This window comes from Piliocolobus tephrosceles, chromosome 8 (genome assembly GCF_002776525.5).
Source record: "Piliocolobus tephrosceles isolate RC106 chromosome 8, ASM277652v3, whole genome shotgun sequence".
NCBI lineage: Eukaryota > Metazoa > Chordata > Mammalia > Primates > Cercopithecidae > Piliocolobus > Piliocolobus tephrosceles.
Window position 1 is genome coordinate 138,735,849 of NC_045441.1, and position 62,557 is coordinate 138,798,405.

At 50.6% G+C, this 62,557-nt stretch overlaps 5 protein-coding genes, 1 long non-coding RNA gene and 1 pseudogene across 16 annotated transcripts in view; 5 read left to right on the plus strand and 2 right to left on the minus strand.

Moving 5' to 3' along the window:
• Positions 1 to 2,439, plus strand: part of ZNF862 (zinc finger protein 862) — a 28,907-nt gene extending 26,468 nt beyond the window's left edge. For 2 of the 6 annotated variants that reach the window (XR_002734375.1, XR_002734377.1), the window contains exon 9: positions 195 to 2,439. The gene's annotated coding sequence lies outside the window, so the exon portion shown is untranslated. The other 4 variants (XM_023225428.1, XM_023225430.1, XR_002734376.1 and 1 more) reach the window with 3 other exon arrangements.
• A 4,993-nt stretch (positions 2,440 to 7,432) lies between these two features.
• On the plus strand, positions 7,433 to 15,029 carry LOC111551480 (V-type proton ATPase subunit e 2). 2 transcript variants are annotated; one of them, XM_031936086.1, is made up of 4 exons: positions 7,433 to 8,637; positions 10,063 to 10,110; positions 13,078 to 13,189; positions 14,260 to 15,029. In XM_031936086.1, the coding sequence occupies exons 1-3, from the start codon at positions 8,444 to 8,446 to the stop codon at positions 13,169 to 13,171; spliced, it is 336 nt and encodes a 111-aa protein (XP_031791946.1). In that variant the 5' UTR covers positions 7,433 to 8,443; the 3' UTR covers positions 13,172 to 13,189; positions 14,260 to 15,029. The 2 variants fall into 2 exon arrangements, with proteins under 2 accessions (XP_031791946.1, XP_023081199.1); XM_023225431.2 differs by having other exon boundaries at positions 7,437 to 8,637; positions 13,636 to 15,029.
• Positions 13,642 to 15,029, plus strand: LOC111551479 (annotated as a pseudogene). The gene has a single exon (XR_002734379.3). The product of XR_002734379.3 is annotated as an uncharacterized LOC111551479 (transcript).
• A 671-nt stretch (positions 15,030 to 15,700) lies between these two features.
• LOC111551481 lies at positions 15,701 to 22,929 on the minus strand. The gene is made up of 3 exons (XR_002734380.1): positions 22,743 to 22,929; positions 21,712 to 21,951; positions 15,701 to 18,597 (listed from the first exon to the last, which is right to left on the minus strand). It is a non-coding gene; the product is annotated as an uncharacterized LOC111551481 (long non-coding RNA).
• Positions 22,930 to 30,281: 7,352 nt separating this feature from the next.
• Positions 30,282 to 45,749, plus strand: LRRC61 (leucine rich repeat containing 61). Of its 4 annotated transcripts, XM_023225415.1 has the most exons (5): positions 30,282 to 31,105; positions 32,166 to 32,250; positions 33,674 to 33,843; positions 38,798 to 38,892; positions 44,252 to 45,749. In XM_023225415.1, exon 5 carries the CDS (start codon positions 44,411 to 44,413, stop codon positions 45,188 to 45,190), a length of 780 nt encoding a protein of 259 aa, XP_023081183.1. In that variant the 5' UTR covers positions 30,282 to 31,105; positions 32,166 to 32,250; positions 33,674 to 33,843; positions 38,798 to 38,892; positions 44,252 to 44,410; the 3' UTR covers positions 45,191 to 45,749. The 4 variants fall into 4 exon arrangements, with proteins under 4 accessions (XP_023081183.1, XP_023081181.1, XP_023081182.1 ...); XM_023225413.1 differs by lacking the exon at positions 38,798 to 38,892; XM_023225414.1 differs by lacking the exon at positions 38,798 to 38,892 and having other exon boundaries at positions 32,190 to 32,250.
• Positions 35,835 to 39,938, plus strand: ZBED6CL (ZBED6 C-terminal like). Its single transcript, XM_023225416.1, is given in 3 exon segments — positions 35,835 to 38,065; positions 38,068 to 38,224; positions 38,226 to 39,938. Coding segments are annotated over 3 exon segments (702 nt in total). The 5' UTR covers positions 35,835 to 37,632; the 3' UTR covers positions 38,338 to 39,938.
• Positions 45,750 to 45,895: 146 nt separating the features above from the next.
• RARRES2 (retinoic acid receptor responder 2) lies at positions 45,896 to 49,235 on the minus strand. The gene is made up of 6 exons (XM_023225417.2): positions 49,130 to 49,235; positions 48,017 to 48,210; positions 47,682 to 47,786; positions 46,565 to 46,660; positions 46,170 to 46,296; positions 45,896 to 46,017 (listed from the first exon to the last, which is right to left on the minus strand). The coding sequence occupies exons 2-5, from the start codon at positions 48,188 to 48,190 to the stop codon at positions 46,180 to 46,182; spliced, it is 492 nt and encodes a 163-aa protein (XP_023081185.1). The 5' UTR covers positions 48,191 to 48,210; positions 49,130 to 49,235; the 3' UTR covers positions 45,896 to 46,017; positions 46,170 to 46,179.
• Positions 49,236 to 62,557: the final 13,322 nt, after the last annotated feature.

The window sequence follows — 62,557 nt, forward strand, 5'->3', positions numbered from 1 at the left end:
GGTAGAGCTGGGGCTCTTCTGGCAGGGGGTCTGGTGCTTCCCGCAGAGCCGAGCCGCGTTTGACCTGTGGCACGCCCTGCCCAGTTTCCTCAGGAGAGGATGGGACCAAGTTGGAGTTGGGAGGCTTGGGATGCAGCCCCAGCTCTGCTGCAGGCAGTGGTCTGATTAATCCCTTCCTCTTTTCTGTGCCTCAGTTTCCCTCTCCATGAAGTGGCAGCAGAGAATCCAAGTGCCTGCTGACTCCCCACCTGCCCTAGGATTAGTGAATGAGAGCCTCGGGCTCCCTGAAAGACCTCTGACTGCAGTGTGGACTCACCTGCCTTCCACCCCAGCCTCGTCCTTAGTGGGACAGGTAGGAATTTGTCTCCAAAGTCCTTGTGGTAGGAGTTGGTCTCTGAACGCACCATCTGCATGACAGGCTAGTCCTCTCTTCTCCGAGTTGCCCTGGGGACTCTGCACCAGGATCGCCAGGGCCCACTGAGACATCCCGGAATGGGGACTCAGTGACGAGGGCTTTGAACAAGCTCTTCCAGGGTCTGTGGGCCTGCTCCAGCTTCAGAACCACAGAAGCACCGCCCTAGAGGCACAAAGGGACTTCCGGCACTGCTAGGTTCACACCCTCCTTGCCCATCTTCCACCTAAAGCGAAGCACTTTTCCTTCCGGGGCAGCTCCATCTCGGCAGGCTCAGGAGGCCGCTTATCAGGAGGCGGATGATTTTGTCTCGGTTCCGCCTTCCTTAACCATGGGCAGGAAATAAGGAAAGTCAGCAGGCAAGGTTTCTCTCCCTGCCTGACACTTGTTTTAAACAGGCAGGAAGTGGGTGCCATCCATCCCAGCTTGCTTGCTGCCTGGCTCAGGCAGGTCCTGTGCTGTGCCACAGGCCCCTGTGGGTGGACCCTTTCTCCATAGTCTGCTGCTTCCCATTCCCAGGGTAGGTGCTGGCCTCTGAGCACCTGAGCACCCTTCCTATTCCCAGGGCAGAAGCTGCTGTCTGAGTACCCTTCCCATTCCCAGGGTAGATGCTGGCGTCCAAGCCCCTCCCCAGTACTGCAGGTGCCCTAGTACCCCATATGCCCTTTCATCCCCCACCCCAGCACTTAGCCTTAGCACTGTTGCTTTCCTGCCGTTTTCAGTTCTAGTCAGGAATTCCTTTCTTGCTTTCTGCCTCTGACCTGTGGAAATGTCTCCCAGCCCTGTGGGTCTGGTGGTCAGAGGGACCCCTCAGGCCTGCGGTGCGGGAGCTCTGGGAGGTGCTACTATCCACGTGGCTGAGACATGCACAGGCCTCCCTCTCTCCATCGCTGTCTCCACGGGCGTTCAGGAACTTGCAGGTCAGGCACTGTGGATGTGAACTGGTGGAAGGGGAGGGAGAAAGGCTTTTTTAGGTGGGGCTGTAGCCTCTGCCCTACCCACAGGGATTCCACATCAAGGTGCTGTTCCAGCACACACGCTTCCCGCGGCCTCTTCATCCTTGAAGAATCCGTCAGAGCAGGGGACCATCCCGTGAGCAGCCGTGAGTGGGTCTCTGTGGGAGCAGTTCTGGAGCTGAGGTGGAAGCCAGGGGAAGTACCTCACCCTCTCCACGTCAGCATCAGCATGCTCCGAGGACACCGTCCAGTGCCTTCCTTAGGTGGTGGGAAAAGGGGTCCCCTTGCAGCGGGGCCACTGAGCATGCTGTTTGTCAGAATTTGCACTACCCGATTTCTCGAGGGGCGCAGGCCTGCTCCGTTCCCCTTTGTCAGCCAATGACCAAGAAGGAAGAAGACGACTGCCGTCTCATTCCTGAACTTCCTCATTCAGGACTCCCGTGGAAACACAGCGAGCGTCCTTATCCGAGGCCCCGGCCCAGGCCGGCCCCTTTGCTTAGTTTGGAGAGGCTGGCTGAGTGCGGCCCCTAGTGCCTGGAGACCCCCTTGCTGGAGAGGCTTCCTGTTTATGCCTCACAAGAAAAACCACAGGGCTCTGGGAGTGTAAGGAGCATGCACTCCCGCTTTGGCTGGAGTCCCAGCGCTTGTTGCCACCTTCCTCCTTGCCTGTAGTCTTGACAGCATCCGTATGTATGTGTCCTGGCATTTCCCCTCCCTCTCCCTGATGACGGATGCCCACCGGGTCTGACATTCCAAGTAACCGGTATGTAACTGGTAGTTTGATCCCAGTAGCCATAGCGACTCCAGGTGGGAGAGAGGGAGCCAGCCCCCTGTCCTGGAAGATACCTTAGAGTATGTGACCACGCTCCAGAACCTTGCTTCTCTCTCCTGCAGAGGGTGGGTTTCTAGGGTGCTAAGTACCTATCAGAACAGCGTGGAGGGGCAGGTACACTAACTGACTGGCCCAGGGACGTTCTCTCCTCTATTTTCAAAGATGAAAGGAGGTTTTAAAAACCATGTTTGATTCCTAACCTTTTGCTACCTGAATAAAGCAGAGTCTATTTCAACACATCTCTGTCTTGTGTGTCCCTAAGCAAGGACCAGGAGCTCGGAGAAGCTGACGGAACGAGCTCTGCCTCGCTCAAGAGGGGACAGGGCCAGGAACACAGGTGGGCAGGGGAAGTGCCTGTGTGTTCACTTGATTTTTGTCTTTCAGTTTCTTTCCTCTCTAGTCCTTCATAGTGAGCTCAATCATTTTTGCCAGATAGAAGGTAGAGATGAGAGTTGGCTGTTTGGTAAGTTATAATTAAGGGCCTGGCTGCCTTTTCTGGAGTACTGTATAGTTTACAAAGTGCTTTCACATACATGATCTAATTTGGTTTACTGAAATTAAAAAGTTAGACTTTCAGGGAAAAAACATCGATCTTCCACCAGTAGTAAAAGCTGCTGCATCAGACCTGTCACTCAACAGCGTTCCTTGAGGCCTAACTCCTGAGATCCCTCTAGTGAGCCCTTGCGGCTCCACATCCTCTGTGCTGCATGCTCCCACGGGACTGCAGCAAAGGTTTCAGAGACTCGGGATACAGCCAGATCTCTTCGGTGAGGAGACTCAATTCTTACTCGAGTGTATGTGATTTTTTTTAAAAAGACATTGAAACAACTATCGAAGCAGAGGCACAGGCAGCAAGGCTTTGGGTTTGTGACTGGGAATCTGTGCGGCCTCCATGCGGTGAAGACCTGACCCCATGGTGGGGGTGAACAGGGTCTCCTTGACCCCTTCCCAGGGTTCCTTTGGGAAGATGGATTTCACTAGAGGAAGTACAATGCCGGTAGCCTCCACGCTTAGGCTGGGCAGGGTAGGCTCCCAGGGAGGTAGCTCCCAGCGCAGCCTCTTCCATCACTCCAGCCGGAGCTAAAAGGAGAGAAGCGAGCGGAGGCTCTAGAAGGTGCTGCACTCTTGCCTTTCTTTTTCCCAAGGGTCCTCTTGACATCCGGAGTGCAGTCAACAGGCCTTTCCAAGTGGGCTGGCTGCCTCAGATGCCTCAGCCCCTGTTGCTGGGGACGCTTCGGTGGGGCCTCCTCACTGTGGGCCTTCTCTTGGGTCAGTGTGATCCTCATGTCCCTTTCCCGTGCCAGCGACACTCGTGGGCTTCATGTGGCTGGGCCCTGCTCCCAGGGCTCTTGAGATGCTGCCTCTGACTGCAGCTCCTGCCACACTGGGACCCGCGTGGCCACTGCTCCCCTCTGCGCCTGGGAATGGCTGCCCAGAGACTTCCTGTTTTGAACCTTTTGCCTTGCTCAGGCAGCCAGCAAGTGCCCTGGCACTCACAGCAACAGCAGGGCCCCGCAGTGCTGCGGCTGTGCTGCTGAGCCCAGATAAGCTGAGAGGCGCAGACACACTGGGCACACCCCAGACAGGCGCAGGCCTCTGGGTAGTGACAGTTTGCAAGTGTTCCGTGGTCCTGGGCCCTGCACAGGCTTCTTGGCAGCCAGGAGAGGCTGTGTCTGCGTTTAATGTGTACACCTGAGAAAGTGGCCCCACCGCCCAGGCGTGTCCTCCACATCCCCAGGAGGGCCTTCCTGTGCCATCTGAGGTCCACTTAGTGGGAAGCCTTTGCCACACTAGGACACTTGCAGGGCCACTCCCCCACATGGATGTGCTCATGGATGGCCAGGGGTCTATGGCTCTTGAAGCTCCCCACACACCTGGCACAGATGGATGGCTTTTCCAGTGGAATCTGACGGACTTGGGCATTCTCAGAGGCCAGGCTGGCCTTGGGGTTTTTCAGCCTCCCAGAAGCCTGCAGAATCATTCTGGGAGGTTCCCAGTTGCCTCCGGAATCATCTTCAGTCTCGTTTCTGACTTTGTTACCAAATTCTGTGGAAGAGAACTCAGATGTTAGCTTAGTGATGGGGACACACTCCTTTTGTTCAGTGTGACCTGCTCAGCCCCCAGCCCCCAGCCCCAACGAGATGACGGCTAAGGGCAGCGTCCTGTGGATGCCGCAGCCAGGGCCAAGTGTGGGTCAGCATCCCAACTCAGAGGAGCGGCCCAGTTGGTCTGAGAACACTGAAGTCCCAGAGCCCTGGATAGGGACTTCTGACCAGCGTTCTTCCTGCTCTCATTCCAACACATGTGAAGGGAATGTCCTGGTGCAGGGAGCCAGGGTTCTCTTGCTGCCATCTGAGTAATTCCCTGCAGCAGCCACTGCTAGACAGCAAGCTTGGGAAGCCTTCTTATGCAGAAATCAAAGTCATGTTTATAAAACGTATCACAGAGTCCCTTATGAAGACAGCTGGACAGAGCAGGAGCCGACCCTTCCCTGACTGCCCAGTTCAGTGAGCCAGGTTAAATACCTGCCGTCAGCAGCCTGCCATGAGGTACACTGAGGACCTTCTACTTCATCCCCGTAAGCTGGGTTGTGTCATAAAATGCATACTTTATTTTCCTTCTTCCTGTAGAGAATCAGAAAGCACATGATGGAGGTTTCAGAAAAGGGCTTGTGAGATTGAGCATGTCAGAGCTGAAGATCTGTGGCTGTGAGACATGTCCTCCTGAAAGAGCACACGTGAGCTCACACAGCCACGGCACCGGATTACCCTCACCCTGATTGTCCCTCCGTGTAGCTTGTCTCAAGGGGTTTACACTGTGGCTGTGTTTCTCACAGGTTACCCAAGCTCCTGTGTAACGGCGGGAAACAGAGAAGTACAAAACCTGAATCCAAACCACAGAAGTGCTAGAACCCAGGAGGCACTAAAGGCTCAATGAATATGGTTACCTTTGTGCAAGAAATGTTCCATCAAGACTTACCTGGCTGAGTGGTAGCTTTTTGGCCTCTGTTGGGGGCTGGGAATTCTTCACCCAAAGCTCATGTTCCCTTTCAAGTCTACAAGTGATCTCTGGTTTGGCAGCAGCATGCCCCGTAGGGAGAAAGACAGCTGAGCGCCCCTTAACCCACACTGAGCACACATAGACCCGTGTCAGTCCTGAAGCCTGACTTGTACCACCCGTTTAGTGCCCTGGGCTCACCCCATCAATTTGGGACAGTGGGGGGTAGGTTGTAAACCTAAGAAAGCTCCAGAAACAGGCAGGGCCTAGCATACAGGTAGGAATGTTTATTTCAGGGCAATAACAGGAGTGCCAAGGGCTGATAAAACAGGGCAACTGTCATAATATGTTTTCCCACTGCCAGGGGCCCTTGAAGGAAAAACAGGCTCAACCAGTCACAGAGACAACCATGCTCTAGGTCTAGTTCTCCCTGACCCCACAGGCCAGGAGCACCCCTATGAGATGGCAAGCAAGGGGCCAAGGTCCTCACCCAGCAAGCCTCCCAGCTCCTAATTCCTTCTTATCACATCCTGGTACCATTCCTTCTACTCCTCATGGCCACGAGAACAATGGGTGGGAGATAGGTGGTCACATCCTTAAATGTCACAGGCCTTACTTGCAAAGACCTGAGCACAAGCCCTAGGGGTGAGCTGAGAGTGTGGAGGAGACACTGGAGTAGGAAGGAGAAGCCTTGGCCATGTGTTCTGGCTCTTTTACTGATGAGCTGTGTGGGCCTAGGCAAGTTACTTCACTTCTCTGGGTCTCAGTTTTATCACCTGTAAAGCGATGGGATTGCCTCAGAGAGCCTCTAAGATCCCTTTCAGCTAAAAACGAAGTTCTAGAAAATAAATACGTGGTACTGTGGAACTCCGGGGAGCTGTCTGATCGGGTGAACTCTTTACCCATGGAAATGGGGCTCCGGCACAAAGCTGCTCACATCTTCTAGTCACGTTCCAGGGAACAGCAAGAGCTTGTGGGCCCAGATGAGGCTTTAGTGGTTGGAAAAGGAGCCAGTTCCTGGTTTTAATCCCTTCATGGACCTCAGACTATCACAAAGCTGCCAAACAAATGACACATGCAATCACATGCAAATTAGGATAGAAATGAAACGTCAAAAACATTAAAGGAAAAGAGAGCTAGCTACAGGCTGCTAACACGAGTAGCTGCTCACACTCAGCACTGTTTTTGGTTCTGGCCAGAGCCAAGACAAAGGAGCAGAGGCAAAGAAGGAAATACATTGCACTCTACAGCTGTCATTTTATACAGAGGATTTTTTTTTTCCCCAGAACAAAATTCAAAGAAGTCCACCTTTTTTGAGCTACGGAACTTTCGTGGTGCTTTTTTTTTTTTTTTCTTTTTTTTTTTTTTTTTGAGATGGAGTCTCCCTCTGTCTCCCAGGCTGGAGTGCAGTGGTGCGATCTGGGCTCACTGCAAGCTCCGCCTCCTGGGTTCATGCCATTCTCCTGCCTCAGCTTCCAGAGTAGCTGGGACTACAGGCGCCCGCCACCACACCTGGCTAATTTTTTTGTATTTTTAGTAGAGACGGGGTTTCACTATGTTAGCCAGGATGGTCTTGATCTCCTGACCTCGTGATCCGCCCGCCTGGGCCTCCCAAAGTTCTGGGATTACAGGTGTCAGCCACCGCACCCGGCCCTCATAGTGATTTTTTGAAGGCCTCAATTGACATCCTGTTAACTCTATCTCCTGGATGCCAAGTGCACCCTTATCCTAGGCCAGTGTTCTCAACATAATGCACACACTCTGGATGAGAAAAATAACCATTGTTTACAATCTAGCTAAAATCTCACCTCCTCTAGGGAGTCTTCCTGGATTTCTCCACCCTCTGAATTCTCATAATGGGCATTTGGCTACCTTGATCACAGGGCTCTTAGAACTATGCTGGCCAGCATTATGATTTTACCAGAATATATCATTCCTCAACTACTTTAGAAACCCCTCGAAGGCTAAGATGGTATTTTATACCTAACAGTTTGGTGTCACCCCACGCCCACCTCCAACTTGCATGAATGTTGAAAGGATGGATAGTGAGGTTTCAACTAGGGAACAGAAAAGGGCGGATGTGACTGGTTCTTGCTTTTGGAAAACCGCCAGGAGCACACATCGCTGACGGGGTCAGTGCGAGGACAGGCACATTTCCCTTCCGCATCACGTGGGGACTGCGCCTCCCCATGTCATGAAGCCAGGGAATATGTGTGGCCGGCTGCTTAGGGTAGCACTTGTTGCTAGAGATACCTCCTGGAGGCCACTGATCTGTAAAAGGGATCTCTACAGAAGATGGGGATTTTTGATTGCCACAGAAGGGATATGTGAGATCCAAACGCCCGAGGAGGAAAGCAGGCTCTGAAGTCTCTTCCAGCCCTGATGGAACAAACTACCGAGCCTTATTATGCTAGGTGTTTTCCACATGCCTATTCATTTAATCCTCCAGGAACCTTGTAAGAACGGCCATCCCATTTTATATTTAAACAAACTGTAGCTACTGACGCAAGGAGTCAGGGATCTAATCCCAAAGCCTCTGCCGGGTTCGCTACAGATGGATGTCCGCGAGGATGCCAGCCCTCCGCCTCCCGCCGGGTCTCTGAACGCCGGCCCGGCCGGTGCAACCTCAGTCCGCTTCCCGCCACCGAGACGCGAAGCCCCCGCCTTCCCCCAAACGTCTCTGCGCCGCTGGCGCCTTTCTGGCTCCGCCGCCTCCGACCCCAGGCCTCGGCCCCCGCCCGCCGCTCCGCTTGTCGTGGGAGTGAGGAGAACGCGTGCCGAGGACCCGGCCAGAGGGACAGCGGGGACCGCCTTCCCGCTGCGTCTCTGAGGGCGAGGCCATTCCTCCCGCGTCTGACCCCCGTGGGGCCGTCAGGTCCGGGGCGGCCCAGGCTGCGGGTCCGCAGGGCGCTTCGGGCCGAGTCGGCGGGGCGCGTACGGGCAGAGAACGCCCCGAAAGACCGCTGGGGTGGGATCCCAAGCTCCAGGGGCCTTTGGAAATAAGAATGCGGCATGACGTTGCCTGTGCTAGCTCGGGGCGGACGCGGACCCTATAACCCCATCGCGGAACCCGGGCGGCCGCATCCCCTCAATCTCGGCGTTTCTCTCGGTCCGCGGCTCCGCTCAGCCAATCAGCGAGTGGGCTCCTAGGCAGGTCCTGAGTGACAGCGCAGCGGGCTGGGTCAGGAGGTGCGCGTGCGCCGACCGGCCCGGCTGATCGCTTCGGGCGCTCTACTTCTGTTGCGCATGCTCAGCGCGCTGCCCGGCCGGGGACCCGCGCATCTGCAGCGCCCGCTGCTCGGCCCTGCATCCCGCCTGGGCATCCTGCGCCCAGCCATGACGGCGCACTCATTCGCCCTCCCGGTCATCATCTTCACCACGTTCTGGGGCCTCATCGGCATCGCCGGGCCCTGGTTCGTGCCGAAGGGACCCAACCGCGGGTAAGGAAGGCGCGCAGGCCCTGCAGACCTCTCCACCCCCGCCCCCTGGCCGGGCTCTCCCCTCCGCCCCGGGGCGGCGGCTTCCTGCCTGGCAGCGAGCGTCCGCAGGAGGGACGCCAGGCACCCGGACGCCACCTCTGAGGTCTCTCTGCACCTGGGTCTCTGACAGGCGGGAACAGGCAGGAGGTGGGGCGAGAGGGCAGATACAGAAGGTAAAGAGAAGAGTGACATTGGAGATGGCTGTCACCCCTCCTGCAGCCAGTAAAGGGCACAGGTGGGCACTGACGCGCTTTCTACACTGCTTGCTAGCTGTGTGACCTGGAGCCAATATCAAGTCTCAGTTTCTTCATGGGTAAAATGGAGATGATGTCGACTCCTGCCTTAAAAGGCTGCTGTGAGGATGACCTGCGGTAACGCATTTAAAACCCCATCCAGTGCATGGCACTTTGTAGGTATGGGATAAGCTTCGCTGGCGTTATTTTTCGAAGGTCCTGTAGCAGATTGCTGCGCCATTCACCAGTTTCTGCTTCATATTATCCTCAGTTACAAAGCACCCTTCCCTTGACTGCATGTTCCCAGAGGCTGGAGTTTGTCCAGTTCACCATTGTCTACCCAGTGCCCAGCCAGGACTGGCACAGCCTGCTTAGTAATGTTGAAAAAGGGATCCAGTGCTCCTGTCTCCAGCACCAGCTTGCAGTGCTTTACATCAAAGATCAAGGGCCTGGTTTGGATTAGAGTTAGCTTTGCCCAAAGGCCCTTTGGACTTGTGAGTGCTGCCTTTGTTCTTAAAGACAAGCAAGGCTTCGGATCCCACAGCTTCACTTTGTAAACCATTTTCATGTCTTGCATCTCCTGCTAATGGTGAGTTCTTGCTTCAGTTTGACTGAAATTCCTCTTGCTGCACTTGAAGCTTCTGTCTCTGGTCTTCTTTGAGTACACACAAAGTGGCTAGTCCCTGTTCTCTTTGTAACAACTCACCGGGCCTCAGAAGTGGCTCACAGTCTGCCTGCTTCTTGTCCTGTCTTCTAGCCTATTGTTTTCCTTCCCCTTGCTCCATGAATTTTGAATTCCACAGACCACTCCCTGGTGAGTTTCCACAAATGCAGCTCTGTGCACTGCCTTTCCGCAACACATCTGCATTAAGATGGAGAAATACTGGGTGGTAGAGAAGGGAGATGAAGGGAAGGATTCTTAAGGCAACTTGGATGTGGTCAAGGTTGGCCTCTCTGTGAGGTGACACTTTCAGTTTTTATTTTCTGGCTTGCTATTCTTACCCTGAGTAGAACTCAGCCTCCTGTGTCCAGGAGGCATCAGGAAGGCTAATGGAAAAGAGCTGACACCAGGAGCTCTTCTTGCTCTGGTCCTGGCCAGGCGTTGTGAGGTGCTGGCTGCATCTGTCCTGACCCGTGTCCTCTTCTGCTGCAGAGTGATCATCACCATGCTGGTCGCCACCGCCGTCTGCTGTTACCTCTTGTAAGTACTACTCTCCCCAGCTCAAAATCAGCCAGTTCCTTTGTCCTCCCTCCTTTCTTCTTCACCCTAGCCTGCTCTTCCTTCTGTCCTGGTGGTAAATGCCTTTTGAAAGGCTGAACCTGTAAAACAACAGGAGTGGAGATGGTGTGGAATGGGAAAGAGAGCAGTGGGCCAGAAGTCATGAACCCTGGGCTCTGGATCTGGCTCTGCCCCAGTGTTCTGGCCCCGTGGGCTGTAGTTTTCTCACCTGGGCAAGGAAGGAGTCGGGCCACGTCAGTGCTGTCTGTGCCTGACTGGGTCACCTGGAGTGATTGTTCAAACACAGTTTTCAGGCTGCACCCAAGACCCATGAAATTACAACTCTCGAGATCTGCACTTGGGAATTCCTGTTGTTCATGAATGCCCGCAGGTGACTGGAATGCAGCCATCTTAGAACCACTAGGTGAGAGGCCAGGCACGATGGCTCACGCCTGTAATCCCAGCACTTTGGGAGGCTGAGGAGGGTGGATCACAAGGTCAGGAGTTCGAGACCAGCCTGGCCAACATAGCGCAACCCCATCTCTACTGAAAATACAAAAATTAACCAGGCCTGGTGGCACGTGCCTGTAGTCCCTGCTATTCAGGAGGCTTAGGCAGGAGAATCACCTGAACCCGGGAAATGGAGGTTGTGGTGAGCCAAGATCATACCACTGCACTCCAGCCTGGGCAACAGAGTGAGAATCCAACTCTAAAAAAAGAACCACTAGGTGAGAGTAAGTCTTCAAACTTGGAATAGGTACCCTGGGGATATAGAAGAACATTCCAAAGGACTCGAGTACCTGGACAGCGTGAGGGAATCAGTTTCCAGATCCGCAGTGTCCATGGTTTGGTCTCTTGCCAAAACTGCCATTCACAATAGCCAATCCCTCTTTATTAAATTTTGATAAAAAGGAAAAAGAAAAAGGCCCTGCCCCTGCACCCATCCTAATCCTGCTGTTACATCGCTCCGTATTTAGATGATCCTGGCTGCCAGCCAAGAGATAAGTTCAAGTTCTAGTTTGCGGGGAGGCCTGTCTCATGGTTAATCGAGCTGCATTAAGGCTGTTGGGCTTCCCATCGTCCTATGTCTTGTACATTATTTTTATGGGTTAAGCTTGGCATAGTTGGGTGTTCTTAACTCAGAACAATCGAAACAGGACAGGTAAAGTGATGAGATGTTGATTCTTTAAGAGGTAACAGATGCTTTTGAAAGCAACTGGAATATTTTCCAGGGTTGCCAAATTTTGCAAATACATAAGACAAAACCCACTTTCAAAAAATTTACTTGATTGATTTCTGATTTGATGTATGTTATCATAGTTAAAGCTGTTTTATCTGATTACATCATGGATTCTTTATTCCTATTAATCAATCCTCTTATTTTACCTTATGCTTGATTGATTGATTGAAATGGGGTCTTGTCAAGACCCCTGGTCTTGAGACCAGGCCAGTATGGTCTCCAACTCCTGTGCTCAAATGATCCTTCTGCCTCAGCCTCCCCAAGGAGCTGGGATGACAGGTGCACACCACTGCACCTGGCTGTTAACTAATTAGTTAATTGACATGATCTTACTCTGTTGCCTAGGCTAGAGTGCAGTGGTGGGATCATAGCTCACTGCAGCCTCAACCCATCCTCCCACCTCAGCCTAGCTTTGACCACAGGCGTGTGCCACCACGCCTCGCTGATTTTCAAATTTTCTGTAGGGACAGGGTCTTGCCATATGGCTAAGGCTGTGCTTGAACTCCTTGGCTTAAGCGATCCTTCCACCTCAGCCTCCTGAGTAGCTAGGATTACAGGCACACGCCACTGCACCCAGAAATATATAAGCCCTCCTACTGACAAAAACTAAACTTGTTAGAATAATGATGACTCTTAACACATGGTTTAACTTAAACACACTTTTTTTTTTCTCAAAATTCTTCCTAGACAGAGCATCTCTAAGGCCCTTTCTCTAATGCTATTTCTAGGTCCTTCAGGGCTTGACAAAAGATCCTCACCTGCCCATGGCAGGGCCTCAGAGGAGCTTGGGTTTGGTAGCTGGGCGGGTGGGGGAGACGGGGTCTATACAAGATGTGGGGTAATCCCAAATACTGACCGAATCAACATACGGGAAACAGAAAACACATTCTAAGAAAATGTTACACCTAGAAATTATATTTACAAAACATAAACTCCGAGAGAATGCTGATGTAAAGGAGGTAACAATTTCTGATGGCTTCCTGGGCGTTAGGTCCGCCTACCTACTGTGAGGGACTCAGAGAGGAACAATATCGATCCTTCCTGCAGAAACAGACAAAGCAGTGTGGATGCGGTCATGGGGGGCAGAGCATGGGGACCTACTAACTACTGTGGCAATGAAGGTGGGAGCTTTGTCACGAATGACGGGCCAGACAGCCACCCAGACGTCCAACAGTGGTGACAAGTGGGACCAGGTCCCTGAGGGTTTTCTGGCCTGAACAGAGGTGGCCTGGCAGCAGCCTAGGCAGGAGGCCCCGGACCCGTCAGCTCCTCACGTCTTGGGGTAGTTCCTCGTCTCTCCTAAGAGGAGATGATTCTGATGTGCTGCCCGCCAGGCCCACCCTGTTTGCTCCCTGGTGCATGGAGCCTGGGGAGCCTGGACAGAAATGTCTGAGGGCACAGCTGGGAGTCGCTCCCAAAGCACCCCTGAGGCTGCCTCCCCTCTTCCCTAACCCCAGATTCAGCCCCAACTCGGGGATCCTTCAGATCTAGCGAACATGAAATGAAACCGAAACCAAACCCACAAGTGCCATACCAACCCCATGCACCTGCGGGAGTGTGGGTGGCCCTGGGCCCTTCTTCACCCTGGGAACACAGGCCCTGCCATCTGCTGGGTTGGCCGCATCCAAAAGAATGTGACCGAGGCCTCCCCTGTGGGTGTGGGAGGACCCTCCTGTGCCAGGCTCACCACGCTTTGCTGTCCCTGGCAGCTGGCTCATCGCCATCCTGGCACAGCTAAACCCCCTGTTCGGGCCCCAGCTGAAGAATGAGACCATCTGGTACGTGCGCTTCCTGTGGGAGTGACCTGCCTGCCTGCCCCAGGTACTGTGTGGACGGGGGGGGGGGGGGGGAGTGACCTGCCTGCCTGCCCCAGGTACTGTGTGGGCGGGGGGGGGGGGGGGGGAAGAGGGGAAAGAGAAGGCTGTGGTTAGACTTCTTGTTGGGATTCAGGCATCTGTTTATTTCGTGAAAAACAAAAAAGGCGGGGAAGGGACTGAGCATCGACTCCCTTCCTGCCTGGCACTGTGTTGGCCGCCAGGGATGAAATGGGAACCATGCTGCCAGCACCACTCCCCACCCCAGCACCACTCCCCACCCCCCCCCCCCCCAGCCCCCCCCCCCAAGGCAAGACCCTAACCTGGACGGAGGGAGGGAGAGGGTAAGCTGAGGACCATCTGGGCAAGGGTGAGGGGGCTTTCCAGGGACGGTCGGGGGGAGCGGAGTCTCCACTGCAAGGCCGGGACCCTTCCATGGGATGTGCTTTTCAGGTGCCCAGCTCTCAGAATGACTGTGGCTCCACTGTCCCTGACAACCCCTTCGTCCGGACCGTCCCCCACACAGCTGTGTCTGGTCTCCAGCTCCCTCCTGCTGGCACCCAGAGACCCGGACCTGCAGGGCCTGCCTGGTTCCCGGAAGTCTTCCCAGTCTTCCCAGCCAGCCTGGGCCCTGGGGAGCCCTGGGCACAGCAGTGGCTGAGGGGATGTCCTGCTCCAATACCCGCACTGCTCTGGAGTTCGCCCTCTTTCCCAAGGAGATGCTGCTGGGGAGCTGGTATGGGTGGGGTCCTTCCCTTTACGGATGGGGCAGATGCCAGGACTCAGCCCATCCTGAGGAGGACACGTGTCCGCATGGAGGGTGCTCCGGCCCAGGCCTGGGAGTCGGTGCCCAGTCAGCAGCTCTGCCACCGTCCTGCTGGGAACTGGTGGGCCTCTATTGGGTTATAGGCAAGGCCTTTTCTCTGGCATGGAATTGTTAATTTTCTGACACATCTAGATGTGAAACTTCTGAAAATGTTGAAGTAGAGAAACATTCACACACAAAATGCAACATAGTCATATGGGTCCAGATGGCCTCGGTCCTAGATATTGGCACCCTTTGCTGTGTCTCCTCAGAATACCCTGTTCCCCCTCCTCCCACCTGGACCTCCCCTCGGCAGATGTCTTCCCTCCCGTACCCCAGCCTGTCAGTGCAGGTTTGACACGCTGCGCTGCACTGAGCACAGTGCAGGTTTGGGCCCTGGCTTGGGCCTCGGGCTGCAGTGGGGCTGGATTTCAGAGCCTCTCATGGCAGCATCTAAGTGACCAGAGCTGGGATGAGAGAGGGGAAGGGGCAGTGTGAGTGGCACTATGGGGTGGGCGAGCCCTGTTCCTGAGCCAGCCCTGCCCTCTGCCCCCGGGCCCTGGGCTGTGTGCTAGGGATGGGGAAGAACGGGGGCGTGCCAGCCTGGCAGGAGTGGGAAGCAACACGCAGGGGTCCCGGGCCTCTCCAGCCTTGCCCTCATGCTTAACCAAGCTCCCGGTGTGGTTAGTGGTTAGCACAGAGCTCACCCGCCTTGCCTGGCTCCCAGCGGAGGGCCTGTCCTCACTGGTGCTCCAGGGGAAGAAACGCCCGCCTTGCTTCTCTGTGGACTGCTGATCTGGCCTGCTGTCCTGTTCAGTGAGCACTGTCTTTGGAGCAGCAGGAGAATAGGATGCCTCTCACTCACATGCCAGTTCCCGGCTGGCCCCCTGCTCAGGGCTCAGGCTGGGGCCTCCCATTGACATCCTCCCCCAACACTCCCCCTCCGGGCCTCCATTGCCCCTCCTGTTGGGTGAGGGTGTTGAGTGTGACTTGTGCTGAAAACCTGGTTCATATCTAATAAATAATGGTGATGAAAAGATTACTGTTTGGTAATCTTTGACAAAGCCCTGGCCTCTGCCTGTGCTCAGGTCCCCTGCCCCGCCCACCTGATTCTTGTTTCTCCGATGGGTAGGTCTGGGGAGGGAAGGAGGGAAGGATTCCGGGAGCTGCAGTTATGAACACAGACACCCAGGACTACTTTCCTGAGATCTGGAGGAAAATCCGGCCCGCTGCTGACTGCCCAGATTCCGCGGAGAACCAGGCCTGGCAGGAAGACCAAGGACTTGTTCAAGTGCAGCTTTGAGCACCACTCGTCTGGGCCGCAGAGGACAGAGTGCAGGACTCCTGGGGCTGTGCAGTGAAGCAGGTCCCCAGCGGCTCCAAGGCCTGCCTCATGAAATAGCCTAGGGCTGGGATCTGCCAGTGCGGCTTCCTGCAGGGCCAGCGGGGAAGCGGGCAGCAGGAGCCCAGCCCTCCAGCCCAGCCTGTAGCTCAGGACGGAGCCGAAAGAACTTCCCTGGAGGGACAGGAGGGTGGGGCGGGACTGGAAGGCACACAATGGAGGCACCAGAGCACTGAGGGTGGAAAGCCAGCTGAGGCGCTTGGATGGATCCCAAGGGCCATGGGAGCCGTGAAAGGGATTTAAAGCAGGGCCGTGACATGGCCATCTGGATTTCTAGCGTTCTCTCTACGAGCTGCACAGTGGATGGCAGGCTGGTCTGACATCTTTATTAGGGCCCCTGGTGGAAGTGGTGAGGACAGAGAAGCGAGGGGGGAGCTGCATGGCTGTGACCCATAGAGACTGAGGCTGCCCGTGGTGAGGAGTGCAGCAGGGGCAGGTCTGAGAGTGGCTGTGGGAGCTGGGGTGTTTTGTTTTTTGTTCTCTGCTGAGTCATGTGTGTCCAGGGCACCCCGTGGAAGTGTTGGTAGTGGTTGGATGGGTGGGGTGGATGGTCAGGAGGAAGATGAGGCTGCAGGATGCAGAGTTGGAGCCATCGGCATAAATAACCGGTGATCCCTGAGGGGTGCAGGTTGCTCAGGGGGTTCAGAGTGAGAAAAACCCAGAAGAGAACCCCAGGGAGTGTGAGGTCACGGGGCGGGTGGGTGGAGGTGGGCCCGTGGAGGATGCTGGGAGGTTGCAGGCAGCCAGAAGACAACCAGGTGAGTGTCACTCAGGAGGATGAGAGGTTCAACAGGAGAGAGTGGTTGAGGTAACACAGACCCCCATTGTCCTCTACCTCCAAGAAGTCAAGGTCAGCTGGCATCTTTGGTGATGGGCAGTAAAGTCAGACTGCAGTGGGCTGGGAGTGAGTGGGCAGGTGGGGGGTGAAAAACACAGTGACCTCAGGATGGGGACCCTGTGGACCCAGTGAAGCTGGACCTGGAAAGATGAAACTAAACAGGGAGGGACCTTCTGGGCCCATTTTCCCAGGTCACTGTGGGTCAGCCCTGGGCCTGGAGGAACCACTCAGCCAGTTCCTGCAACGGAATCTCTGAAGCCACACCCAGCCCGCCACAGGCCCACCATGGGGACTTCAGGTTCAGGATGCTGAAGATCCGTGTTGGCCCAGGATTGGGGTGGGGGGCATGTATCCCAAATGACTGCTTCCCCAGCTCGGTTTCTGCTCTCTGGGTTCTTGCCTTCCATGATGTTGGATTGGTGGCATCTTTAGACACTCTCCCGCGATGTGTGTGGCTGTAGGTGAATTCTCACTGAGCACCCTGGGCGGCATCACCTGGGCCTGGGAGGTGGAGTCCTGGAGAGCTGCTCCCTGCTCTCTGGGCAGCCTCTGGACTGCTGAGGGCCGGCAGCTCCTTCCCAGGCAGGGTGGCCTTTCCCACGTCTTCGATCCTTCCTTCCTGTGCAGCCATTCCAGGAGAGAGGAGAGGGACCCAGAGCTCATGTCCACTCCACTCCCTGGCGCCATCTAGGTGAGGACCGTGTTCCTCCCAGAGGCTTTCCCTCCACGCCCAAGGCGGGAACCTGCAGGGTAAGTGGGTCTGTCAAAGATAAACTAAGCTGGACCTTAGTTAAAGCTGTGAAAACAGATCTTATTCATTAACCACTGACGGGAGAAGCTGAGCTCCATTCGGATCTGTGCAGGGGGACTGGACAGTTTAATGGGAGAACGTAGGAGTCGGGAAAGGGCACTCCGGGGCTCAGGAACCATGGGAGTGAAGAATTACAAAGGGCTGTTTGTGTTACTGTGGCCGGGCCAGCTGGCAGTGGTGGAAGTTAGCTTCTGTCCTCCCCCAGAGCCTGGGAGACAGGCCCCATCCCTCCTGATGATGCCATTTCAAAGGACTGGCTCTCAGGCTTTTGAGAAAGACGCTCCTGGACAGACATGCGTGTACATCTCAAAGGGACAAGGGGAGGAGGTACGACTCTAAGCGTTTTTAATGTAAATGCTCTAAGAAAGTTGGGTGTGGGGGGTGGTCAGAGGCCTGTTGTCAGGTGTTGGTAGGAACAAGCACTAAACGATTTTGACGGCCTTGAGCTTTTCAGACAGGAACTCAAAGGGTGGCCAGGTGGTCCCAGGGATGCCGCTTTGGGCTGCCAGAAGCCATGCTAGGGTTGGTCCAGTCTCTTGGTGCAGGGGTTTGGACGCAGTCACTATGTACCCAACTTCTGTTAGAGTTCTCAGTTTCAAACCCCACCCACCTGCCACCACACCATCCCCAATGTGGGAGGCACATCAGTAAATATCAGCCTCTGACACAGATGCTCATGAACCTACACGATGCAAAAGAGCTCTAAAAATGGGCCGTGGCTGACAGCAGGGCAGCCCTGAACCTTACCAAGTGGCAGAGCAGGAAGTGGCCTTGGAGGCCACGCTGAGAGGGAGAACAAAGCCACTGAGAAAAAAAAGTAAAGGTAACCAAGAAAAGTTAAGCTGCACACAAAGAGTATGGCCAACAGAGGGCAGCACCTGCGTGTAGGATGTAGTCTCCAGGGAGACCCTGTCCAATCCGTGCATCGCTGGGGGTGGATGGTGCCAAGGTCAGAGATGGTGGCCCTAGAGCCATAGGCTTGAGCAGGGAGCCACAGTAATTCTCCAGACAGTACCAGAGCCTGGAGGAAACGCCCTTCAGGAATGTTTCATAGTGGCAATGGCTGACGAGCATTGAGCCATTACAAGGCGCCAGGCACTGCTTCGGAAACCAAAGGACCATGCTGAAGAGCCCTGCCGTTCTCCACTCTGATCCCAGGCTTCCAGAATCGTCTTCTGGTTCCATCTTCCTGAACTGTTTCCTACCTCAACATCCTGAGAGCTCTAGCACATTCCATTCTGTAACAGGGATGCCACAGATTCTTGGTGGAGGGAGGGAGGTGCTGCTCCTGCTGGCCATAGGGTGCACGCTCCCTGCAGAAGCCTCCAAAGAGCAGCCCGCGGTTAATTTTGGCTACTTTGAACAGAAATAGGATAGTTGATAATTCTGGAAAAGTGAGGAGCTGGAGGTGAAGTGAGAGGCGTGGCTAATCTTATCTGTGGGCTGGAAGTGACCTTCCGCTGATAAAGCTCTGGGCTTCTGGGAATGAAATCAGCTGGCAGCCACCACAGTTTTGCTTGACTTGTAACACCGGAAGATGAGGGCAGATGATCAGAGTCCTGTGTGGATTTAGGCCACATACTGGGTTAGCAAATCTAAATACGAATCTCTCATTGGGGAAATACTGGTCAAAAGGTAGAGAATTTCAGTTAGACAAGAGGAATAAGTCCAAGAGACCTAGTGTGCAGCCCATGGTGACAAAGTGCTCAACAGTGTGTTGTATGCTTGGAAATCGGTAAGAGTAGATTTCACAAAATGAAAAGTGAGGTATGCATTTGTTATTAGCTCAATTTAGCCATTTCACAATGTATACACATTTCCAAACATGGTATACACTTACATGTGTGCAATTTTTGTCAACTTAAAAATAATTGAAAAAAAAAAAAAAAAAAGAATCACTCAAGCCAAACAAAACAGCCCATGGAATTCTGGGATAGAAGCCATGTCTATTACAACAGAACCTCCAGGGATGAAGGAGGCTGGAGCTTTAGCCAGCTCTCCAGGTGCCTCTGCCACATGCAGACCCGCACGGGGCCAGAGTTCGGGAATCATGTGCCAGGTGCAGCCTGCAGTGCTACTTGTCAATGTGGAGTGTGGTCTACCTGTAATAGAATAACCTGGAATGTTTGAAAGTACGGGTTCCTGGGTCCCACACTGCACCCTACAGGTTTAGAGTCTCACATAGGGGGATTCTAGACTTCACATTTTAAACCAGCTCCCAAGGGTTTCGGTGCTAACCGAAGCCCTGGAAGACAGGATGTCCAAGCCCTGGCACTGTTGACAATTTGGGCTAGATAATTCTTTGGGTGTTTTTGTGGGGGACGGGGAGCAAGAGATGGGACTGTTCTGTGCATCCTACGATGCTTAGCAGCACCCCTTCCCTTTACCCACCAGATGCTAGCAGGGCCCCTCTCCCTGCTCCTGGCCATGACAACTATAAATGTCTCCAGCCATTTTGAAATGTTCCCTAGGGAAGCACCCCTACCATTGAAACCACTGCTCTAGAACCTCAACCCTCAAGGGATTTCCAAACTTAGTTATCACCCCAGACCCTCAGGGAAGGAGGCTGGGGGCCCTGAGGGGAGCCGGATGCCTTCAGCTGGCTTCCCCAGCAGGACTGGAGCTTCTGACCAGAAGACCACACCCCAGCAACAAGGAAGCCCCCAAGCTGCCAGGGACTACCAGGTATCAGAGCAGGCACTGACCCCAACACGAGCTGGTCCCTCTGTGAGCTGGTGCTTCCCAGGAGGCCGGGGGCAGGGAGCTCCGGCACTGCCCCGAGCCCAGTGGAACTTGGTGTTCTCCCTGCGGGCGGCTCCCTGAGCAGGGTGGGTGGACATGGTTGGGACGGATATTCTCAGACCCCTACAGGACCCCCGCCTTGGCTCTCTAACCTCAGGATTAAGGGTCATGATAGCAGCAAGGGTTTTCCTCCCTCCTGAAATGTCAGCATTTCGTCCTCTGACAAAGACCTGGGACACACTGGAGTGGTGACTTCATCTTCCCATTCTGTGTCCCATACAGCAGGAGCCCCAGGCTCTGAATTCCTGCAGATTCTGCAGCTTCAATCAGCTGCGATGCCAGGTGCAAAGGCCTTGCCCTTGGCCGGCAGCAATTGATTCAGCAAACATATTTCTCTTTTTTTTCTCTACCCAGCCTCCCAGAAGCAGTTTAACTTCACTTAGCAGCTCAGCTCAGCTTGGAGGTTGAGAGTGCGGAGCCTGCACCTGGATCAAATTCCAGCTCTACTGATGATTAGTTGACTGAAAGTGACTTAATCTTTCTGAGCTTCGTTTTTATTGATGAATCAGGATAATATTAGTAGCACCTGCCTCATAGGAGTTGTGAATATGAACTGAGATCATGGACTAAAGTGCTTATCTGGTCAATAAATGCTATTAATTTCATTATATTTACATATTAACTATTTAATTCCATGCCACATTTTATTCTGCCAGGATCTCAGCTTCCTTCCCCTTTTCTGTTCCCGTCATGGTCACCACACCGATGCACTTTGGGGAAGAGAAGGTGGCAAGTGCCCTGTGTGCTTTTGTATGTGAGGCAGGACCTGACAAATAAGTACCCTGAAAAATACCTGGGGCCTGCTTAGGTATCTGTATTTTTGTGTTTCCTGTCAAATGTCTTTAATGTATAAATGTGGCATCTTCTCAGTAAAAACACAAATGCTTTTGGAGGACAGGGGGAGGAGGCGGATACGGGAATTGGCATGCTGTTTCTAAAGCCCTCTGGGAAAAACAAACATGTAAGAAACAACCAAGATATTCCTGGAAAAGCAGAGCATTGAGAGGGACACTGGCACTCCCAGCTACTAAAAAGTCTAAGATAAAGATACCATCTGCAAGGCTAGAGAAATGCAAGCAGTGGGGCTGGCACGTGAACATACAGATGACTCAAGGGGAGAAAATAAGAGTCCAGAAGTAAATTTACAATCAGGAATTAAGAATATGATAAACAGCCAGACACAGTATCTCACACCTGTAATCCCAGCACTTTGGGAGGCCAAGGCCGGTGGATCCCTTGAGCCCAGGAGTTCAAGACCAGGCTGGGCGTCATAGTGAAACCCTGTCTCCACTCAAAATACAAAAATTAGCTGGGTGTGTGTAGAGGTGTGAGCCTGTAGTCCCAGCTACTCAGGAAGGCGAAGTAGGGGAAATAATTGAGCCCAGGAGGTTGAGGCTACAGTGAGCAGAGATTGTGCTCCTGCACTCTGGCCTAGGCGACAGAGCGAGACTGACTGGAAAAAAAAATGAATATGATAAACATAGCAAACCAAATACATAAGGAAGAGATGAGTAGGGCAATTAACAGTGTCCAGAGTCCCAGCAGCAAAACAAATACAAAATGGAAGGAAACTATAAATGTACTAGAAAAAAACATTGGAGAATTTTTAAAATTATCATGTAATAGGAAAGGTCTATCTCAGGGGAAGAAAGAAAGAAATCCAGAGGCTATGAAGATAAAACTTTATACATTTAACTAAGTTAAAATTTAAATTTTCTTCAAGGCAAAAACCACACAAGTAGATAAATGAGCAAATGACACAAAAGAATTCACAGAAGAAGACATATAAAAAACTTTTGAGCATGAAGAGATGTTAAACATAATTTAGTCAAGGAAAGCAAATTAAAACAGCAACGTAACCTCCGTATTACCTGATTAATCTTCTTATTACAGAGAGTGAGACTGTGATAATAGACTGTAGGTCTGTGCTGGCCACTGCAGTGCATCTCCCCATGCTCTTGATGCTCCCATACACGCCAGGCACCTTCCAGCTGCCAGCACTGGCTTCCTTCCTGGGCAGCAGGCTGGACGTACCATCAGGAGTTGGTATATAAACTGGCTCCCAGAGCTGCCTGTAGTGTCGCTGGCTTGCACATGTTCTGGATGGCCTACTGGGCCCAGAGAAGGTGAAATGTGAGGAGCACAGTAATCACAAAATGACCTGAGCCAAGTCGAGCCAATCCTAGGCTAGACTGGCCAAACCCCATGATATGGTTTGGCTGCAGCCCCACCGAAATCTCAACTTGAATTGTATCTCCCAGAATTCCCCTGTGTTGTGGGAGGGACCAAGGGGAGGTAATTGAATCATGGGGACCAGTCTTTTCCATGCCATTCGCGTGATAGTAAATGAGTTTCAAGAGATCTGATGGGTTTATCAGGGGTTTCTGCTTTTGCTTCTTCATTTTTCTCTTGCCGCTGCCATGTAAGAAGTGCCTTTTGCCTCCTGCCGTGATTCTGAGGCCTCCTTAACCTTGTGGAACTGTAAGTCCAGTTAAATTTCTTTTTTCCCTCAGTTTTAGGTGTGTCTTTATCACCACTGTGAAAACAGACTACTACAGCCCAGCTGAAGCAGAGACACACGAGCCAAAATTAAATACCTGTTGTTATAAGTCAGTTTTGGGGTGTTTTGTTATGCAGCATTATTGCAACACACCTGACTGATACAGTGCTGTTACATATAGATCTAGTTCATTAGTGATATATACTTTCTTTTTCTACCCCCCTATTAATGACCCCTGTGTTACTTCCAGATTAACAAATAGTAAGCATCTTTTATATGTCTTTGTGCACATTTGCTGGAATTTCTCTAGGATGTATATTTCGGAGTCAAAGAGCTTTTAACATTACAAGAGATTGCCAAATTTCTCTCCAAAATGATTGTTTCAGTTTACACTCAACCAACCTTGTGTGAGTTTCTGGACTTCATTTGCTATTCATCTTCTTCAATGTTTTCAGTCAGATGATGTGTGTGAAATGGTAGTTTATGGCCGGGTGCGGTGGCTTAAGCCTGTAATGCCAGCACTTTGGGAGGCTGAGACGGGCGGATCATGAAGTCAGGAGATCGAGACCATCCTGGTTAACACGGTGAAACCCCGTCTCTACTAAAAGATACAAAAAACTAGCCGGGCGAGGTGGCGGGCGCCTGTAGTCCCAGCTACTCAGGAGACTGAGGCAGGAGAATGGCGTGAACCCGGGAGGCAGAGCTTGCAGTGAGCCGAGATCCGGCCACTGTACTCCAGCCTGGGCGACAGAGCCAGACTCCGTCTCAAAAAAAAAAAAAAAATTATAAGGAAAATATGTTGTACGTTTTACATACTAATTCGTTATTAGCATTCAACATATTTTGCTGCAGTTTTTGATTAGGAAGGACATTCCTATGAAATAAAATTCAAAAGGTACAAATTAGCTCACAGTGAAAATGCCCTCTTTGCCCCTTAACAACACAGTTCCCCTCCCTGGGTCATTGTTACAGGTTCTTGTATGTCTTTTCCAGAGAAACTCTAGCATGTAGAAGTAAACATATACATGCTTATGCATATTCATACATGCATGTATTCTCCCCTTTTTAAAACACAAACACTCCCAAGACTATACTCTTTTTTTTTTAACTGACTTAACGATGTATCCTGAAAAGTCAGTCCATATCAGTACACAGTTTCCTTATTTTTAAAAATGAATGCATAGGCCAGGTATGGTGGCTCATGCCTGTAATTCCAGCACTTTGGGAGGCCAAGGCAGGTGGATCAGGAGTTCAAGACCAGCCTGACCAACATGGAGAAACCCCGTCTCTACCAAAAATACAAAATTAGCTGGGCATGATGGCACATACCTGTAATCTCAGCTACTCAGGAGGCTGAGGCAGGAGAATCCCTTGAACCCAGAAGGTGGAGGTTGCAGTGAGCCGGATCACACCATTGCACTTCAGCCTGGGCAACAAAAGTGAAACTCTGTCTCAAAAAACAAACAACAAAAATGAATGCCTAATATTCCATCATGTGGATGTACCATGCTTGCTTTATGCAATACACTGGGCCTGTTTTTAGACTTTTTATTCCATTCCATTAATCTGGCTGTCAATACATTGCACAAATACATAGTGTTTCGACTGTAGTAGCTTTAAATATATGTTGATATGTGTCAGGGCTTGTTCCTACCAACCCCCAGCCATCGCTATTCTTTATCTGAATTTTTCTAGCTATTCTTGTTTATTTTTCCACCTGAGCTCTAGAATCTGGTTCTTTTTTTTTTTTCTTGAGGCGGAGTCTCACTCTGTTGCCAGGCTGGAGTGCAGTGGCTCGATCTCAGCTCACTGCAACCTCCGTCTCCCGGGTTCAAGTGATTCTTCTGCCTCAGCCTCCCAAGTAGCTAGGACTACAGGTGTGTGCCATCATGCCCAGCTAATTTTTGTATTTTTAGTAGAGAAGGGGTTTCACCATGTTGGCCAGGATGGTCTCTATCTCTTGACCTCGTGATCCACCCACTTCAGCCTCCCAAAGTGCTGGGATTACAGGCATAAGCCACCATGCCTGGCTGAGAATCTGGTTCTTAAAAGTTCCTGTTGGAATTTTTCCTGGGATTACGTTAAATTGGTAGCCTATTTTAGGGAGAACAGATATCTTTTAGATATTTAGTCCTCCTGCCCCTGAACGTGATATGCTTTTCCATTTATTCAGGTTTTCTTTTTGTTGTCTTTAGTGATGCTTAAAGGTTTGGGTTTTTTTCACATAGATTTTGTGCATTTTCTGCTAAGCTTTTTCCTTGATGCTTAATCTTTTTTATTGTTAGTAAACAGCTGGAGTCTTTCCTTCCTTCCTTCATTTATTTATTTAATGAATTTCCTTCTGTTGTGCAATGGCACGATCTCAGCTCACTGCAACCTCTGCCTTCTGGCAGTGATTCTCGTGTCTCAGCCTCCCAAGTAACTAGGATTACAGGCGTGCACCATCATGCCTGGCTAAGTTTTCGTATTTTTAGCAGAGACAGGGTTTCTCCATGTTGGCCAGGCTGGTCTCGAACTTATAGGCTCAAGTGATCTGCCTGCCTTGGCGGCCTCCCAAAGTGCCAGGATTACAGGTGTAGGCCACTGCATCTGGCCTTCCTTTACATTTGCTAACTGGTTATTGTTTGCATAGATGGTGGCTTTCGATTTCCATTTATCAATATTAAAGCCAGACACCTTACTGAATTATTTTATTAGCTCTAGTAATTTTTGTCAGTTAATTATCTTGTGTTTCTCATTTATGCAATCAAGTCACTTGAAATGATGATAATTTTACCTCTTATCTTCCAGTTAATAAGCCTCTAATTTCTCTCTCTTAATTACTGGTGTTGACTAAAACCACCAGAACAATGTTAAATGATAATGGTAATAGTATATGTGATTATCTTATTCTTGAATTTAACAGGAATACATTTCATGTTTTCCATGTAAGCATTATACTACCTTTAAGGTTGAGGTGGATATATTTGATCATGCTAAGAAAACAGGCATCTATTTCTATTTCTCTACAATCTAGTTATTATCCAGATGGATATTGAATTTTGTTGAATCCATTTCAGTAGCTGAGGAAATGGATTATGACTTTTCTCTATAAATCTATGACCACCAAGAATACATCTGCAGTTGAATGGGGTTGGGTTTATTGGCTCCTTGCAAGGAGGACGAAAGTAAACCAAGAGAACTATGGGGTGTCTCACAAGAAGGTGTTAAAAAGGACTTTCTATAGGACAGAGCTTGTTTTAGTAGATTTGGGGGAGGGTGCAAGAAAATGGGGATTTCCTCTCAATGGGATGATGTCGGGAAGTAGGGGCAATTCTATAATTGTGTATTTTTTAGATAATTCTTATGGAGAAGACGAGAAGAATAGAGTGAGGCTAAAGCTATGATGGTGAAAAGCAGTAGTCATTTGTATCAGCCAGGAGAGGGAGGTTTCCTGTGGTTTGGATAATGTTCTTGTTTTGTCTGTGCTCAGAGATCATTATGGAGTGGTCTTATCTCTGCCAAGACACGAGGGATTTCTGGGAGCACCACAAGCTAAGACAAAGACACGGAACAGATTCTTTCCTGGAGCTTTCAGAGAGAGTACAAAACCTTGATTTCAGACTTCTACCCTCCAGAACCAAGAGACAATACCTTTCTGTTTTTTAGGCTATCCTGTTTGTGGTATTTTCCTACTGTAGTCCTGGAAAACTAATAAAGATGCCAACTTTAAAATGTACAGAGTTGCCAGGTGTGGTGGCTCATACCTGTAATCCCAGCACTTTGGGAGGCCGAGGCAGGTAGAACCCGAGATCAGGAGTTCAAGACCAGCCTGGCCAATATGGTGAAACCCCGTCTGTGAGAAAAATACGAAAATTAGCCAGGCATGGTGGCGCCAAGCTGCAGTCCCAGCTACTCAGGAGGCTAAGGCAGAAGAATCGCTTGAACCCGGGGAGCCAAGATCACACCACTGCACTCCAGCCTGGGTGACAGAGTGAGACTCCATCTCAACAACAACAACAACAAAACAAACAAACAAAAAATGTACAGAGTTTTTCAAGATTCTTCTAGGGGACCTGTGAGCCCAAAAGTTTGCTTTAGATCAGTGTTTTTCAAAAGCTTACATATACCGTGTGATTCTGATGCATTTCACTCCCTTCGGGGTTTACTTTAAAAGTCATTTTCTGGGCTTGTTCCAGACCCACAGAATGGGTGTGGGCCCTGTATTCTGCATTTTCAAACAAGTTTCCCAGGTCCTTCTACATCCCAAACCACTGCTGAAGTAGGTAGATACCTGGGCTGTAGACAAAAAGTTGGATTTAATCTTCACCTGGTCTATTACTGAGCAAGTAAGAGTTAAAGTATACACTCTACTGGGAAAATCCCCAGTTCCAAGTCGAGTGACTCTGACACGTATTCACTGCACAGCATTTGTAAAATTGGGGGTGTGGAACAGATTTTTTTTTTTTGAGAGAGAGTCTAGCTCTGTTGCCCAGGTAGGATGGAATCCAGTGATGTGATCTCGGCTCACCACAAGCTCCGCCTCCTGGGTTCAAGTGATTCTCCTGCCTTGGCCTCCCAAATAGCTGGGATTACAGGCATGCGCCACCATGCTTAGCTAATTTTGTATTTTTAGTAGAAATGGGGTTTCTCCCTGTTGCTCAGTCTGGTCTCGAACTCCTGACCTCATGTGATTCACCTGCCTCGGCCTCCCAAAGTGCTGGGATTACAGGCACGAGCCACCACGCCTGGCCCAGAACAGACTTCTTAAGAATCTGTCTAGCTCTGACATTCCACAAGGCTATGAAATGGTCCAGGAAGAGTTAGGGCAGGCTAGCAAATTCAGGTGCCTTTGCCTTTGGGAAGATGGAGGCAAAGCACTTTGTCCATCCAATTAATTTGTATTTATTTATTGTTAGTTTGTTCGCCCTGACTCCATTCTTGACAATTACTCTACATTTTAAAACACTGTTGGGACTAACCTCACCAGCCTCTCCCCTGACCTGAGACAGAGTTAGCAGCTAATGTAGCTACTTCCCACTTTCTGTCACCCCTGCAAACGGGGCAAACAGGGATGCTGTATCTGGAAGCTCTAGAGGCAGGAGTCAGTCCTATTTATCCTTTTGTAAAACACCTACCAAAACGAGATGATTTTAGGTCCTCCCTCCTGAAAGTCGGCTTGGCTGCAGTGAAAAGTTTTGCACCTACAGGAAGATCAGCATTTCCTTCCATTCGTCCTCTCCCAGTCCATCCCTGACTGGTCTTTTGCCCTCTTTTGAGTAAGAAACTCCTTGTTTTAGAGTGTTTCTGGATTAACGCTAGAAAGGGACCAGCTCTGAACCCATAGTATGGATCCCATGTAACAGTACTCTTACCAGAAAAGGGGTTTCATCCCAGACCCCAAGGACAGGTTCTTAGATCTTGCACAGGAAAGAATTCAGGGTGAGTCGCAGAGTACAGTAAAGTTAAAATGGTTTATTAGAAACTAATCTCTTAAAGTAGGGTGTCCTCAGGAAGCAAGAGGAGGAATGCCCTACCTCAAATGTAATGCTTCCTTGTGTAGGATATTAGAGGTAAGAATAGTGTATTTTATTATAAAGGCTTGTGATCGGCTTGTGACAGACTATTTGTATTGTTATTCTCTTGTGCAATTAATTTTGGCAAATATTTATGAGTGGACTATTATCTTTGGAGCAAAACATAGTTTAAATTAAGAATGCCTTTTTCCAGGCTGGGTGCCATGGCTCACACCTGTAATCCCAGCACTTTGGGAGGCTGAGGCGGGTGGATCACTTGAGGTCAGGAGTTCGAGACCAGCCTGGCCAATATGGCAAAACCCCGTCTCTACTAAAAATATAAAAATTAGCTAAGTAAAGTGGTGCATACCTGTAATTCCAGCTACTTCGGAGGCTAAAGCAGGAGAATCACTTGAACCCGGGAGGCAGAGATTGCAGTGAGCCAAGATGGTGGCACTGCACTCCAGCCTGGGCAACAGAGTGAGACTCCAAAACAAAACAAGAATGCCTTTTTCCATTAACTTGTTTCCTCAACAATAAACATCTTGTGATCAAGAGTGCTAACTTCCTGGGAATGCAACCCAGCAGGTCTTGCCTTCCCCAACCTTTATTTAGGATGGAGTCACTCTGGTTAGGATGCCTCTGACAATACAACCCAAATCATTGGTGGCTCATGAAAAGAACTCACTCCTTGGCTAAACTTGAGTCAGTCTCCTCTCAGTCCTCTTTTTGAATAGGCCCTGACCCTGGGCTGGTCCTTAGCTCACTTAGTTCAGTTTTAGCAAGAATCCTGCTGAGTCAGTTCAACAAAAATCCCCTACCCTTGGTATCTGATCACCTTGGCTTGCATTCAGCAAAAAATCTCCCTAGCCTTTATGTGTCCTCTCAGTAATTTTCCATCTGCTGACCTCCACCCTGTTGCTTAACTATAAATCTCCACCTGTCCTTGTATTTGATGTTAAGCCTGATCTTTTTGCCCCTACTGCATAGCCCCAATTGCAGCTGTTCTTGAATAAAGTCTCTCATCTTAACAATTGTTTGAATAATTTTTCTTTTAGTCCCATTTCCTACTGTAACACGCTGTGTGAGTCTCAATTTTCTCATCTGTATAACGCAGAAACTAATACTCCCATCTCTGAGGCACAGAGATCAAGTGAGATTAAAAATAACTTGGGTATGGCTGGGCAGGGTGGCGCACACCTGTAATCCCAGCACTTTGGGAGGCCAAGGCGGGCAGATCACTTGAGGTCAGGAGTTCAAGACCACCCTGGCCAATATGGTGAAACCCCGTCTCTACTAAAAATACAAAAATTAGCCAGGTGTGGTGGTTCATGCCTGTAGTCTTAGCTACTTGGGAGGCTGAGGCAGGAGAATCGCTTGGACCCAGGAGGTGGAGGTTGCAGTGAGCTGAGATCACACCACTGCACTCCAGCCTGGGCAAGAGAGTGAGACTCCATCTCAAAAAAATAAAAATAAAAATAAATAACTTGAACAAAGTGTAAAGATAAAAATCACTATTCTTGGGCAGGGGTCCCAGCTGTAACCCAAGCTGGAGAACTAAACTAGCTTGGCGTTAATTTGCTTGGGACAGGAGGAGGGTCATCTGAAAGAGATGGGAAAAGCTAAGGTTGCCCCTGGGAAGACTAGGGAAGCCTGCCCCCAGGACAGCCCCTTGAATATGTCCAACTCAGGAGGCGGAAAGAAATTCAAGGTAGCCAGGGAGACAAAAGTGGTTCATTTGGTGCACATGTGGAACCAACATGGGACAAAGAGGCATTTTGCGCTCACCCAGGGAAGGTGACTTCTTTGGTTCCCGCACAATTTGTAGCCTGCAGGAGTGGCAGAGCACCCGAGTGGATGCAGGCCCAGACGTTCTCTGGGTTGGGTGTTTAGGACTTCCGGGAGTCATCAGGCAGCAGGTATTTGCCCCAGGGTCAGAGGTGTTTAAACCAGAATTACTCCATCTTGAATAAGGGCTGAGTAAAATGAGGCTGAGCCCAACTGGGCTGCATTCATAGGAGGCTAGGCATTCTAAGTCACAGGATGAGATAGAAGGTTGGCACAAGATACAGGTCATAAAGACCTTGCTGATAACACAGGTTGCAGTAAAGAAGCCCGCTAAACCCCACCAAAACCAAGGTGGCAATGGGAGGGACCTCTGGTGGTCCTCACTGCTCATTATGCGCTAATGATAACGCATTAGCTGCTAAAAGACACTCCTACCAGCACCATGATAGTTTACAGATGCCATGACACCATCGCGAAATGCCCTGTATGCTCTAAAAAGGGGAGGAACCCTCAGTTCCGGGAACTGCCCACCCCTTTCTCTGAAACTAATGAATAATCCAACCTTTGTTTAGCATATAATCAAGAAATAATCACAAAAATGGGTAACGAGTAGCCCTGGGGCTGCTCTGCCTATGGAGTAGCCATTCTTTTATTTCTTTGCTTTCTTAATAAACTTGCTTTCACTTTATGGGCTTGCCCTGAATTCTTTCTTGCATGAGATCCAAGAACCCTCTCTTAGGGCCTGGATCGGGACACCAGGAGACACCCTGGATGGGTTTCCTGAATCGACAGATGAGCCTTCCACGCGGGGAGACCTGGATTCTTATTGTTTTTGTGGCTCCTTCCGTCTGCACGTGCGGACGGGGCCCCGGTCGCACTCGGGTGGTCAGCCTGGCACCCACAGCGCCGGCGTGTAGGGGGCCTTGGGTGCCACCGAGTCCGGGAGGAAATCTAGGCCACCATCTGTCCGGAGACTGGCACATGTGACCACCCACCCAACATGTATTGAATAACGGCTTGGAGGTCCTTTCTCTAAGACTGCACCGATAAACGATTACCAACTGTCAACCTCACGGCCCCTTCGCTTCCGGCCGCATTGCCGCGCTGCCTACGCCTGCGCACTCAGGGGCTGCAGGCAGGAGGAACGTACCAACTGCGGGGCGGGGGGTGCGCGCGGAGACCCCCGCGAGCTGCGTTCCCGGAAGTAACCCCTGGTGCATCCTGGAATCCAGAGCGCCCACTACGGCCTTTGGCCAGGCCCCTGGATGCGTTCCAGGAGCTCAGGCCTGCGGCGTTTGGAGAAGCACGTTGGCCAACCCGTCGGGTGGTGGGCAATGGGCCCAGGGGTCAGGGGCCGGTAAACGGCTGGCGGCGGGTCTGCGGCTCTTACCTGCCGAGGAGGCGCCGGCTCTGCGGTGCGGAGTTGCGCCGCACTTCCCAGCTTGGCCAGTGGCTCCGCGGGCTGCCGGCTCCACCCCTCAGGTAAGCGGGGACTGGGCCACAGAGGTTCAGGGAAGGGGGCGGCTGTAGGGACTGTGCCGGCACCGGGGGGCCACCTCCTTGGCCAGCCTTGCCCCCGCGCCCAAACACACTGGGCGAGGCCAGAATCTTCCGAAACAGTCAGCCCTTACCCATCGCTCCCTCTGTGCTGAGAACTGCCCTGAAATACTATGATATTAACTCGTTTAACCCTAACAATCTCGTGAGGCGGGTGCTTAGTATTCCCATAGTGTAGACGAGGCTCTGACATGCTCTGATTCCATTGTTAAGCCCTAAGCTTCCAGAAAAGAGCAGAGTGCTGCCATGTCGTTTGAATCACATCTCACTTTGTGTCATTTTTTTGCACAGTATGAAACCCAATGATGCATGATTATTATTCAAAACATCTTGCTTAGGATTTTTTATTTTTTATTTTTTATTTTGAGACGGAGTCTCGCTCTGTCGCCCAGGCTGGAGTGCAGTGGCGCGATCTCCGCTCACTGCAAGCTCCACCTTCCGGGTTCACACGGTTCTCCTGCCTCAGCCTCCCGAGTAGCTGGGACTACAGGCGCCCGCCACCACGCCTGGATAATTTTTTTTTTTTTTTTTTTTGTATTTTCAGTAGAGACGGGATTTCACTGTGTTAGCCAGGATGGTCTGGATCTCCTGACCTCGTGATCCACCCGCCTCAGCCTCCCAAAGTGCTGGGATTACAGGCGTGAGCCACCGCCGCCCGGCTGCTTAGGCTTTATAGGTAGTCAAATTTGCATGTGGGACAAAACCCCAAAACACAGTGGCTTGCTCTCTTCTTTTCCTTTCACACTTTCGTCTCTTCCAATCCCTTTCTCTCACCACCTTTCAATCTTCTCACAGATGTTGTGGAGGAAGATGAGACTTGTGGGCCCAGCAGGTGCTTAAAATCCCCTGTCTGGTGGGAATGGAGTAGACACTCCCTCCCCCACGCAGTGCTGGAGTTGAGAGCAGAGGGGGCGGGGGGGCCTGGGCGGAGTGAGGAGTGAGAAAGGCCTGGCATAATCATGGATCATGGATTATGAACCCCAAGGGTGGGGTTCTACTTCTCTTGCAGGCACAAGAGAAGTAGAAGAGTGGCCCCTTTCCTTCTGGACACGCACTTGGGAAAAGGCCTGGTAAGACCAATGAGAAGAACGTGTCTAATTTCTTGAACCAGTGTGCGGAGGTGCTTCCCAGCCCAGGCTAAGCCAGATCACTCAGCCAGCCGCTGGCTGCCTTTACAGTCAACACTGAACAGTCTCCCCCTGAACAGTCAACACGCCTGGCTCTCAGGCATAAGCTGCCTCACTTCCCTACTGTGCTGCACTCCAGGACTTGCCTGTCACCAGACCCATCCTACTTCCTCTGTCAGGAAAAATAAGATTTCTTCCTGGTCTCTGAGGCCGATCCCTTCCACCGCCTGTGTCCTGGATCCCTTTCTCTAGGAAGCTTCTCTTGCCTGTATAGTTAGCCTCCCCGCTCTTCCCAGGGCATCTTCTCTCTGTTTAGGGACCGAGCCAAGCCTTTTCCCTCCCACCCCCACCTCCAGCATTCCTGGTTCCTGCTTCTCCCCTACTTCCTGCTGTACCGCCCACTGAAGGGACCTTTGACCCCGTTGACCACTGCTCTTGGAAAGTCTTTTCTTGGTTTCCTTAACTTCACTTTACTTTGGTTTTTCTTTGTCTCTCTCCTCTGCCTCTCAGTCACCTTTGAGATCTGCTCATCCTCTCACCTCCCTGTATTGTCAGCATCACCTGGGCAGCCCCTCTGGTGTTTTCCCTCAGTTTCTCTAGAAACTTGCCTGAAGATTTGCCCCAAAATAGCCCACATGGACCTGTATGAGTAAAGAGGATCACTATGGAGTCTCTCTCCATCATTTCCTCTCCCACTCAAGGCTTAGGCATGGGCCACCGCCTGAACAGCTCTCCCCACAGTCTCCTCCACCCGCTCTGCCGTCACCCCGCCTGCCGTCACCCCGGCCTGGCCCTCTTTCCCTTTTGCCTCCCAGGGATGTGCCTGCTTCCTGTGAGGCCTGGCTAGGGCGCTTTCCCGACTGCCGCCCACGTGATCGACTGTGCGCAGGCGTGCAACCCAAAAGGCCGTGCCTCAGCTTGGAAGCCCTTGGAATCTTGCCTTGTTGTGGTTGTGGGCCTCCAGTGTGTTGTCAGCTGTGGTGATGTGTGTCACAAGTAACTTCTTTTGAGACAGGGTCTGGCTCTGTTGCTTAGACTGGAGTGCAGTGGTGCGATCACGCCTCACTGCAACCTCCGCTTCCCTGCTCAAGCCATCTTCCAGCCTCAGCCTGCCAAGAAGCTGGGACCACAGGCATGGGCCATCACAGCTGGCTGATTTTTTGTATTTTTTTTTTTTGTAAAGGTAAGGTTTCGCCATGTTGCCCAGGCTGGTCTCAACCTTCTGAGTTCAAAGCAGTCCACCCACCTTGGCTTCCCAAAGTGCTAGGATTACAGGCGTGAGCCACCACACCCAGCCACAAATAACTTCTTGGTAATAAAGTACTGGAATTTGTCAATGACTTTCTTTTTAAATTTTACATTTCAGATTCATTTGGATTGAAGGTTGACTCCCAACAGTGCCAGCTGCACTGTCATCCTGAAGTACTCCCGTGGAAGAGAACACGGTGGTGTTACTGTTGTACCAGTGATGACACAAGATCCCAGATCTCCCTGATGGGTCTGCGGGGATTGAAGATTGTGAAGCAATAGCCTAAGGTAAACAACCCCTTGCAAGACAGTATTTCTCAGTAGGTCAGCCTGGGGGCCCCCCAGGGATCCCTCGCCACCTCGTAGCACCATACCCTACTTTCCCCCTGGTCTAGTAATGAGCCCATTTCTAGGTTGTCGTCTCATCCTAAGCCCCAAGTGCCAGCCAAGCAACTACTCTCTTCTGTTCATATCTTGAATGTACAGTGCTGGCTCATAGTAGACATTCGATGACTTTCTATTAAATGATTGAGTGAATCAAGAGTATCTACAGAGTATAGCATTTATGATGAGACAACGCTAATTGGGAAACAGAACAAGATTGGTGTCCTGGGGTAACTGGGTGGGTCTTAAGATGAAGATTTTGGGGTGTGCTAGGTACAGTGGCTCACACCTGTAATCCCAGTACTTTGGGAGGCTGAGGCAGGGGAATCGCTTGAGCCCAGGAGTTCAAGACCAGCTTGGGCAACATGGTGAAATCTTGTCTCTACAAAAAACACAAAAATTAGCTGGGTGTGGTGGTGCACATCTGTAGTCCCAGCTACTTGGGAGGCTGAGATTGCGAGGATTACTTGAACCCAGGAGGCAGAGGTTGGAACAAGCTAGATCATGCCACTGCACTCCAGCCTGGGTGACAGAGCAAGACCAGTCTGAAAAAAAAAAAAAAGATTTTGGAGTGTGACCCTGTTCTGCAGATGGCCTCTGGAGGCCTGGATGTTCACACTCTGTGGTGGCAGTTCCCTCACTCATGAAGTGTGAGTTAAGTCCCCTCCAGTGTGACATCCGAGAGCAGTTGTGGGCCCAGGACAGCAGCCTGTGTTTCCTTTGCAGCTTTACCTAGCCCCTCCACAATCGTCACCCTGCAGTAGGCCTTCAGTTCTTGGATTTATTGGTGGCTGAAAGTTCTTGCGAGATGGGCTTGAAGCTGTTGCCACTTAACCCTTCAGAGGCTCTTCTGGCTGGAAGGAGCTCCGCTTTCTGTTCAGAGTCTTGCTTGAGCCTTCTTAGCCGTCTTGTCACCTGTTATATAGGCAGCCCTGCCATCTCTGGTGACTCTTTTTAAACATTACCCTTGTGAATAATGTTTAACATCACTCATTGTCAGATCTTTTTTATCTTTTTTTTTTGAGTTTCAGTACCAGAAAGTCTTTATTCATTATATCTTTCCAGGGAAAGGAGAAGGGAAGTGAAAAGGGTCAGCATGTATGTTACAAAGTGATTAGGAAATGGGAAAGGAAGTACCTGGTACAGAAAAATCAGTCATCCAATAGGTGCATCCCAGAGATGGAGTAACCAAAACCCAAGGGGCTTGGTCTCCTACATACAGTTCAGGAATGAGGGGCCAGGGATTAGGGAAGGTACAAGCCTTTCTACCCTCCCTCCCTGCCCCTAAATTCAAGATTTCACATAAAGCTTTGGTTTCTAGTATTAAACATGAGGTTACATTCATCTGTCTCCTTTTAAACAATCTTGTAGCCACTTTGACATAAGTTCTTGCACTGGGCCGGGTGTGGTGGCTCACCCCTATAGTCCCAGCACTTTAGGAGGCCAAGGAAGGAAGATTGCGTGAGCCCAGGAGTTGGAATCCAGCCTGGGCAACATAGTGAGACCTTGTCTCTACAAAAAAATAAAAAGAATTGCCGGGCGCGGTGGCTCAAGCCTGTAATCCCAGCACTTTGGGAGGCCGAGACGGGCGGATCACGAGGTCAGGTGATCGAGACCATCCTGGCTAACACGGTGAAACCCCGTCTCTACTAAAAAATACGAAAAACTAGCTGGGCGAGGTGGCGGGCGCCTGTAGTCCCAGCTACTCAGGAGGCTGAGGCAGGAGAATGACGTAAACCCGGGAGGCGGAGCTTGCAGTGAGCTGAGATCTGGCCACTGTACTCCAGCCTGGGCGACAGAGTGAGACTCCGTCTCAAAAAAAAAAAAAAAAAAAAAAATAGAAAGAATTAGTCGGGCGTGTTGGTGTACACCTGTAGTTCTAGCTACTCGGGAGGCTGAGGTGGGAGGATTGCTTAAGCCTGGGAGGTTGAGGCTGCAGTGAGCCAAGATTGTGCCACTCCCTCCAGTCTGGGTGACAGAGCAAGACCTGGTCTCAAAAAAAAAAAAAAGGTTTCTTGCACCTGCACAAAATTCCCAAGTGACTTGGATATATACTCATATTCCTTTGCCTGGTCTCCTGACCCCACTTCTACGTGGAAGCCCCTGGTCGCTTCTCCCTCCTTTGAGATTACAGATTAAGTAGGTTTGATCCATCCAAATAAAGTAGTGTCTTAAGTGTTTGGGGTGAACCACATTGACTCAGGTTGGGAACAAGAGATGGAGGGTTCCTAATTTCTTCAGGTTGTTCACATACATCATTTAAGAGTTGCAGAGACAGCCCAAGAATTCAATATATGCGTGTGTGGGTATGTAGGTTTTCTTTTGGGGGAGGTGAATGGAGAACTGGGTAGGATAGAAGTCAAGTTTTTAGGGCAGAAGATCTGATCCAAAATAGGAAATAGAGGAAGGGAAACACAAAGAAAGGATAGTTCAAGATCCCTACTTCAATACGAGGGTCCCCCAAACTCATGTTTTACATCCTTTTTGCCTGGTTCAGAACTTTCTGTAAAGATGCCTTGGCCATTTTTCTCTCAATACAAAAAAGTTTGTAAATAATGAAACCCCAAAAGAACATGGAGAAAGACCAACACAGTATATTTACACAAACTAGGCCACCTAGCAGTCACCAACTGCTACAAAGTCCAGACAAATACAGGAACTAGAGGGGGCAGCATCAGGGGAAAACAAACCCAGGATCAGATGTGCACCCCTGAACACGTGCTGTCACGCTTGTCCCATTTCAGCCCAGCAAGGGAGGTTCGTGGTGATCTTACAGGATGTAAATGAGGCCCCCTTTTCTCCTTAGTTACCGTGATACTGAATCCGCGCTGCAGCAGGGCACGATGCCGGCTGTGCACACCACATGAAGAGGCCCTCCCTTACGGGGCTCCCTTGAACCCAAGAATTTGGAAAAGTTAAGAATTTTAGTCCTTGCTTCATATATCCTTCCCTGGACAGCACAGGAGGGATACAGGGGCACTGGTCTTAACATTTAGCCTTCCTAAGTCACGTTTTTTATGAATGCACACACATATCCCCTGTTGTGGATGGTAGGTCTAGCCCAGTCCAGTGAAGGACGGATCTGGGGTATGAAGCAAGTCCCATGCCCTAGGATTAGGAAACCCTCACCTAACCTTGGTGTCCCTTGGTGTCTCAGCACCTTAGTCTAATTTTCAGTCTTCCAGTAGCCAGAGATCAAGTCTTGGGCAATCCAGTGGAACCCTAGTCTCCTGTGAAACATTTTCAAGGTGGGGGGGTTCAGGAGCGGGCTTACTGGTATCGAGCGGCTGCCCCAGCCTGGAGCAGGTGGCCAAGGGCGAGGGCTATACCCACATCCATTGTTTCACCCACTGCCTTGACACCCTGGTGAGAAACTTTCTGTGTCACCATCACAGTGTCCAGATCATCCTGGGCACTGCCAGGGCCATCTGCAGCCATTTCTAAAGCTCTGTGGAGGCTTGGGGGCTCCTCACCCAGCTCCAGCGCCAGCACGCCATCCCGGCCCACCAGCCTCTTGAGGAGCTCTTGGCCCACTGGGTCTTGGCCTACCACCTGCTGGAGTGGCTGGTGGAGCAGCAGCAGCCCCTTCAAGAGTACAAGGGCAGGCACCAGCTGGGGAAGGCTGGTGTCACCTTGTCGGCCACATTCTGGAGCCTGGCAGACAGCCTCAGCAAGCTCCTGCAGCCCTTCCAGATGGCGGTCCACGAGGTGAGTGTGGTGCAGGCGTCTCTGAGTCAGGTGCTGCCCCAGCTGCGCTACCTGCACATCTTCCTGGAGCAGGTTCACAGACACTTTCAGGAGCAGAGTGTCGGGGAGGCGGGCGCAGCCATCCAGCTGGCTAAGGGGTTGGTCCTGCAGCTCTGCACCGACTGTCAGCTCAGTGAGCTCTTCTACCGCGAGGAGTTTGTGCTGGCCACCTTGCTGGACCCTTGCTTCAAAGGCAAGATTGAGGCCATCCTTCCTGTGGGGGCCGACATTGACCACTGGAAGCAAGTCCTTGTGTACAACGTGAAGGAGATTAGGGTGTCTGAATACTCTTTGACCGCCCCCAGCCCCCTGCAAAGCCCCAGGGGTCTATGCGTGGACCCCACCAGGGTAGCCAGGAGCTGCGGGGTGGAGAGGAAGAGCCGGGGGAGCCTCTGCAGAGCAGTGGCTGCTCTGGGGCCTTCCTGCTGGCCCAGAGGGAGAAGGGCTTGCTGGAGAGCGTGGGGCTGTTGGCCTCCGAGAGGAGTGGGGACTCGCTCTCCACCAAGAGCCACTGGGCCAGCATCATTGTCAGGACGTATCTGGGAGAATGAGACCGTCAGAGCCCAAGACGACCCCCTGGCTTCCTGGGAGAAGAAGCAAGAAGCCTGGCCACCATCTATCTGTCTTACCCCCGACAAAAGCCTTCTCTGAAAGCATATTTGCCTCCCTGAACAGCCCCACCCTTGTAGAGCAAAACTCTTTTCTCAAGGTGGAGGCCATCGAGCATACTTGAAGACCAACCTGGAGCAGTTCCCCAACTACACCCCGCCTCCCCTCATCTGCTCTAGTGGTGACCTGGCCAAAGGGATACAGGCCCTGCAGTCCGCTCAGTGTGGGATGGCAGACATGGCAGGTGCCAGTGCTCACCCTGCCCGTGAACTCCTAGAGAGCCTCTGTCTGTAGTAGGTCAAAGCAGAGAGCCGGGTGTTACATCCTGGGTGCCGCATGCTGATGGCCAGAATCTTAAACCTATTTGGTAAGAAAGGGTCAGTTTCTCACTTGACAGATTGCCATATATATTTTTTTTTCTGGGAGATGTCATTTTCCATCTCCCCATTACTTCCTTTATGTCTAGCAGTATGTGCTGAGAAGAGGCTTACTCTCTTCGTAGGTGACTGAATTTTGTACTACGTGGCTTTGTACATGTGATGCTCTGTTAAAACATAAGTGGGTGTGAAGGTCCTTGAATACACCTTGTCTGTGTGGGTAAGTGGATACATGCCCTTAAGAGGCTTGCTTTCTCAAAAAGCGTACAAGGATGTGGAATGGGCGTGTGCTGGCAGATGGGATATGTCCTCAGCCTCTTGGGGGCTGGGTAAACTATTGCAGCACTATCTAAGGCTTTCACTGTAGGGAGAAGGAAACCCCAAGGTAGAATAGCCATTTCCAGAGAGAAGTGCACATATACCCCACACACCAGTCTTTTTGGGGGTATCGGAGTAGCCAGAGAACCCGACTGATGGGACTGACCAGCTAGCTAGGAGAGCTGAGATGCCAGTCCTCAAATGGTGTTCTTACCAATAGTCTATTTCCAGACTACTGGAAACCTTGGGGTTTCTTCCTCCAGTGACAGCAGCCTCAGTAGCTTTCCTGGGCTCCCAGTGGCCGGCTGTACACCCTGCCTGCCATCACCCTTGCCCCTGCTTGTCGTGCACCACTTTTAAAGGGGAAGTTCCTTATTTGAAAGAGAGAAAGGATGTGTGTAGCACACACTCATCATGGATTGCTCAGAGTTCCTTTAGGGCAGAGCTGAGGGCCTGGGATCCAGGAACCAGTGGGATTGGACAGGAGAAGAAAGAAAGGGGTGGCCCGTCAACCCCGCAAGACTTGCATCCAGGTAGCCTAAGGGTTCCTGGTCACTGGGTAGGGTGGCTGCTGAGATGCAGGTCGGAAGAGGCAGGGAAGGCTCCAGGCCTAACTTGCAGCATGTCACTGGCCATGGAGGTGACGGGACAGACTCTCGCCTTACTGGCTGGCAGCCCCAGGAACCTGTTCCCTTGCCTCTCCTAGATGGGTTGCCAGCCCTGTGTTTCACTGTGACCAATTCATTCTGATATTTGGATATTACTGAGAATGTAAGGAAGCAGGAAAAATTAACTACACTCCTTTCATTCAGAGATAGCCTCTATCAACAGTTTGACATTTTTCCCTCTTTTACATTGAGATCATACCCTAGGTACTGTTTAGTATGTGATATTTTCATTTTCACAGTATAGTAACTGCACCTGTTAAATAAAGTTTTGTAAACATTTTTAATGACTGCAATAGTATGATTTGAATTAAAGTCTGGCCTCCAGATTGCTTAGATCACTCCACTGCCTGTAGCACTAGGTGTGGGAGTGGAGTGATGGGGACACATTCACAGGTGATAGGAGGCTGGGTTTGTCTTGGGGAGGGACCTTACTACTGCCCCTGGCTCTGACGCCATTGCATCTGGATAGGAGGGACAGGGCTTGCTGGATCTCTCCCTGCAGTGTCCTGCACCTCACTCGCAGGATCCTGACTCACATGTCGGAGCGCGGAGGATCTGGGAATGTGATGCATCCTCAGGTTGCCTTAGGCAGCGTGCGTGTCTGTGCCTCCATCCTTGAGAGCCGTCGGAACTGTTCTTGGAAGTGGCATCGTGGCTCTGCTGTGTGGCATCACTGAGCGGGCTCATGTTCTGGGGGAGGACTGGTGAGGCAGCGAGGCTTGGGAGAAGAATGTGAGAAGATTGGGTGGGGGTGAAAGGAAGAGGGTGAGAGAGCTTGATGGCACCAAACCAGGGGGCTTGGGCTCTAGAACCTTCACTTTCATCTAGGGGCAGTTTTGTACCCCAGTGGACATTGACAATGTCTGGAGGCGTTTTTAGTTGTTCCAAGTGGGGTAAGGGGAGTGGTTCTGTTGGTGTCTAGTGGACAAAGGCCAGTGATGCTGCTCAGCACCCTTCAAGCATCCACAACCAACAGCCTCCACAACCAAGGCTTAGCCTGCCCAGATGGCAGTAGTGCCAGGGTTGGGAACCCCTCTTCTAGAGCATTAGAGCCTCCAGTCCACCCGAGGCTGCTCTGGGTTGAAGCATTCCTCCCCCTAGACTTAGCTTTGCCCTTCGGGCATCATTTCCCAGGTAGAAGACACTCACCAAGGCCTGGGACCGTCTTCTCTGGTTCTCAGTCAACCTCCCTCAAAGGGCCCAAGTGCCATCCTTGTCACCAGTCCTCTTTCCAGACTCTCTTGCTGGGCCAGGTCTCTGTTCCCTTCATTTCCATAGTTAGGACAAGGACGGCTCCCACTGGAGGAGTGCTGAACCTGGTGGACACGCGGGAAGCCATCCTCCTTATGTCTGCGGGCAGCCTGATGTTAGTTGGGGTTGCACAGGTGGGCACCGGCTGGTTCTCGGTCTTACCGGGCTGCCTGTTTGCAGTGTGCAGGTGATGGACCAGAAACACAGCAGAGGTCACTGACCCCCAAGAGAATGAGGGTTTTGCACGACCCATCACCAAGACCCAGGCGGCCTGCATCGTGGTGAGGGCAGGACGGAGCCACACTGGTGCAGGGCTGTGTGTTGGAGGGCAGCAGGGAAGGGCCGATTTCTGTCCCATTGGGGTCTTTCTGCTCCATTTCCTCTTCTGTAAACCATGTTCCTGGTGTGAGCATGCACAGTTGCCCGCCTCTGTCTGCCTGCTTCTTTGGTCTCTCCCTTTGCTGAGCCATCATCTCCATCTAAAAAGCCACTGACCCAGTTCCTCAGGGCATTCACTTAACCTCTGCAGTCCCACTCGGGTCTCACCTGTGCCCAGGACTGCTTATCCAGTGGCTGTGTCTCCAGCCTCATCTTGTCTGAGTCCAGTGGGGCGTCCTAGCAGTGTTGGTCTCACTCCTTAAAAGCCTTCCGTGTTCTCCTCCCTCTGGCTGCTTGGCAGAATCCTTCACAGACTCATTCATTCAGCCTCATAGGTTAGCCTCCACCTCTGCTGCTCGTTGTGTACAGGACATCTTCCACATTCACTCCTGAAATAGTGGGTGGGTGGGAGGGGTGCATGCTCCTGGAGAGAGGCCTGCGGGTTCTTAGAGAGCTCTGTGTCCCCAGCATGGTTGGCCCTGAGCACTGCATGCCTTCCTTGATGCCAGCTGCCATCTCCCTGCTGATGGTGCCTGGATCCCTCCAGGCTGGAGCTCCAGCTGCCTCCTGAGCCCCATGCCACACTCACTCAAGCTGAGTGCTGTGTAGCTGGATGTCTTCTTGTCTCCAACCTGTCCCACCTGTATTTCACATGCCTGAGAAGGGAGCCCCAGTCCAGGTGGGGTGGCTCATGCCTGTAATCCCAACACTTTGGGAGGCTGAGGCAGGTGGGATCATCTGAGGTTGGGAGTTCGAGACCAGCCTGGCCAACATGGTGAAACCCCATCTCTACTAAAACTACAAAAATTAGCCAGGCATGGTGGTACACGCCTGTAATCCCATCTACTTGGGAGGCTGAGGCAGGAGAATCGCTTGAACCCGGGAGGCAGAGGTTGTGGTGAGCTGAGATCGCGCCATTGCACCCCTGCACTCCAGCCATGGCAACAAGAGTGAAACTCTGTCTCAAAAAAAAAAAAAAAAAGAAAGGACCCCTTGCATACATGCATACAGTCACCCAGCCAGATTCCCAGTTGTCCTAGACCCTTTTTCCTCCTCCCCGCTTCCTGCCCTCCTTAGGGCCTGTATCTTTTGTTTTCATAGCAGACAGGTTTCTAGTACCTGGTGCTCCTCCTGCACCCCCCATCTTAGGGGCCAGAGAAGCTTTAATCAAATGCAAAGTTGATTGCATCACTCCCTGTTTACAAACCCCAAAAGATTCCATTCCCATTGAGGGAATCCACACTTCTTGGCAGATGCTTCCAGTTCCTTTTGGAAAGAAATGAGGTATAAATAAAAGAGAATGAACTGGAGTGTTGCAGACTAGAAGGGAGCTAGATAAGGAAATGGGGGCCATAAGCGCAAGGACTCCCCTTCCCAGACGGGGTGGAGAGTACATAAGGATGGCAAAACTGTTTACATCCTCGCTACCTCCCTGGTTGGGAACATAGTAAATATCTTTGTTGATGGTGTGGGAGGAGCTAAGTGGACCAGGCTCTGGGCCTGGTTTCCTTGGAGAGGGGAAAATGAAAAGTGTTGATGTGTCAACTCAGACTCGGGAGTCGCCGACACCCTGCATCAGATCCGCAGGGCAGGCATCACCCCGCCGGCCTGGGTGAGACTCCTGGGACTGGACCTGGCCAAAGTCTGCCAGGTTGGGAAAGCTGCGCTTGGAAGAGGTCTGTTATTTTCCTTCCTGCTGAAATCTTGCGGTCCCTCCACCAGGCCACCCCTGCTTTGTGCCACATGCACTGGCACCTGGACTCACCTGGTCCTGCAGCCCCTGGCAATTTGATGTGCCCATCCTGGCTTTCTGGAGCCACCCTCCCCTCCCACCAAGACAGCCTGCCCTTTGGGAAATCTATGTTGTATTTGCAGCAGGCACCATGCTGTCTGGTACATATAACAGTGCTGTTCCATGGATCTGTCCAGCTGAGGCCAGAGTAAAAGAGCTGGCTTTGGCGGCCAGTGAAGTGGTAGGAGCAAGGGTGTGGGACCTAGCCGGCCACTTACCCCAGCCTTCCCTGACCCTTCGCTACCTTGACCTCAGTTTCCTCCTTTAGGACTAAAGGCCAACTTCTTATGCTCTACAGCTCCAACCAGAGGCACCATTTGGCCCATATAATCTGGAAACAAGTTTGAATTCATTGCTGTTAGAAAGAATTGCAGTAGGCCGGGCACGGTAGCTCAAGCCTGTAATTCCAGCACTTTGGGAGGCCGAGACGGGCGGATCACGAGGTCAGGAGATCGAGACCATCCTGGCTAACCCGGTGAAACCCCGTCTCTACTGAAAAATACAAAAAAACTAGCCGGGCGATTTGGCGGGCGCCTGTAGTCCCAGCTACTCGGGAGGCTGAGGCAGGAGAATGGCGTAAACCCGGGAGGCGGAGCTTGCAGTGAGCCAAGATCTGGTCACTGCACTCCAGCCTGGGCGACAGAGCGAGACTCCGTCTCAAAAACAAAAAAAAAAAAAAAAGAAAGAATTGCAGTAATACTGACTGAATCAAACAAGGCACATGTGCTCTCATTTGCGTTGCATGTATATTGATTATCCCAGAAGGAAAACAAACTGGTGATGGTGGTTACCTATTGCCTGTTCAAACATAATGGCTTAAAGTACACCCCCAAATTAATAGGGATGGATCGTGAGTGGTTACTGAAAAAGTAAAATAATGATGTTTTGCCCCTAGTTTGGATTTAACAGAAAGAAATGGTAATAATGGGCCTGAATCCATCCAGCATGGCCCTAAGCAGCCGGGGCCAGTCTGGGCTGCTCCCGTTGGGTTGGGCCTGCACCCCATCCCTGTCACTCAGATGGTTTTTGTGGGCTGTGTCCCAGCTTGGTCTTCAGGTCTTGCCTGGCTGAGATTGTTGGTTTTCATGGTAAAAGCAGGGTCAGACTCCCTGCTGTCACCTGCTGTGTAAGACACAGAAAGTACTGCCTGCTGACTGATTGTCTCTCTTCAGGGACTGGCTGGCTTCGAGCAGGGAACTGGAACCAGGCCTCCTGGCACTGGCCTGGGGAGAGTGGAAGGTGCCTGCTTCGGGGCGAGCACCAGTTGACCCCCAGTGGAACCCCGTGACAGTCCTGCCAGGGCCCAGGCCATCCCAGCCGACTTCCGTCTCATGGAGCCTCCAGGGGAGAAGCCGGGAGAGGCTGGCGGGCTGCAAATCACACCCCAGCTGCTGAAGTCGCGCACAGGCGAGTTCTCCCTGGAGTCCATCCTGCTGCTGAAGCTGCGTTGCTTGGGACTGGCCGACCTGGGCTGCCTGGGAGAGTGCCTGGGCCTGGAGTGGCTGGACCTATCAGGCAACGTGCTTACCCACCTGGGCCCGCTGGCCTCCTTGCGCCAGCTGGCCGTGCTCAATGTCTCCAACAATCGGCTAACGGGCCTGGAGCCACTGGCCACCTGTGAGAACTTGCAGAGTCTCAATGCCGCAGGCAACCTACTGGCCACCCCAGGCCAGCTGCAGTGTCTGGCCGGGCTACCCTACCTGGAGTACCTGCGGCTCCGAGACCCTTTGGCCCGGCTCAGCAACCCGCTCTGTGCCAGCCCCTCCTACTGGGCTGCAGTCCGGGAGCTGCTGCCTGGCCTGAAAGTCATCGACGGTGAGCGTGTGATTGGGCGTGGTAGTGAGTTCTACCAGCTGTGCCGAGACCTGGACAGCTCCTTGCGTCCCAGCTCCAGTTCCGGCCCCAGAGCCACCGAGGCCCAGCCCTGGGTGGAGCCAGGCTACTGGGAGTCCTGGCCCAGCCAGAGCAGCTCCATCCTGGAGGAGGCCTGCCGGCAGTTCCAGGACACACTGCAGGAGTGCTGGGACCTGGAACGCCAGGCCAGCGACAGCCTGGCCCAGGCAGAGCAGGCACTCAACTCTGCGGGCCCCACCTCTTCCTTCGTCTTCTGAATGTGGCCCATGGCCCAGGACAGCCTGGCGGGTGGCCTCGCTGCACCCAGCTCCCCCCAGCTCCCCTCCCTGCCCCACCCCCAGCTCCCCTCCCTGCCCCCACACTCATCTTGGTTGCTTCACCCTGGTTACTGGCCGTGTATGCTGGGCTATTGCTTTATCCCTATCCTGAGAGCAGCCCCTCCCCATGATCCCTCCACATGCTGCAAGGAGGCACTGAAGGTCCTTGAGCAGGTGTAAAGCCTCCCACCACCGGTGCGCCTGTTTCCGCAGCTGCTACCACTCCGGGCTGCTCTAGCCTGCGACTTAGTGGAAGGAGTTACTTCTTCCTGAGGCTACAGGCGAGAAAGGTAGGGATGGGTCAGCCTCTCGTCCCAGCTGTTGGGAGAGAGTAGGCAGGCTGAGTGGCCCAGAGCACTCCTGGAAGCAGAAGCGGGACTCCCCTGCCTTGCAAATGTGCCTCTCCAGACTGCTACTGTACTCCTTCCCGTCCCGCCCTGGTACCTTCTCTGCCCTTTCTCGTCCACACATCTATTAAATGCTTCTGTTTTCATTTGCATCCCTGCCTGGCATTTCATGGGGGCACCTCTGGCTCTGGAGCACAGGAGGCTCTGCTCACCCTGCCCACAGGAAGGGTCCTGTCCCCCTGCCTTCTTTGGCCGCCTCTGAGCTATGTTGAGGAGGAAGGCATGCAACACAAGGAGCTGAGAGGCAGCTGGGAGAGCAGCTTTATTATCATGGCCAGGGATAGAACGGGGTCCTCTCCTGGGGGTCTGGGGTCTTCCACTGGTTACCACCAACAGCGGTCCCAGAGGCACCATGCAGCTCTAGACAAAAGGGGAAACAGGTTTGGGAGTAAGGGAGGTTGCTTTGGCCCCAGTTCCGGCTTTCCTCCCAGGCTCCCAAAGCCCAGCCTAGCCCCTCAGCATTCCCAGGGTTGGCCCCATGCAGACGGTGCTCTCTGTCCCCTGGCGCCTACCAGTGCTGGCTCAGCTGTGGGGCAGGGCCTTGGAGAAGGCAAACTGTCCAGGGAAGTAGAAGCTGTGGGGGTCCTCACCAGCCCGCTGCACCCTGATGCACTGGGTCTCCTGGTGCTCCTCAGGCTCCTGCCAGGACCCACAACTGTTCAGGCAGTGTAGGAGGGGCAGGCAGTGCCCGGGAGAGGGGAAGGCAGTGCCAGTGGAGAGCTGCCGGCATCCTGGGCAGGGCCCACCTGCACGTCCCCTGGAGAACGTCCAAACCAGGCACAGTGCTTTCTAGCCCCCACTCTCCCTCCCCCTTGGCCAAGCTTCTGCCTGAGGACTGGCCCATAGGCTCAGCTTCCATCCATCTTCCCAGCCCTGTCCCCACCTCTGCACCTTTGCCCCTTCTTACCCGCAGAACCTGTGTCTCTATGGGACAGTGGACCATCCGGCCCAGAACTTTGCCCTCAGAGCCCAGTTTGATGCAGGCCAGGCATTTCCGTTTCCTCTGTGGGGGAGGGGGGGAGCATGGGGTGAGCAGAGGAAAGGGGTGAGGGAGGCCTGGGCATCATGAGGGTGGGAGCTGGGGCTGCCCATCATGGGACCAGATTCCCAGCTAGGCCCTCGAGCCCAGGAGCAAGAGGTCATGCAGGCCAGCAGGTTTTAGGCACAGCCCACCCTAGAATGTCGGAAGTCAGACCCATGCAGTTTTCAAACTGTGGAACTTTCGTGTGTGTGCAGGCAGGAGTCCTTCCGAGATGGGTTGTGTGGCACATGCATGAACACGCATGTATGTGGTTTGTATGCAGGAGTGTGGGTGGATGGGTGTGTGATGTATGCACGGACGTATCTGCTTGTGCTCGTGTGGAGGCAAGAATCCTCCTCCGACGGGTTCTTCCCACCCAGCGCCTCCAGAGTGGCTCAGCTGTCACCTATTCTGTTTATTACATTTTCTTGTAAGATTTGATTTGAGGCTGGTGAATCATTGCTGTAATCCAGTGCCCTCCTTGAGCCAACAGAGGGAACTGGAGCCTTTACAGAACCTGTAATACAGAGCCCAGGCAGTACTCACAGAGTGGGAACTAGAACAGTCACTGCACTCCCATCCCAGGCGTCACCCCCATGGGGGAGGGTTTGCCCCCACTGTGGCTGATGACTGGAGCCCTGCTAGGCTAGGAGGGCACCAGACACATCCACACAGCTTCCTGAATCCTTCCACCCAGGCCCTGAAGCTTGAGAGAGGAACTCAGAAGTGAGCCCTGCTCTGATGATAAGTCCAGGGGTAACCAGACCCTCTTCCTGTCTGCCAGGCCCCAGCTCTCCACCAACCACCTTCACAACCTTGGGCTCAGGCTGAGCCACTCCACCTCTAAGGAGGCTCCTCACAGTGGGGTCTCTAACCTCAGGGCTTCTTAACAGACCTCCCAATTCCATGCAGGCACACCCAGGCATGTGCCCCATACCCCAAACCCCAAGTCCATGGACTCACACCCAGCCTGCGCCCACCGCTCTCACACCCCTTCACTCACCCCATTGGGCCTGACTTTGCACTCGAGTTTCTTCCAGTCCCTCTTCCGGCAGCTTGTCTGCTGGAGCTTAAATTCCAGCCTCACAAATATTCCAGCTGGGAAGTGCTGCAGACAGGCAGGCAGGCAGAGGATGGCCGGTAGCCAGCTGAGCGTGCAGAGCAAGCCCTGGTGTGACCCGCGCCTCCCTCACGCGGTCACATCCCAGCAGGTTGGACTGGGGCCTTTTCTCCAAAGGGCTGGGGCTCAGAGCCAAGCACTTCTGTCTCGCTTCCTGGGAAGGCGCTGGTCTCCCGGGGTGCGACCCTCCCTGCTCCCGCCAGGGCCATGCTACTCACCGTGTCCACGGCGCTGTCCACACCGGTCTCCTGGAAGGCCCACTGCACGGGCGGGTGCTTGTGAAATTCCTCCAGGGCCACCTGCAGGCCCCTGCGCTGGGCTTCCGTGAGCTCGGCGACGCCCACGCCCACCGCGCCCAGCCACAGGGCCAGCGGGATCAGCAGCCGTCGCATGCTTCCGTGTCACCCCGGCCCTGCGAAGCGGGTGTGCGCCCCTCAGCTCTCCGAGCCAGCCCGAGCCGCCTCCTCCCGCGCCCTGCTCTCGGGGGTGGGGGGAAAGGGGGGCCAGGCCTGTAGAACGCTGGGCAGAGGTGAAGGAGCCTGGAAATGGCCCTTTCTCCAAATTGATCTTGGGGTCTTCCTGGCCCTCTCCGCTCCCTCCCACCCTGCCCGCGCTGTTCCCTGGGGCCTGCAGTTTTAGCAAAGTTCCCTGCCCACGCCGGGAATCAGTCAGTTCCCACTCCCACCCCCCACCCCTCATCTTGCCCATTCTCTCTCTCCCTGGGTCTCTGGCACGACCCCCTCTCCTCCCTGCCGTCCCCGGAGCCCCTCTCTCCTTTCCCCGCTCAACCTTCTCCCAGACCGCGACTCCCTGCCTGTTCAGAATCACCCTGCTCCCACGGGGTCCCCAGTCTCCGAGGTCCAGGCCAGCCGGGGGGAGGGGCAGGGGTCGGAGTCGAATACTTTCGGGAGGATCTAAACACGTGGGAGGGCCCGACGGGTCCTCACCCTCCCGGCGCGGGGGCTCCCTCGGGCCACCAGCCCGCCCCAGTCACTAGGAATGGGCGTCTCGCGCCGCCCAGCCCTTGGCTTTCCCGCTTCAAGCAAAATCTTCCCTCCTTCCTCTTTTTTCTAGGGCCTTCCCCATGACCCCTCTCCCAGCCCTTCTGATCAGTCCCCTGATGCAGGACTGGGGCCACCGGAGGGGCTGACCCTCCCGGCGAGCCCCATCGGTCCTAGTGGTCTTGGGACCGGAAAGAGACAGATGTGGAAACCGAGGCCCCTCAGTGAACAGCTGCCAGGGTGGTCGCCTTAGACCAAAGGCGTTCGTCATTCCGCCTGCGCAGCTGCCCCTCCGCCCGGCTGCCGCCCCAGCCCGCTTCCCCTCCTCACGTCCTTCCCTGCGCCTGGAGGTCTCCCCTGACCGTCCCGCAGCTGAAATCTTGGCCTCGCTGTCCGCCTCTTCCCGCTCTTCTCGCGGGGTGGCCCCCCTCCTCCCACCCCCACCTCCTGGATCCCCTCCAGCAACTCCGGCTCCTCCCCTCCCCCGTGGGACCGGCCTCTGGGGCGGGATGCCGTCCCGCACCCTTCCTCCCCATCGGTCCAGCCCTCCTGACCCTGACCCCGGCCGCGGCTGCAGGCGGCTAGCCCGGGCGCGCAGCCCTGGGTCCCACCTCCCTCTGGCTCCGGCCTGAGCATTCCGCGGTCTCGGCCGGCCTGGGCCTCTTCTCCACTGCTCTGCTCCCCCAAGGGCTTTCTGTGCCCCACTCCTGCCCAGGCAGGGCTGCCCTGTCTTGGGTCCTTTACGGGGGACCATTCCCCAGTGTCCCTGAGACACTCGTCCTGGGATTTCTTCCCCGAAATACAGACATCCTCAAACCAAATGAGACCTCGATGAGGTCCCTACCCCTGGTCCTGCCTCCCACTCCCTGAGCCACACTGAGAAGGAAGGTCTCTCCTTTAGGGAGGACTCTGGCGCCTGCAACCTTGATCGACAGCAAAGATGTCCAGTGTGGATCCTGCATCTGCCTTTCCTGACCATTCCTCGTGTCTCATTATCCGTGGGATAGATTCTCTTGGGGAGTGGGGGAGCCTTCTGGTGTGGCAGAACAGCATGATGGAATTCATAAGGTGAGAGGAAACCCAAGGAAAACTGTCCAAATACCGGCTGGACTCCGGGGTACGCTGGAGCAAGGACGGAGAAGCTCTGGGACTTTGCATGTCAGTAACCACCACGCCTCTGGTTCCCACAGCACAGGGATCACCTGAAGTAGAGGATCTCATGTAACTTCATGGCTCTCTCTGAACTTCTGTTTCTTTATCTGTAAGACGGGGATCAGAAACTGTCTTAAGGAGTTGTTTTGAGGATTAAATGAGGAAACATGAAAAGCAACTGATGTCTAGTACGGGGCACAAGGCTTTTGTCCCCTACTTATGCACCCCTGGCCAGGGTTCTCCACTTAGAGCTGAAAGCTTCCTTAACAGTGTGCTCTGGGGGCACCAGAAAGAAACTCGACTTCCATTAACCACTTCCTGGTGCGTGAAATCCCACCACTCCTTAGGGCAGTTCACTCCCCAGCTGTGAGCTTCTCAGACTTCCTTAAGCAGAAAGAGATGGGATCCGCGTTCCCTGAAAGCTTTAGATGGGGTTAGAGAGAAAAGATGCACCCAAAGATGTTTCCCAGCCCAAGAACTTGAAGGAAACCAAAATATTTCACCCCAAAAAATACTTATTTGACACAAGGTGGCTGTTCAGAATGGCTGGAAATAGAAGAATAACGAAAAAGCTGTCTTTTGTGGAGAGATTTGCATCTGCAGAGGAAATCTACATTGATGTAGCCAGGCTTTCTGCAAGGCCCTCCCTTGTCTGGATCTTGGAAAGATTAACTGAGAGGCTGGCAACCTTTACAGGTCTGGAACAAACATTTACCCTGTATTCCTTCTGAGGGCTGCTACCTGTGAGGTGTCATCTGCCTAACAAGACTCCCTTTGCCAACCAGGCCTCCTCTTCCCTCCCTTCCATAACCTGTCTTGCCACTATCTGAGCCGCCATATATGTGTAAACTCAAATGGTGGATAAGCTTCTGTATCCCGTTGAGGGGTTGGGGTAATCACTCTGTGGTTATTAACATGCATGTTAATAAATATTTCCTGTTAAAGCTGAGGCAGGAGGATTGCTTGAGCCCAGGAGTTCGAAGGTGCAGGGAGCTATGATTGCAAAACTGTACTTCAGCCTATCTGGACAGAGCAAGACCTTGTCTCTAAAATCTGTTTTTAAAAATTATTATTATACTTTAAGTTCTAGGGTACATGTGCACAACGTGCAGGTTTGTTACATATGTATACATGTGCCATGTTGGTGTGCTGCACCCATAACTCGTCATTTACATCAGGTATATCTCCTAATGCTATCCCTCCCCACTCCCCCCACCCCACAACAGGCCCCAGTGTATGATGTTCCCCTTCCTGTGTCCAAGTGATCTCATTGTTCAATTCCCACCTATGAGTGAGAACATGTGGTGTCTGGTTTTCTGTCCTCGCAATGGTTTGCTGAGAATGATAGTTTCCAGCTTCATCCATGTCCCTACAAAGGACATGAATTCATCCTTTTTATGACTGCATAGTATTCCATGGTGTATATGTGCCACATTTTCTTAATCTAGTCTATCATTGATGGACATTTGGGTTGGTTCCAAGTCTTTGCTATTGTGAATAGTGCCACAATAAACATACATGTGCATGTGTCTTTATAGCAGCATGATTTATAATCCTTTGGGTATATACCCAGTAATGGGATGGCTGGGTCAAATGGTATTTCTAGTTCTAGATCCTTGAGGAATCACCACACTGTCTTCCACAATGGTTGAACTAGTTTACAATCCCACCAACAGTGTAAAAGTGTTCCTATTTCTCCACATCCTCTCCAGCACCTGTTGTTTCCTGACTTTTTAATGATTGCCATTCTAACTGGTGTGAGATGGTATCTCATTGTGGTTTTGATTTGCATTTCTCTGATGGCGAGTGATGATGAGCATTTTTTCATGTGTCTGTTGGCTGCATAAATGTCTTTTGAGAAGTGTCTGTTCATATCCTTTGCCCACTTTTGGATGGGGTTTTTGATTTTTTCTTGTCAATTTGTTTAAGGTCTTTGTAGATTCTGGATATTAGCCCTTTGTCAGATGGGTAGATTGCAAAAATTTTCTCCCATTCTGTAGGTTGCCTGTTCACTCTGATGGTAGTTTCTTTTGCTGTGCAGAAGCTCTTTAATTAGATCCCATTTGTCAATTTTGGCTTTTGTTGCCATTGTTTTTGGTGTTTTAGACATGAAGTCTTTGCCCATGCCTATGTCCTGAATGGTATTGCCTACGTTTTCTTCTAGGGTTTTTATGGTTTTAGGTCTCACATTTAAGTCTTTAATCCATCTTGAATTAATTTTAGTATAAGGCATAAGGAAGGGATCCAGTTTCAGCTTTCTACATATGGCTAGCCAGTTTTCCCAGCACGATTTATTAAATAGGGAATCCTTTCCCCACTTCCTGTTTTTGTCAGGTTTGTCAAAGATCAAATGGTTCCTTGTCTCTAAAATATAAATAAATTAATTTATTCTATTAATCTGCCTTTCATCAACTAATTTTTCAGTGAACCTTCAGAAGGCAAAGGGGAAGTTTTCCCTTGGCCCCCACAGACCCATGCTGGGGGACGTCCTGAGGATGGGTGAGGAGAGAAATCTTCCAGGACAAGGTGGGACTTGAGCTAAGCAAAGCAGGAAACTCATCCTGACTTTGATGAGGGCTGGGGGGAAAGTTGCATCAGGCCTGTTGCAGGGGAGGTGAGGTGGTTGAGATGGGGAGGTAGGTTGGGAGCAGGGTGGTAGGAGTTGGTGAGGGAGGAGCCAGTCTGGCTGTACTTAAATGGCCACACAACATTCACTTTGGGTGTAGGTATGTGAGGTGCACCCTAAAGAGGTAGATGGTGCTACTGCAGAGCACTCATAGGTGTGGACGTGTGAAAGGACTACTTAGGGCATATTCACGAGCTCAGCTCCAGGTAACATGTCCCAATCCAGGGGAGCAACAACAGGACTTAACTATTTAACGATGGTTAATGATCCTCCTGGTCATCACAGCTAAAAAAGTAGACTCACATATCCAACTTGTTCCAAGCTTAGTTTTCCAATAACTGAACTGAGTACCAAAAAATATTGTCCTTTAATGTTTGCAACCACATTGACAAAAATAGTTTATTTCTTTCAGAAAAAGTGATTTGACTTTGAAGCAAGAGCATATCAGTTGCAAAACTACACCTATTCAAGTTAAGTACATTTGCCAACTTGTGTCAGTTTGGTACCATTAACATAAATTCAAAAATGATATTGCATAAATTCAAAAGCCACTCTAAATTTCTGAATTATCAACTAAGTATTCTTCAAATTTTTCTTGAAATATTGCCAATTTACATAATGCTGTATATTATAATTAAAACCTGTGTATGTTGATTCTTGTGACAAAAGTATGTAAATTGTAATTATTTGTCACCATTATGAAAATATTTAATTCAAAATGCTTATATTTGTCTGGCTAGGTCACAAATGAGGTTTCTTTTCCCTGGATATTCAAATTTAGCCCGTTTATATGTAGTGTGATATTGGTGAGAAAATACTGACTTTTTAATTTTTAATTATTGAATACTTGGGTTGAGAGTAGTGACTCATGCCTGTAATCCCAGCACTTTGGGAGTTCAAGGTGGGTGGATCACTGAGCCCAGGAGTTCAAGAACAGCCTGGGCAACATAGAGAGAGGCTATCTTTACAAAAAAAATTTTTTTTTATCATTAGCTGAGTGTGGTGGCACAAGTCTGTGGTCCCAGCTACTCAGGAGGCTGGAGTGGGAGGATCACTTGAGCCCAGGAAGTCAAGGTTGCAGTGAGCTATGATCATGCCACTACATAACACTCCCACCTCAGCCTCCCAAAGCGTTGGGATTATACGCTTAAGCCACCACTCTCAGCCTTGTCCACAGAGCAAGACCTTGTCCCCAAAACAAATAATAATACTACTTATTATTGTATATTTGGTAGTCATGGTTTCTGTCTCAAGAAAATCTTGGAGTTAGTTAAAAGTACAGTAAATCTTAGAAGAACTCTTCCACAACCCTGAAAATGATCTTTGGTAAAGAAAAGATCATTAAATGCATATATTTCATTGCTTTCAACAGTTCCATAAAACCAGCAATGATTCATAGCATTTCCACTTAAATACTGAATTAGTTTTAATGAATGTAGCCATGAGACTTGCATAGAATAAATGTCAGAAAACTGAGCACAAGTATCTTCAATATGTACCCTGAAGTGAAATGAAGCAACACTGGAAGCATCAATCTCTTGTTTTAGCATTCCAATAAATACCTCAGTCACACCAGCCACATGGCAAGTGTTCCTAAACCTGTGGCAGGTGGCTACCACATTGGATAGTGCAGGTAGAGCATGTGTTATCAATTATGTGAGTAAAAACTAAAAATGAACAAATTTGTGTGTTTGTAAATGCATGGAATGTTTCTAGAAGGGAAAAACAAGAAACTTGTAACAGTGTTTGCCTATGAGAAGAGGATCTGTCCAGCTGGGGAAAACAGAGGCAGGAAAACTGTACTCCCTTTGTACTTTTAAATTTGTATAACTCGTGGATAATTTGTCTCTTAAAATATAAAAATAACTTTTAAAACTATTTTTTGAGACAGGGGCTCTGTTGCTCAAGCTGGAGAGCAGTGGCGCAATCATGGCTCACTGCAGCCTCAACCTCCTGTGCTCAAGCGATCCTCCCACCTCAGCCTCCCAAGTAGCTGGAACCACAGGTGCATGCCATCATCCTTTTTTTTTTTTTTTTTTTTTGAGATAGGATTTTGTCACATTGCCCAGGCTAGTTTCAAACTCCTGGGTTCAGCAATCCACCCACCTTGGACTCTCAAAGTACTGAAATTACAGGCTTGAGCCACCGTACCTGGCCTTAATACTTTTAAAATAAAAAAACAAAGCAATAGCATTTTATTTTCTCTTCTTTCCTTTTCTCTTTTTTTGAAACAAAGTCTTATTCTGTTGCCCAGGCTGGAGTGCAATGGCATAATCAGAGCTCACTGCAGCCTCCATCTTGTAGGCTCAACTGATCTTCCTGCCTCAGCCTCCCAGTAACTAGGACTACAGGACCACCTCACCCAGCTAGTTTTGTTTTTTTGTTTTTTGGGGTTTTTTTGTTTGTTTGTTTTCAGGAGAGAGGAGGTCTTGTTATGTTGCCCACACTGGTCTTGAACTTCTGAGCTCAAGTGATCCTCCTGTTTACACCCTTCCAAACTGCTGAGATTACAGGTGTGAACCACGTGCCTGGTCCCAATAGCATTTCTGAAAGCTCACTCTGGCTGCTGTGCGGAGTGGATAAGAGGAAATAAATCTCAGCAGGAGGCAATTGTGATTGTCCAGGTGGGAGATGAATGCGGTTGGGACAAAACCGGGGGCAGTGAAGATGGGAAAAACAAAGTCCAGAAATACCTTGGGACTAAAGGTTTGGTGATTGATCAGATGTTGGGGTCGAGGTCAACAGAGGGGGTGAATCCCAGGTTTCTGGCTTGAACAGCTGTAGGCATGGTGATGATCCTCAGGGAAAGAGGGACTCAGGAGGGCAGTGAGGAGAGAAGTGTGAGGTGTCTGTGGGATATGCCAGTGGAGATGTTGAGTGAGCAGGGCTGGTGGAGCTCTGGCTGCAGATGGGAAATTGTGTTACCTGCATGCAGATCGAGATCAGAGCAGAGATGAGATTGGGGATTGCAGCAGGAAGTAGCTAGCCCTGGCGGAAGAGTGTGAGGAGGGAAGAGGTTAGGGGCTCACTGGGAGGGGATCCAACATGGAGTAAGGGGGTGGGTGGATGAAGATGAGCTGATAGGAGCTCAGTGGCAGGTCGGGAGCATGTGGTGTCACAGAGGTGGGGAAGGGGATGTTGGGAGGGGGAGGCAGGGCTGGCAGTGTGTGCCCAGAGGTTTAGGAAGATGATGCCAGAAAGCACTGGACCTAGTGAGGCCAGGGGTGACTTTAGCAAGAATTGTCTCAGTGCGGAATGAGTGTAGAAGCACATGGAGGGCAGAGGGAAAGAAGGAAAAAGAAGCATCAACCAATAAATGGTGTTGGAATATATGACTAGCCTTGTGGAGGAAAATGATTAATGTTGGTTCCTGCCTCGCTTTTTACACTATAATAAATTCCAGATGAGTGAAATTAAATGTACCAGATAACAACTTGAGGATTTTATTCATTTGTTTGCTTAATAACTTTTTACTGGGAAAGTATAATACAAAACCCAATGCCATAAGATAAAAGATTGATGAATTTGACTTCATGACTATCAAACGTTTCTCCATGATTAAAAAAAAAAAAAAAATCAGCGTAGGCGGGGCATGGTGGCTCACACCTATAATTCCAGCACTTTTGGAGACAGGCGGGGGGACGGCTTGAGCCCAGGAGTTAAGGCTGTTGTGTGCTATGACCACACCTGTGAATAGCAGCTGCACTCTAGCTTGGGCAACATAGCGAGACTCCATCTCTAAAAAATAAAAAGATAAAGAAAGAAAGATATAAAGCCATGTATCCAGTGTGATATGTTTCAATTTGTGTAAAAACTAGGAATGTGCACACATGCTTACACATCACATTGGGTAATTCTGGAAAGATTTACAAGGAACTTGCAAGAACAGCAGACTCTAGTGAGGCTAACTGGAGGACTATAGGGAGGAGGAAACTTTCAGGTCCTTTTTTTTTTTCTTTTTAAAATAGACTTTATTTTTTACTGCAGTTTTAAGTTTACAAATAAACTGCACAAAGTACAGAGGGTTCCCCGTACCCCCACTGCCCTCCCAGTTTCTCTTATTATTAACATTTTGCATTAGTGTGGTAAATTTGTTACAACTGATGAACCAATATTGATACATTATTATTACCTGAAGTACAGTTTACATTAGAGTTTGGTCCCTGTAGCACATTCTACAGTGAGGTGTATCCACCATTACAGCATCATAGGAAATGATTTCACCCTCCTAAAAATCCTCTGTGCTCCACCTATTCATCCTTCTCTGTCCCCAAAACCCTGGCAAATACTGGTCTTTTTACTGTTTCCATAGGTTTTCCTTTCCTAGAATGTCTTATAGTTGAAATTAGTTTTTACTTCCTTTTGAAATGCTTGAGGTTTTTTTTTTTTTTTTGAGACTGAGTCTGGCTCTGTCACCCAGGCTGGAGTGCAGCGATGCGATCTTGGCTCACTGCAAGCTCCACCTCCTGGGTTCAGGCTATTCTCCTTCCTCAGCCTCCCAAGTAGCTGGGACTACAGGCACCAGACACCACGCCCAGCTAATATTTTGTATTTTTTAGTAGAGACGGGGTTTCACCATGTTAGCCAGGATGGCTGACCTTGTGATCCACCCGTCTCGGCCTCCCAAAGGGCTGGGATTACAGGCGTGAGCCACCATGGCCAGCCTAGCTCTTTCCTTTTTAAAAGCTTATTCCTACTTTTAAAATACCATCCTATAAATATAGGATTTCTTTTTTAAAGTTCCATTCATCTCCTTATTTCAGCTGTGGTTTTGGTCTTTCACATTAGAGTCATTCCTAAAAAGCCTAATTGAAAGCTTCATGGGAAGGTGGGGCCCTGTTAATTGGTGGGTTGTGTTGTAGGGTGATCAAGTAGTGAGGCTGATTTTTTGTTTATTTAAATGATCCCAAATGTCAGTATTACCTACATGTCTTTGGGCCTATGCAGTTTTTCCAACAAAGAATCCTCAGAGCTTTTGTCACCACCATGCTGTTTGTGTTCTGGAGGCCAAGTGGGGTCAGAAGGCTGACAGCCACCATTTAGCACAGGGACTTTGACTTTACCTCCCTGTATGAGCCTTTTGCTTTTACCTGTTCCATTCCTGCAGAGTATACTCTGGCCTCCTGCAGCGGTGGAGCATTGCAGGGGGTGTTCTCCAGTGTCCCCAGCTTCACTCTCTCTCTCCTGCACCTTGTGTCTCTTGGTTCAGACCCGTTTCAGGGGTCAATGAATTCAATTCTCTTACCCCCCGCCGCACCCCACCGCAGGGACTCTGCTCTGCTTAGTCCGTTACCACCATTGCTTCCCCACCATCTTTCTCCTTGTGAATTTTGCAATCCCAACACTTTGGGAGTCCAAGGCAGGAGACCAGTCTGGGCAACATAGTGAGACCCCATCTCTACAAAAAAATTTTCCGGCTGGGCGCAGTGGCTCACGCCTGTAATCCCAGCACTTTGGGAGGCCAAGGTGGGCAGATCACGAGGTCAGGAGCTCAAGAGCAGCCTGGCCAACATGATGAAACCCTGCCTCTACTAAAAATACAAAAAATTAGCTGGGTGTGGTGGCACGTGCCTGTAAGCCTAGCTACTAGGGAGGCTGAGGCAGGAGAATCTCTTGAACCCAAGGCGGAGGTTGCAGTGAGCCGAGACTGCACCACTGCACTTCAGCCTGGGTGACAGAGCAAGACTCTGTCTCAAAAAAATTTTTTTTCCAAAATTAGCTGAGTGTGGTGGCGCATGCTTATAGTCCCAGCTACTCAGGAGGCTGAGGTGGGAGGATCACTTAAGCCTGGGAGGTTGAGGCTGCAGTGAGCTGTGATCATACCACTGCACTTCAGCCTGGGCAGCAAAGCAAAACCCCATCTCAAAAAAAGAAAAAAAAAAAAAAAAAAGAAAGGAAAGAAGGGAAGCCTTAGATAAATTAAATTTAACAGAGCTAACTGAGCAAAGAAAGAACAATTTGTGAATCTGGTGTCCCCTGAACCAGAAGAATAGGTTCAGAGAGACTGGAGCTGCCACGTGGCCAAGGAAGATTTATGGACAGAAAAAGGAAAGTGACAGAAAGAAAACAGAAGTGAGGTACAAAAGCAGCCAGATTGGTTACAGCTTTGAGTTTGCCTCATTTGAACCTGGTTTGAACAGTTGGTTGCCTTTGATTGGCTGAAACTTAGTGTTTGGCACAAGAGTAGATTATAGTTTGTTTATACATCCAGTTAGCTCACTGTTAACTAGGTAGGAGAAACCTTGGGGCCAAACTTAAAACACATTAGGAGGCAGCTTTGGGCTAAACTTAATGATTTTTCCTTTTCAGTCAACGTCTCAAAGCTTTAGGCATCGATGACACCCTGTCACCATCATAAATGTACTTATTTGGTACCATATCCCACTGGGAAATAGAACAGTGGATTTTCTAAGGTGGATAAAGGTGAGAGTATAGGGGACCTCCTTGTGCTGGAATCTCCTGTTTACAATAGAAAAACAAAACCTGGTCTGTCTTAGGACCTCTCTGCTTCCTTAAAGTTTCAGTTTGATTATGTCACATTTAGCATAAATGACTCCATTTTGGCAGTCTGTTGAGGCCTAGTGCACAAGCTGAGTCCACCATGGCAAATGTGACAGGAGTGGGAGGGGATAAACATATGCATGTAATCCGCCACGTTTAATCAGAGTCTAGGAGTTACTTAGAAAGACAAACAACTACATTTAAATATATATATATATATATATATATGCACGCAATTTTTGGGAGGAGGACATAATTTAGCCCATAACTATATTCTTCCCAAATTCATATGTTTAAACCCAACTATGGTCTGTGTCCTCTAAAGTTCATGTATTGGAAATTTAACTTCCAATGCAACTGTCTTGGGAGTTGGGGCCTAATGGGAGGTGTTTAGGTCATAAGGACTCTGCCCTTATGAATGGATGAACGCTGCTATAAACAGGGCTTGTGGCTCACACCTATAACCCCAGCACTTTGGGAGGCTGAGGCGGGAGGATTACTTGAAACCAGGCGTTCAAGACCAGCCTCGGCAACATAGTAAGACCCCCCCATCTCGGAAAAATAAAAAAGCTTAGCTGGGCATAGTGGTGCCTGCTACTTGGGAGGCTGAGGCAGGAGGATCCCAGCCCATGAGTTGGATGCTACAGTGAGCTATGATTGCACCACTGCACCCCAGCCTATGATTGCACCACTGTACCCCAGGGCACGCAAGTGAGACCCTGTCTCAAAAAAAAAAAAAAAAACAAACAAAAATAAAACAACCAACAAAATCCTACCACTAGATGGAGATGCTGAGCACAACCCATGTTCATTACTCTTTAAACTTAGGGGGTTCTATAGTTTCAAATAATAATGCTGTGGAATTATTTTTCTTACCTACTTCCATCATCCCTTGTTGAGTTGTGGTTTCATCCTCAGAACTTCTTGGCTGGTACTCAGTTATCAGGATTGATTCACATTAGTGTCACTAAAGTTGGTATACAGTCCTCCACTGCTAAATTTGACTGCCTTTAAAAAATATTAAAAAGTAAAAAGAACTTCTCCTAATTTCATTCTAACCAAAAATCATGCCAATTTGTTGCACTGGTTTTATATGCCATGTGCATATTTGTTAGAACCGTAAACCAGCTCAGGTCATAGAAAATGAGTGGCATCTCAGCCAGTGATACCGTAGTTAGTGATACAGTAGTGTAGATATAGACCGCCAAAATGGAGTCATTCATGCTAAATGTGATGTAATCAAACTGAAACTTTAAGGAAGCAGAGAGGTCCTAAGACAGACCAGGTTTTGTTTTTCTATTGTAAACAAGAGATTCCAGCACAAGGAGGTCCCCTATACTCTCACCTTTATCCACCTTAGATACCATGGTAGTTTAGATGCTGTGAAATTAAATGCTTTTCAAGTGTTCTTTTTAAAATAATTTGTAATATATTATTGAATATATCAATAATATAATATATTGTATATCATATTACACATAATATATTATTTTTAATAATATACTAAGATTTAGTATATTAAAATTTTAGTGTATTTATAGACTGTAGTAATTTAATAGAACATTATGTAGTAAACATGTTACATTGTTTTAATTTCTAATAATTTCCAAAAATAAACCTTCTTAAATCCCATTAAGAGGATATTCTCTTCTCATGTTTTAAGAAAGTGAAGGCAACCCAGTTAGGAGGCATCTGGGACTTTCCTGGCAACTCTGAAGGCAACAAGTTGAACCATGACCAGGATTCGGTCTTGGAAGCAGATGAGAGGGTAAAGAGTTGAAGCCAGGTCTACACTCTGATTCCTCCAAGTCACCGAGTGGTTTCATGTGAAAGGGGTCTGCGCAGGAGTGAGCTGAGGTTAGCGGTGGTATTTCAGTGACTTGGTAAATGTGCACAGATGGCTCATAAACCATCCCATATGCCACCCATAGGAAACTACCGCTTGACAATACGCCTGCTTCTGCCGCATCACAGACTTAGCAGAGTCTGTTCAGAATCTCCTTGCATTTCCAAATCAAGCTTGGATGTTAGCAGATATTAAATCCAAGAACAGGTACACCTGGGCTCTAAATTAATCTTCTGACTCGAGTTGAAGATGAAACCTCATACCAGTTTGGAGTAGAAAGAGGCACAGTATTGTAATCATAAATGAGATTTGACCTTAAAAGAGTAACAGAGCAAATTTCTAATTAAAGTGGAGCATGTTCTCTCTTGACTGAGGCACCAAAACGATTTGTTGCAAATTGTTGCTGGCAATGTACAGTCCCCAAGACCAAATCACCAAGAGGCACAGTGGCGAGCGTGGTCAGCAAGGAGGGAGCGCCTTCCTCCCACCAGCAGGTGACTCTGGCCACGTCATGTCCCCCTTCGCGTGAGAGGTGCCCTGAAAGGTTCTTGCATTCCAGTTATCCTAACTGGAATACTGTTCCTGAAAAAAAGAGTATATTTAAGGCCTTGCTACCTATAATCAATCCTTCAAGGAAGAGAATTATAAACAACCTTTCCTCCAAGTTCTTGTTCTTTGCCTCACTTACATGCTGATTTAAATGGTTCTCTAAGAAAAGATGGTATTTCCTCTCACTGCAGGTTCTACCAGACTCTCATCACTTGCTTGCCAAGCAGCAGCCAAGGGAAAACAGTTAGAAATTTACTGATAACAATTGGTTCACATACCGGGGACCGGGCACTCTTGCCTGTAGTCCCAGCTACTCAGGAGGCTGAGATTGGAGGAATGCTTGCGCCCAAGAGTTCAAGTCTAGCCCAGGCAACACTGTGAGACCCTGTCTCTTAAAAAATAAGGAAAAAAAAAAAAAACTTCACACTGCTGTATAATGCATTGGCAATTCAGTGTGGTCTAATCAAATTAGCTTAACCATGGGATTGCGCTTACATTTGCTCATTCATTTTAACCACAAACACTTACTGAATACGTACCACGGGCCAGACACCTTTCTAGAGACTGGTTATATTGTGGTGAAAATACAGGCCAAATCCCTGCCTTCGTGTGGTTTCTATTGTGGTGGGAACTAGAAAAAACCGTCCAAGTGAATAAATGTGTCACTAGTTTCAGGTAGGTGAGAATGCTGTAAACAATATAGCTGAGTGGGGGCTGTAAGGTGATGGGGTAGGTGAAGGGGCTTCGTAACCTCAAAAAAGGGCCCCAAGTAGCCCCAAAGATATCTGGGTCCTAATCTCTGGAACCCCTGAATATGACCCCGCATGGCGAAAGGTACTTTGCAGATGTAATTAAGCTAAGAATTTTGAAGTGTGGATATTATGGTGGGGAAATAGAATTAAAAACAAAATCTCCTGTTAACCCAGAAAACCTCTCCACAAAATAGAAGAGATATAAAAGTTTTATTCTTGAATAACCATTAAACCAGAATGAGATGCACATCACAGGAAACTCACTAAGAGACGGCAAAGACAAAAATAAACTTCACTCTTTTATACCGCCATGCAACACACACACACACACA

Coding starts and splice junctions, on each gene's coding strand:
- LOC111551480 (XM_031936086.1), top strand. CDS start 8,444: ATGCTCAGCGCGCTGCCCGGCCGGGGACCCGCGCATCTGCAGCGCCCG. Junction 8,638..10,062: donor CCGAAGGGACCCAACCGCGG/GTAAGGAAGGCG, acceptor CTTCTGCTGCAG/AGTGATCATCACCATGCTGG. Junction 10,111..13,077: donor GCCGTCTGCTGTTACCTCTT/GTAAGTACTACT, acceptor TGTCCCTGGCAG/CTGGCTCATCGCCATCCTGG.
- LRRC61 (XM_023225415.1), top strand. CDS start 44,411: ATGGAGCCTCCAGGGGAGAAGCCGGGAGAGGCTGGCGGGCTGCAAATC.
- RARRES2 (XM_023225417.2), bottom strand. CDS start 48,190: ATGCGACGGCTGCTGATCCCGCTGGCCCTGTGGCTGGGCGCGGTGGGC. Junction 46,661..47,681: donor GCAAAGTCAGGCCCAATGGG/GTGAGTGAAGGG, acceptor CCTCCCCCACAG/AGGAAACGGAAATGCCTGGC. Junction 46,297..46,564: donor TAGAGACACAGGTTCTGCGG/GTAAGAAGGGGC, acceptor GGGTCCTGGCAG/GAGCCTGAGGAGCACCAGGA.